Raw genomic sequence first — 72,089 nt, 5'->3', positions numbered from 1 at the left:
GAGGCTTGAGAGAACCTGTGACCCCAGAGATAAACACATTTTTTACAAGACTTTCTCTCTTCTTTGAGTTTGAGATGGATAACAGAGGCATAAGACTTGCCTAAGAGGGTAGCATGACTGTTGATTTGAGCCATACTAACTGTAAGTAGTCATGGTGACATTTTTTAGTGTAACAGATTGCCCCCTAAAGTGCGAAGCCTGAAATAGATTAGGGTTTTGTTATTCTAGGAAGGGTGAAGCGCTTTATCATTTCAAGGATTGTCTTGTGGATGGCCTGGTTGGAACCTGCAATTTTCAACACAAAATACATGTATAAGATTATATCATCACTGAGGTAGGCATTCCCATACTCAGATTCAAAACTTTAACTAATGGACTAACTACTCTGATACAGGAATGATCTTGCAGTACATCATTTTTATAGACGTTTGTAGACACAGTATGGACGCAGCCATCTGTTTATGATTAGTCTACATAGATAATGAATACAAAACTCCTCGCAGCCTGGATGGTGGAAACTAGATCCAGGGTCTTCACTTCTACTTCCCGAATTGGTACGATTCTAGCCATGCGATTTAAATGATTTGATGTCGAACATGTTAGAAACCACTTGATTACCAGTCGATGATGTAAACTGTTAACAAGCGTGAGAGAGACCACCAGTAATGTCAATGGTTCTCAAAGTACCAAGCACAACCCGTGAAATGTGAATAGATGTTTTGATGTCGAACACTTCACGGAATCCTTTGATCGAAAGTCAATGATGTAAACTGACGTCAAAGGCGAGAAACCTGCCATTGATGCATGCAGACTTCAAGGTACTGTCGATTCCTAAGTCATCTTTCTAGATAATGTGTCGATGTCGATAGAAAGCGACCCGTTGCAGGCAAGCCCGCAACACGAAATCATTGTTCAAGTTGAAGAAATGTTTGCTGTAAGGACTGACTCAGGGATGGTCAAATGGATGACAAGTATTTTGCAGATGGAAGTTTTTTCTTGCAGACCTCTTGAACACATAACGACACGACAGATGGCTTGGTGACGAATATCTCAAAGTTAATCCCCGGAACCCGGTTGAAGACTTTCAAAGTGGTTTGATCAACTTGTGAGGTAAAAGATTTCCCAACCCAGGTGAACGAGACAGTGTCATGTTCAAGAGCAGTGATAAAGTTTCTTTCGAGACAAAAGGTAACAAACAGGTTTATTCTTCTCTCTTTTCCTCCACCATTTCTGGCAAGTACCTCTTTATTTTTAACAAGCTTGAGGAGGATAACATATGCTTGTTTATAAGCTCATCCTTCGGACGAGTCCAACCTAGTTTAAATTCGAACCCTAGGAAGGAGTGGTTCGTTCCTGTTTGTAATTGAACAGGTCCTCTACTGTAAAAGTTTAACGAGCCCAGTATAGGAGAAACTCGGCGTTTTTCAATTTTAGAGAGTCTGAAAAAACTAAAGGAGACTCCACGTTGAACTTTTTCGTATATTTGTGTCCCTCAAGCCCGAAAAAGTATAAAATAATACCTGGGGGAACCGCTTGATCTTGCGACCAAGGAGTACTTTCATAATAGTGTCGTAGACCTGAAAAGTAAAAAGCGATCAAGGACACGTCGTTTTATTTCCTTATCGAGTTTGAAACGACAAAAACCCGGCAATCCTTTCTTAATTTTACGGTCAGAAAAGAGCTAAAAGAGGACCGTCTTTTAATTCCGTTTTAACGAGTGTAAAAGAAACGCTCGGCGATCTTTTCATGTTTTAGGAGTCAGAAAAGGGCTTAAAGATGACTCTGATATTTTTGTTTGTGAAAAAATTACAATTTCCCTTGAAATCCCTTTGTCCTGCACAAAAGCGACACATTACTCATACCTGTTTAAAATAGGCAAAAATACATCGAAAAACATCTTTTCATGGTAAAAAATGAACTAATTCATCCAAAAAACCTATAAAAAGACCTTTTACCATATCATTTTTACCGTTTGACTTTGGAGGTTGAAAAAGGAGCTTTTGACAAGAAACTTCTCGTGGTCGCTGCGGAAAATCTGACCGTCGGAATCGAACGCCGTCTCATCCAGGTATTTTACACATCCTACTCTGCATTTCTATCCGTTTAGAATTAATTTTTAGGTCTTAGTTTCATTTTTTGGGGGGGTTTGGTTTTGGAATGCGCCTCTCGGCGGACGCAGGTGCCCTTCGGGTGACCTGCGTCCCCCGACTTTTTCTCATACGGGAAAACGGTCGGAAGACGCAGCCCGCCTTCAGGCCAGCTGCGTCCGGGCGCCCTGTATTACAAAGCCGGGGTGCGTCCTCCGAGAAGTGCGCATTTCAAAACCCCAACTCTCTCAAAAAACTACCAAAAATTCCCAAATCAATTTCTAATTGCTATTTTTGATGTGCAGGGTATTAATCATGTTAGACTGGAGAGAAAGAGAGCATGTAGAGGAAGATGAAGCTGCAATAAATCACCAACCTTCTCTGGATGCCCTAAGAGCATGCGGTTTATACAAATATTGGACCATACCGGGCATGAGGGGCCAGGTAAGATTCTTGGAATGGCTGGTTGAGCGATGGAACGTCCAAGAACAATGCTTTTACATAGGAGGGCACCAGCTCGAGATAGAGCCCTCGGATGTATACTTTCTCACTGGCTTGCCGAACAGAGGTGAGCAACTCAGTCTTGCGGGGACTAGGCCGGGTGGCCAATCCCTTGATAGTCTCCGCGAGGATTGGTGCACACGTGGGGCTCACCATTCAAAAGGCATAGAGATAAAACACATCACTCTACCGGAACTCAAAGTCATAGCGTTCACGGTAACCAGAATTTGCGGCGCGGCCGCTTTACACATTGCTTCCGGATCCCAAATGCGGATGGCAATTGATTGTTACCACGGCACCATTTTCAACTGGTGTGAAGCTGTGTCAGCTCATATGAAGAGCCAACTGACCAAGGCAAAGAACGGACGACTAAAGACTTTTGGATATGGGCCTATAGTCGTGAGCTTTGCTTTGGAGAGAGTTCCAATGTTGATCCCTCAGCAACTCACTGTTGATATCTTGGGTCCTCGGCAGCCAAAGCTGATACGATGGGTTGCGGTGATGGCCCGGCATCCTGACGAGGGTGCGACAGTGGTTCGATTCTCAGATAGTTACTTTCACTGGTTAGAGGACCAGATTTTTTCGATACAGGACTTTCCGTATGCCGGAATGGATTTCAGAGGTGATCCGGACATGGAAGTCGTTTGTGCGGGCACAACTGACCTCCCTAGGAGTCTAAACTCTCTAGCGACAAACAAGACAAAATGGAGTGATCTTTCTCTAAATATACCTTTTAAAACATGAAAACTACAAGTGTTTAGGCTTACCTTATTCCAAAACGCTGTTGTTGTAGTCCGTCCTTGCCGATCCGGATGAGCTCCTCCTTCACATCAATTCCTGCAACCACAAACAATCAAACAATTACCAAGCACTTGCATTTCATATAATAAAGCATATATTCAACATGCAGACCAAGGAACACATGAAATAACTCATTAACACAAGCTATTGAGAAAAATAAACCAGTTTGTATTAATAACGAAACAAAGAAACTCTTACAACCTGGCCTTGGTGTTGTGCAAGTTCCTCCCAGGGTCCATCAAGGGTTTTCCTCTACTTTGACAAAGCTCACCCACTTCCAAGTAGAATCAAGCAAAGACAATCTCTCCTCACAAGGTTCTAAATGGGAGTCCTAATTCCTGCAGCATTTACCCAAAGAAAATGTATAGCTTCAACCTCCCCTCCCTTTGGCTCAATGCCTTTATTTATAGTGCTGTAAAGAGGTTATTTATGTCCACCATCAATGGGATAATCCCCCTCTTTGGGTGGGATAGCTCCCTTATTGATGGGATAAGTTCCCCCTTATTAGAGATGCATGAACCAACTGGAGGCGCATCCATTTCACCAAACCGACCTCTAGAAAGTTCTAGAAGTAACCACAAGTAACTTTTTAAAGATGAAACTTGCGCATTTTGCCTTTTACAGAAGGACGCACCTGTCCTTTGACATACAGAGCATCCAAAGACGCAGATTTTGTGAACATGATCAGCGTCCCCGCAGGTGAGGCTTGAGAGAACCTGCGACCCCAGAGATAAACACATTTTTTACAAGACTTTCTCTCTTCTTTGAGTTTGAGATGGATAACAGAGGCATAAGACTTGCCTAAGAGGGTAGCATGACTGTTGATTTGAGCCATACTAACTGTAAGTAGTCATGGTGACATTTTTTAGTGTAACAGATTGCCCCCTAAAGTGCGAAGCCTGAAATAGATTAGGGTTTTGTTATTCTAGGAAGGGTGAAGCGCTTTATCATTTCAAGGATTGTCTTGTGGATGGCCTGGTTGGAACCTGCAATTTTCAACATAAAATACATGTATAAGATTATATCATCACTGAGGTAGGCATTCCCATACTCAGATTCAAAACTTTAACTAATGGACTAACTACTCTGATACAGGAATGATCTTGCAGTACATCATTTTTATAGACGTTTGTAGACACAGTATGGACGTAGCCATCTGTTTATGATTAGTCTACATAGATAATGAATACAAAACTCCTCGCAGCCTGGATGGTGGAAACTAGATCCAGGGTCTTCACTTCTACTTCCCGAATTGGTACGATTCTAGCCATGCGATTTAAATGATTTGATGTCGAACATGTTAGAAACCACTTGATTACCAGTCAATGATGTAAACTGTTAACAAGCGTGAGAGAGACCACCAGTAATGTCAATGGTTCTCAAAGTACCAAGCACAACCCGTGAAATGTGAATAGATGTTTTGATGTCGAACACTTCACGGAATCCTTTGATCGAAAGTCAATGATGTAAACTGACGTCAAAGGCGAGAAACCTGCCATTGATGCATGCAAACTTCAAGGTACTGTCGATTCATAAGTCATCTTTCTAGATAATGTGTCGATGTCGATAGAAAGCGACCCGTTGCAGGCAAGCCCGCAACACGAAATCATTGTTCAAGTTGAAGAAATGTTGCTGTAAGGACTGACTCAGGGATGGTCAAATGGATGACAAGTATTTTGCAGATGGAAGTTTTTTCTTGCAGACCTCTTGAACACATAACGACACGACAGATGGCTTGGTGACGAATATCTCAAAGTTAATCCCCAGAACCCGGTTGAAGACTTTCAAAGTGGTTTGATCAACTTGTGAGGTAAAAGATTTCCCAACCCAGGTGAACGAGACAGTGTCATGTTCAAGAGCGGTGATAAAGTTTCTTTCGAGACAAAAGGTAACAAACAGGTTTATTCTTCTCTCTTTTCCTCCACCATTTCTGGCAAGTACCTCTTTATTTTTAACAAGCTTGAGGAGGATAACATATGCTTGATTATAAGCTCATCCTTCGGACGAGTCCAACCTAGTTTAAATTCGAACCCTAGGAAGGAGTGGTTCGTTCCTGTTTGTAATTGAACAGGTCCTCTACTGTAAAAGTTTAACGAGCCCAGTATAGGAGAAACTCGGCGTTTTTCAATTTTAGAGAGTCTGAAAAAACTAAAGGAGACTCCACGTTGAACTTTTTTGTATATTTGTGTCCCTCAAGCCCGAAAAAGTATAAAATAATACCTGGGGGAACCGCTTGATCTTGCGACCAAGGAGTACTTTCATAATAGTGTCGTTGACCTGAAAAGTAAAAAGCGATCAAGGACACATCGTTTTATTTCCTTATCGAGTTTGAAACGACAAAAACCCGGCAATCTTTTCTTAATTTTACGGTCAGAAAAGAGCTAAAAGGGGACCGTCTTTTAATTCCGTTTTAACGAGTGTAAAAGAAACGCTCGGCGATCTTTTCATGTTTTAGGAGTCAGAAAAGGGCTTAAAGATGACTCTGATATTTTTGTTTGTGAAAAAATTACAATTTCCCTTGAAATCCCTTTGTCCTGCACAAAAGCGACACATTACTCATACCTGTTTAAAATAGGCAAAAATACATCGAAAAACATCTTTTCATGGTAAAAAATGAACTAAGTCATCCAAAAAACCTATAAAAAGACCTTTTACCATATCATTTTTACCGTTTGACTTTGGAGGTTGAAAAAGGAGCTTTTGACAAGAAACTTCCCGTGGTCGCTGCGGAAAATCTGACCGTCGGAATCGAACGCCGTCTCATCCAGGTATTTTACACATCCTACTCTGCATTTCTGTCCGTTTAGAATTAATTTTTAGGTCTTAGTTTCATTTTTTGGGGGGGTTTTGGTTTTGGAATGCGCCTCTCGGCGGACGCAGGTGCCCTTCGGGTGACCTGCGTCCCCCGACTTTTTCTCATACGGGAAAACAGTCGGAAGACGCAGCCTGCCTTCAGGTCAGCTGCGTCCGGGCGCCCTGTATTACAAAGCCGGGGTGCGTCCTCCGAGAAGTGCGCATTTCAAAACCCCAACTCTTTCAAAAAACTACCAAAATTTCCCAAATCAATTTCTAATTGCTATTTTTGATGTGCAAGGTATTAATCATGTTAGACTGGAGAGAAAGAGAGCATGTAGAGGAAGATGAAGCTGCAATAAATCACCAACCTTCTCTGGATGCCCTAAGAGCATGCGGTTTATACAAATATTGGACCATACCGGGCATGAGGGGCCAGGTAAGATTCTTGGAATGGCTGGTTGAGCGATGGAACGTCCAAGAACAATGCTTTTACATAGGAGGGCACCAGCTCGAGATAGAGCCCTCGGATGTATACTTTCTCACTGGCTTGCCGAACAGAGGTGAGCAACTCAGTCTTGCGGGGACTAGGCCGGGTGGCCAATCCCTTGATAGTCTCCGCGAGGATTGGTGCACACGTGGGGCTCACCATTCAAAAGGCATAGAGATAAAACACATCACTCTACCGAAACTCAAAGTCATAGCATTCACGGCAACCAGAATTTGCGGCGCGGCCGCTTTACACATTGCTTCCGGATCCCAAATGCGGATGGCAATTGACTGTTACCACGGCACCATTTTCAACTGGTGTGAAGCTGTGTCGGCTCATATCAAGAGCCAACTGACCAAGGCAAAGAACGGACGACTAAAGACTTTTGGATATGGGCCTATAGTCGTGAGCTTTGCTTTGGAGAGAGTTCCAATGTTGATCCCTCAGCAACTCACTGTTGATATCTTGGGTCCTCGGCAGCCAACGCTGATACGATGGGTTGCGGTGATGGCCTGGCATCCTGACGAGGGTGCGACAGTGGTTCGATTCTCAGATAGTTACTTTCACTGGTTAGAGGACCAGATTTTTTCGATACAGGACTTTCTGTATGCCGGAATGGATTTCAGAGGTGATCCGGACATGGTTCTTCCACAGGGAGAACAATGGGACGACAGAGGTATTTTATTTTTCACATGTTTTCTAATTATGTATTTTTTTATTTTCATATATATTGTCTCAAACTAACAGTAAAAATTTTCAAAATGCAGATGTTGGTCCACAGCGTCCAGCCAACCTCCGGCCTTTTGATAGACTACATCCAGCTGCACCGGTACCGGCCCCACAGGACGCGGCTGCAGACGTACTAGCTGAGTTGGAGCATGATCTAGAGCGTCTCACGATGGACATACCTGAGACTACTATGGACGACATTCCTATCAGACTTCAGCGTTTTGTAGTCGCGGTCCCTGGACCGTTTAGGAGATTTTTGCGTAAGGTAGCCCGTGCAGTGGTGTCATACAGAGAGCACCACCAGTGATTGACTAGTCACTTTTGTAGTCACATGTGACATTTTGACTTTTTGTACTTATCATTTTGCCGATCATAAGGTGTTTTTTCAACCTATGATCGAAGACGATGTATATATTTTTTGACACACTCCTATCTATATATTTCACTATTACCGGCTTATCTTGTTTAACATATGTGATGAAATGTTTTTAAATTTACTTGCATGATTATCGTAAATGTCTGTCCAACATTCGAGAAGCAATTGCATCCGCCAATGTATTTAAAGACCTCGGAATATGCTGATATTCAATGTAATCAAATTCACGTTCCAAGAGACGCACTCTCAAAAACAGCCTTAATAACACAGGATTTCTAATGGCATAAACTCTATTAAGCTGTAATACAACAAGTTCAGAATCTAACCTCACTATCAAACGTCGAATTCCAAATGAAATAGATTCGGATAATAATTCAACCACTGCACTGTATTCTGCAATGTTATTCGTTGTTTGACCGAGGCTTACCCCATGCATAGAAACTAACTCGTCAGAGGGCGAATAGATAACCCAAGCTGCGGAAGAGATATTTCGTGTACTACGACAAGCACCATCAGCAAATCCAATGTATGTTTGGAGAGGCGTCGACATCTGCAATATCAAGAGTAAAACCAAGATAAGCCATAATAATGACGAAAAAACACACTCTTTAAGCTAAGCACACTGGCTAAACTAACAAATACGCTAGCTAGAAAGAAAAACTAACCTATCTAAAGATTTCTCCATCCACCATTTAAGCATAATACCTCTTTAAGTAAAGTCCATTTCTGGGTTTACCCAAAGAGTCCCCATCAAAATCAACCAGCTCATAAGCCCCTTTTGCTAATTTTCGCTTTACAATGTAGGGTCCATGCCACATGGGAACGAATTTTCCAGCACCTAGCTTATCATTAGCTTGATCATATAATAGCACTAGGTCTCCTTCCGAAAAACTTCGAGGTGTTACATTTCTATCATACTGAGCTTTCATTCGTTTCGCGTGAGTCTCGATTGCCAATGTAGCATCACGTCGAGTCTCATCTAATTTAGCCAAGTATAATAAACGTTTCTCTTCTTCAGAAGTAGCTGGAAGTAATTCGACAGCCATTTGAAGTGATGGGATTTCGCATTCAATGGGTAACACAGCTTCCAAGCCATAAACTAGCTGGAAAGGAGTGAACCCTGTTGAATTTTTCACTGAGGTCCGGTATGCCCATAGCGCTAAAAATAACATGTTGTGCCAATTCAACCGATGAACACCAATGGTTCGTCGGATCATGATAACCAGAACTTTGTTGATAGACTCAACCAAACCGTTGGCTTGCGGATAATAAGGAGTAGAGCTATCGTGGCGCAAACCAAGCTGGCTTGTAAGCTCAGTCATCATGACATTTCGAAAATGGCTCCCATGGTCAGTAATGATTGCTTGTGGGACACCAAACCTAGTTATGATATGATTGAATATGAAAACTGCAGCTGTTTTGCCGCTTGCGTCGAATGTAGGCATCGCCTCGGCCCACTTAGTAAAATAATCAACCGCAAGGATGATATACGCATGCCCCCCGGCCGAGTGAGGGTTACAAGTAATAAAGTCGATACCCCATTTGGCGAATGGACCAGCGGCAATTATAGGGTGGAGAGGAGCAGGTGGAGCGCGCATCTTGCGATCAAACACTTGACAATTGTGGCATTTTCTGACGGCAATGATACAATCCTTAAACATAGACGGCCAGAAATAGCCAGCGCGCAACACCTTCTGAGCTGTGGCATACCCAGACATGTGACCGCCACATGCTCCCGAGTGACAATCATTTAAAACTCTCTCAGCCTCTTCGTGAGTTAAACAACGTCGAAAAACTAAGTCTGCCCCCCGGCGATAAAGTGTATCTCCAATAATTCTGTATGGCTGGGATTGAAACCGAATTTTTCGACGTTCGTCTTGGTTGTAGTTGGGAGGATGCAATAACGGTGCATGGGTTAACGCGTGTTTAAGTGCATCAAAAGATTGTTGGGCAATCTCGTCCCAAAAGAATTGTGCGTTCTGTTTCAACAACCGTGTAAAACCTTTAGTGACCTCGGCGTAGTTTGGGATGAATCGGCGTAAAAAGTTCGCTTTCCCTTGCAAACTCTGGAGTTGGCGCAAACTCGAAGGAGGAGGCAATTTGATGATAGCCTCGACTTTCGAGGGATCGACGTGAATGCCGGCTTTTGAAACAACAAATCCCAGCAATCGACCTGTTTCTATACAGAAAACACACTTGTGGGGATTCAACCGAATTCGATAATGCCTACACCTCAAAAAGATTGCTCGTAGATGGACAAGGTGATCAGCTCGATGTAAAGAATGAGCAGGCAAATCATCGAGATAGGGTTGCACAATGTGCTTGATGTCGTGAAATGCATAAGACATCGCCCGTTGAAAAGTAGCCCCGGCATTCTTAAGCCCGAAAGGTAATTTGCAATAAGCAAATGTCCCCCATGGACAAATGAATGCCGTTTTTGGTTGGTCGGCAGGTAGAATATTGATTTGATTATAGCCCGAAAATCCATCCATAAAGGAAAACATTTCACTTCCGGCACAATCATCAATAATTTGATCGATATAAGGCGTAGGATAGTTGTCTTTTGGACAAGCTCGATTTATATCCCTATAATCGATACAGATTCTTATTGTTCCTTGTTTCTTGTTAACCGGAACAATATTCGATACCCAATCTGTTAACGGGATCGGATAAATGAAACCTGCTTTCAACAGCTTTTCGACTTCTGCTTTAATCGCAGCCGCTTTTCGAGGGTGAATCTGACGCAACCGTTGCCGGACGGGTTTAGCATCCGGGTAGGTCTTTATTTCATGAACAACAATGGCTGGATCGATTCCCGGCATTTCTTCGTAAGACCAGGCAAACACATCGCGGAATTCCTGGAATAGGGCCTTGTAAATTTGGATTTCTTCTTCAGTACATGCGGCACCTATATGAATGTTCTCCTCGATTCCGGGTTTCACTGAAATATCAATGGGAATAGTACGAGAAATATTCCCTAAATTCAGCTCTGAATCAGAATGTTTCGTTGGATCCTGAGCGTCTTTGACATATTCAGTGGTAAAGATAGATGAAAAATCATTTTCAAATGCATCATCCTTAGGTAAAAACGAAGATCTGTGATGGAGATCCTCCCATGGTAGATCATCTACACTTAGGATTTCGCGAAGTTGTTCGTCAGATGACACGACTTCGGGAAACGTTATCCGTTCTAAGGTTGAGGTGAAAAGTGATTCTTCACTGACCACATTCATTTGGTCGATTTCGGTTGAATGCAAGTCGGTAAAAGACATGACAGCTTCATAAGCAATTTCATATGGACTCAAAGGCATAGCATCACCAAATGAGTCTATCTCAGAGTCAGATGGGACAATCCAAGGATCGTCATAAACAATGTTTTCTGATGTAATCATATGAATTGTTGCCAATGAAGGATCTGCGTTGAGTGGAGGGAGAGGAAAAGTTCCCAGTAAACCGGAATCCTTAACTAAACCTACACCAACATCCCTATAAGGGATTGTCGTTTTACCAACATGCTGGATACTCTCTGAAGAGGCTGGGTCGGATGAAAAGTATGTCAGCTGATCAATAGTCACGATCTTACCGTTATGTGGAAACTTGATTATTCTGAAGACCGATGAAACAACCGCTGTCATAGCATATGACCAACTTCGACCCAAAAGAAGGTTGTAGTCTAGAGGGGCATCAACCACTTCCACATCTAGAGTAACGGTTTTACCTTCTACCCCTATAGGCAATTCTTGTAGAATACCAAACGGACGGAACCCACGGCCGTCGAAGGCCTTAAGGATGGTGGGGGATTGGTTCAACGAAGGAGAACCAAGCGATCTCCAACATTGAATCGACATAATACACGTAGAAGCTCCCTCATCAATCACAGTCCGATGAATAGGTCTGTTTTTGACTATCACTGGAATTTGGAAAGCCATTTGATGGGGGAGACGTGGTGTACTATTTTCTAGATCAAAGATCATTAGGTTCGGGTCCTGAACATCGACAGCTCCGATAGCCGACAAAAGCAATTTTCGTTGTGCTGGGCATGATTGCAGCACTTCTAATGCCGACATTGCGGAGGGTGAAACAGCTAAGTCCTCAACAATGTTGAAATTTCGGGCTGCTCTCGCATGTGGATTGAAAGCAGACCTTCGAAGTACACCCTTGGCGGGCGGTTTAATCACTAAGTCTGGGTTAGGTTTTTCGATCTATAGTGGATCGGAACCAGGAGCTGAGGTTGATGGGTTAGAGTAAGAAGATTCTGCTTCTTTGCCATCAACAGGAGCCTTACTACTGTAATCTTGCGATCGAGTCGCAATCCTCACATGAGACATCATCAAAATGGGTTCTTCACTGGCATTCGAAGAAGAACCTATCATCTTATTCTCCTGCTCTGGAAATGGATTTTTTAACACAGCAGGAGTGGGAGCACCTTTGACGATTTTCACAACCTCGGCCCGATGAGGGCAATCTCTCGTAAAATGATCCTCTTCACAAATAAGACAAGGATATCGAGGTTTGCGCTTTTCGTCATTGGTTTCCGACTTTTCTGTTTTCTCCTTCGGAGCCTTGTCTGCTTTAGTCTTCTTCTTTCCTTTCTTCTTCCCACCGTTTTTTGATTTGGCCGTAGATGACTCTACAGCGTGAATGTCGGCGGTAAGTTCAGGAGGAGAAGACTCTCCTGTTGGAGAATCAGGCAAAGTGATAATTGGAGTATTGGAGGCCTTGGAAGACTTCTTCTTACTCTTCGTAGTCACGATACCAATCATACCATCAGCGGCATGAGATCCCGAAGGAGCGACAGCGATTTGATTCGACTTTGGAAGATCCGGAATCTTCTCGTGTAATGTACCCGACTGAGTGTAAACTAAGTCAAGGTATTGTGCTTGAGCAATGACTTGCTCCTCAGTAACTACTCCGGCCTTAGCTACATCTTCAGTAATCTTCGGTAATAATGATTTGACAAACCATTCAGCTAAGATTTGGTCCGGGATAAAAACTTTCACTAATCTCCTACGACGTCTCCACTCATGAATGTGATCAGAAATATACGTGGACGTCGATTGTTTTAGTGAAGTTAATAACTCCGTGCCGTTATCGTATCTGACCGGCAACTGAAAGTGAGTTAAGAACGACGTAGCTAACTGACTAAAGTTGTAAAAAGAGGCCCGTGGTAACTCAATGTACCACTTGGCCGCGAGACCAATGAGTGTACGCTGGAAAAGACGTAAGCGGATGGAATCATCAGAGATAGAATTCGAAGCACACCAGAGGTGGTAAGTCATCACATGATTGGACGGATCCTCTCCAAACTTACCTTCGAACTTGGGTATATCACTGGGCAACTTATTTGGCACTGGCGGCCAGAACGGAAGATATTGAATTGGATCGTTCGTTAGGCGCGTCAAGTCTGGTAAATCTAAAGTTGCGATAAACGGTAACTGCCGGTTAGGATCTCTAAAACTCTGGGCCACAATACCAGCCCCAGGAGGAGGATATCCAGGATAACTAGGAACAGGAGTCGCATTTGGGATATTATATCCTCCTGGAAAACCAGGATTAACCGGACCGTACTGGGGTTGTTGATAAGTATACCCAGGATACGGTTGATACTGGTAAACCGGTTGCTGGATAGCTTGCCCAGGTTGGTACTGTCCCTGGTACGGAGGTTGAACAAATTGAGGTTGAGTAGTCACAACCGTACTTATACCAGGCTGACCTATAGGCATCTGGACCGTGGTTTGAATCGTAGATCCAGACAACGGTAAAGATGTCTGAGGTGCGGTAACAGGGACAGTAGAAACTGGAGCCGTCGATACTCCAGAAGTAAGTATGGTAGATGTAGCGGTAGTTGCGGCAGCCGTTTGAGATGGAGTACTAGGGGCAATTGGCGGCTGAGTAACTACCGAAGCTACAGAAGCTTGAACATTGGGCTGGACAGGTTGCGGTTGCTGGGTTGGACCAGAAACTACGGGTTGTCCAGCTTGAGGAAGCATCTGTACACTTGGCTGCAACACCTGTTGACCCTGTGAGGGATCCCACACTAACATTCCAGGGTACTGACCCGTAACAGGTTGAGGATACTGGGATCCATAACCGGGTTGAGGGTAGGATTGATAATTGTAAGGTGCAGTTCCCATACTTGGAACATATGACTGACCTTGAGGCGGTTGATAACCTTGACTCGAGTATTGACCTTGAGGTTGATAACCTTGAGGTAAATACTGATACTGGGGTTGACCTTGACCTTGAGGTTGGTACCCCTGAGGTTGATAACTTTGGGGTTGATACCCTTGAGGTTGCCATCCTTGAGGTTGCCATCCTTGAGGTTGATATTGATACTGAGGTTGACCCTGGGGTACATATTGAGGCTGGGGTTGACCTTGAGGTGCGTATTGCACCATAGGTGCATACTGACTTTGAGGTTGCCCCCCAGACACAATTTGTGTACCTTGAGGTTGCCCCCCAGGCGTTAGCTGCGGTTGCCCCCCAGGCGGTAATTGGCCACCTTGAGGTTGAGAAACGGGAACTGAGCCTGACATCATGTAAATGTCTCCTACACTCAATGGTACATTACCACTGTTTCCAATTAATAACCCACGATCAACGGGTTGAGGAGATGCCCCCGCAAAGGTACCAGAAAGAGATTGATACCCAGTGGGAACAGAAGGACCGCCGTGTAAAAAAGATTCAGAACTTTGAGTAAACACGGACGACTGACCAGTCATATTTACAGGAGTGTAAATACCTCTAGGCGGAAAAGGAGTACGAGGTGGAGAAAAACCTACCCCTGAGTTGTCCAAATAATTGGCTAACGAAAGGTACCAGGTAGTACTTCTAGGAGGACTGTAAAATATGGATTCACGCTCCCTTAGATCAATAGTAAGTTGACCTTCAAGGTTAGAGACACCTATATCCTCCTCTGGAGCAAGTTCTTCTATAGCAATCAAACCAGTAGGAAGATTTTCGGTGATAATTCTTTCTATTCTTGGTGAATCAGGGACACTAGAAGTTGGAGTAACAGGTTCGGAAATTTCAGGTTCTTCGCCTGTTTCACTGGCAGATGAAAAACTACCAGCAAGCTCGGAAACTGTAACAGCTTCGGGATTATAACCTGTCTCTAAACTTTGGTAATCTGGATGGACTACCAAGGAAGATTCTCCTTCTTCAGGTGAACCTACTCTACTGTCACTAGGAGGAGTTACAAGGACCTTTAAACCTTCTAAATTACCCGGAATGTCTTCAGGAGATTCACCCCGCGATTTACGGAGTTTTCTTAACAAATCTATTCCGGTAACAATCTTAGGAGACTTGCCCCGAAGTCTACGGGACTGTCTTGGTAATTCCGCCACAATTAAAGATTTTTAATTACAACACACGAAAACAAAGTAAAAATTTCAAATCAAACCACCTAAAGTCTTCTAAAGAAGCAAACAAATTTGAAGCACACGCCTAAATAATCTAGAGCGTCAAACCACACACAAACAGTAGTCTTCCGGACCAAAAGCGCTAGTTGGTGATGAAATCCAACCTCGCCGGATTCAGTACAGAAATGGCAGGTGGAATAGTTACCCCGGCAACTTGCTTAATGAATAGACCGGCACAAGTTCCTCCACTTTAACCGTCTCGAAGTGAAGTGAACCCCCCGGAAAATCCAAGTGAGTATAACCGACGTCTGCTCCAGGTACAGTGGGACCTTCCCTCCACCGTCACCTCGGTAGAACCCTAAAGATTATGGTCACTAAAGTTACCAATCACAACAATTACACCTAGGGGAACAGTCTAAACTCCGACAGCACGCAAGGGCAGAGTAACAAGCTCCAATCCCCTTACCGGCTCCTTGACAACAATCCAAGGTTTACCGATAAGTGACCCCTGGCTCCTCGACAATGGTTAATCCGAGGTTTACCGTTTGTAATACGTACTGTCTGGCGTCGTTCCCAACGAGGGGGGAATGATCCCCTCACTGGTTCGGACACGAGCTCGTGCTTCTCCTTTAAGAGGAGCTTTCCCAGAGTATAACTGAAACAATTGGATTTAATCTACTCAAGATAAACTATCTGTTTGGTTTTGTAGTCTTGGAGAGTTAAGTATTCACCTACTCCAAGACCCTAGCCTAAGCTATGTTGGTGTTTCAGAGCCCTAGAAAAATAAAAATTACTAGATCGATTTTAATTTAAGCATTACTTTTAAGGTTGTTTCTTAAGTCAAAAGGTGATGGAAGTGAAACCAGTGGTGTGTTGACTCGACTCGAAACCACTACAAAATGCACCTAGAATGATTTACCCACTACTTTACTTTTTCGATGAATTGCTTAACTAAAAAGTTGAGAGAATGCACTTTTTATAAAAGCAACTTCTTAATTAAGGACAATCAAAGAAACAATTCGTTTGTCTTTTCCAAGCATAAAAACATGACCACTCTCTACTTGCACGAAAAAACTCTTTTTCTCTTTCAAAAACAAAAAGCTACTTGAAACAAGACTTTTAAAAGGAGATGTTTTTATATTTTTCTTATTTAACGAAAAACATAAATCTATTTTAATAAAAATCAATTGCAAACTATGAAATCTATAAAAATTCACTCAAAAAAACAAACAAATCAAAAGGAAACTACCCTAATTAATCCTAATGAGGCAAAGCCAACAATGATTATTCTAAGGTGTTTTACTTGATCATAATCAAATCAAGGACTAGCTTATTGCAGAACCAAAAACTAGTCAAAACAAAACTCTAATCTTTTTGTTCTTTTGTAAAATGGAAATCAACACTTTATAAACAAGTAATTCGAAATTTGACCCAAAAGACAACTTAAATGGCAAGCTGCTCACACAAGGAGACTTTACGACAGGCCCGACTTCTAAGAAGGCTGACAAACCAGAGAGATCTAAGGTTGGACAACTTTCTACCGTCAAAGTCACTACAGGACCTATTGAAAAATCAAACCCTAGGCCTAAACTTCATTGAAATCCACTAAAACACTCAAAGCTTACAAAACAAGTTCAGGTGAAAATTTTTGACAGGGTACTAAAGGATCTGGGCAGAAAACACTAAGAAAAATCAAAATCTAAAAGCAATTAAAGCAAAAAATGGAATTTTCCTAAATTCTACAGGAAGATGCAGGCAACCCGTTATAACAGGCGCGGGCCCGCTCTGTGCAAACTGCAAAAGTGCGTCCAAAGACGCACTGTGCAGAACTCAGAGGGTGCGTCTCTCTGGAGAAGTTAAGAAAAACCAAAACTAACTAAATCTAAAGCTAAGCCACCCAAATACTAATTCTCACAGTCAAAAACCAGAAAATAAAAATGATTTTCTCAGAGCAAAGTTCATACAAATGAAAAGACTCTCTCATTAATGGATTCCCCAGCGGAGTCGCCAATTTGTCGTGGCGGAAAAAGTCGTTTGTGCGGGCGCAACTGACCTCCCTAGGAGTCTAAACTCTCTAGCGACAAACAAGACAAAATGGAGTGATCTTTCTCTAAATATACCTTTTAAAACATGAAAACTACAAGTGTTTAGGCTTACCTTATTCCAAAACGCTGTTGTTGTAGTCCGTCCTTGCCGATCCGGATGAGCTCCTCCTTCACATCAATTCCTACAACCACAAACAATCAAACAATTACCAAGCACTTGCATTTCATATAATAAAGCATATATTCAACATGCAGACCAAGGAACACATGAAATAACTCATTAACACAAGCTATTGAGAAAAATAAACCAGTTTGTATTAATAACGAAACAAAGAAACTCTTACAACCTGGCCTTGGTGTTGTGCAAGTTCCTCCCAGGGTCCATCAAGGGTTTTCCTCTACTTTGACAAAGCTCACCCACTTCCAAGTAGAATCAAGCAAAGACAATCTCTCCTCACAAGGTTCTAAATGGGAGTCCTAATTCCTGCAGCATTTACCCAAAGAAAATGTATAGCTTCAACCTCCCCTCCCTTTGGCTCAATGCCTTTATTTATAGTGCTGTAAAGAGGTTATTCAGGTCCACCATCAATGGGATAATCCCCCTCTTTGGGTGGGATAGCTCCCTTATTGATGGGATAAGTTCCCCCTTATTAGAGATGCATGAACCAACTGGAGGCGCATCCATTTCACCAAACCGACCTCTAGAAAGTTCTAGAAGTAACCACAAGTAACTTTTTTAAGATGAAACTTGCGCATTTTGCCTTTTATAGAAGGACGCACCTGTCCTTTGACATACAGAGTGTCCAAAGACGCAGATTTTGTGAACATGATCAGCGTCCCCGCAGGTGAGGCTTGAGAGAACCTGCGACCCCAGAGATAAACACATTTTTTACAAGACTTTCTCTCTTCTTTGAGTTTGAGATGGATAACAGAGGCATAAGACTTGCCTAAGAGGGTAGCATGACTGTTGATTTGAGCCATACTAACTGTAAGTAGTCATGGTGACATTTTTTAGTGTAACAGGAAACATCAATCCATGGATCCATGTTGCCCCCAGATTTCCCAAAAAACGTCGTTTAGGGCCTCAAAACGGCTCTAGAAGTTCAAGACCCGAAAAACTGCTAAAAATAGTAAGTTGTGCTACAATTAAGGAAACTGAAAATGCTAAGAGAAACAATGGTGGGGGTCCAGGTGGACTTGGCAGGTGGCCACCAATATCCACCTGGATCACATATCCTCTTTTTGGAGTGTCCCTTCAATGTTTACATTATCCAAACTAGGTTCCTCTGGAGGGGTAACCCTAGTTTGGTCTGCCACTTCCTGAGTGGCTTCTGCTCCTACTTCTTCCTCATTATTTATTTCTTCTGATGAATTCTTGGTGCGGGAAGAGTGTTCCTGTGATTGCTCTGCCTCAATATTGAGGTTGAGCAGACTCTGGGGCTGAATATACTCGCTCATATTGCCCAAAATTTGGGTCAATTCGTCCTCCTACAATGGGTTTTGCGGTGGACTTGCGCCAGGGTTTAAAGGAAGTTCAGTTCCCTCCCTCTCTTCTTCACTAGTGTGTTCATTTTCTTCCTCCAATTTTGACTCTTGGTTATCTCTTCTTTCAAGTTTTGAAGGTTGCTCATTTTCATAACTGAGTAATTCTAAGGGTTGGTTATTGCTACCTTAGATGTTCTCAAACATTTCCCTACCTATTCTTAATCTGGAGGAGTGTCTGCATTTCGGAGGCCTACTTGCTGTGTTGGCAGTTATTTTTCTTTTTGGGGATGGTAAGGCTAGTCCCCCGTCTATGAAAACACCAATTCTTCCCAGCTAGTCTATGGTTGAGCAAGGCTATAACTTACTATTAATTGAATTAAGCAATTGTGGCTCACTACAGTACCTACATGATAGGATTTCTTTATTATTTCAGCAGCATCATGCAACAATTTTTTTTAGATATGCAGGCATATTTACGACACATTTATGTTTTAATAATGATAATAATTTGAGGTGGCGTGGTCTTACCAAATCCTTTCTCGCATCACATGTAATGTAGCTCTGCATTACTCTAGGTAGTTCTGTCCATGGTTCCCCCAGAGATGAAGGATGGACTCCTTTTCCTTTAATGATCAGGTTCTGTCCCTTGTCCCGAACGGTGGCCATGGCATCTTGAAGTATCAATTTCTTATGTGTCCATATGGGACCAACTGCTGGTAGTCCAGATAATTCTGCAATTACTATATCTGTCACTGTTATTTTCCTTCCTCTTATTATGGAATGATCATCCTGCAAATTCTGCAGAAATTCGATAGCCACAGTTTCATGGGGCTGCTGTAACCGTGTAAAATAGGCGATCCATCCTGCTCTTACCAAAATTTCTCGGGTAGCGTCGGAAACTATTAGTACCTGCGGCTCACTACGTACTTATCAACCTCCCATTACGTCTAAGTTCTGCACACTATTAATTTTATACAACAATACACAGAGATAACAATGGAACAGCAAACTATGCATATCAGATAACATCCCCTTTTTAACATCAAATACCATTAAAACTTGTTATTAAGGGATATGATGTAGTCTAGTACCTTCAAATAGGAAACTAACACATATGTAGGAGTATTTTGGAAGTCACGTGCGCCCCCCTAAAGTATGATAGGTCATCCTCGATCGATTTAAATGGAGGAGCAGCGTACTGGATGACAATCATACAATATAAAAAAAGGAAAGATGTACATATCCATGACAAGATCACAAAAAGTATCGAGTTGCTGAAATCGAGGCTTACGATGAAAATCATGAATAGATATGGAGATGTTATGGAGTGATGCGAAAAAGGGAAAAGGATAGATGACATAGATAAAATTCTTATGCGGTCCTCATCCCACTTAAACCATTATGATTGATTTTTTGAAACAATAATCATTCATACAAGGTTCAAAAAGGAATTTGGAAACATAACCTCTTTTGAAATAAATATAAATAAATAAGAAAAGGTTTTATAATTACTATTGGTGTTGAAAAATATGACTCCAATACCATCAGCGGAGCTCTGTTGCCCACTGGTGTTTATAACCTTGACAAAGTTGTTTTTTCACCCTTGGAACCTTAATCCTTTATATATGCCTAGGAAAGTGCTTTGTGATGTCAGAATGGAGGCCATTGTGCTGGCTTGGTAACGAGTTGGATCACAATGCCATTCACCAGGAAGGAGTGAAAGGTGGGCAGGTCAGCTCGTCATGAGACCTTTTGTTCCAAGGACTTTTATTTTTTCTGTTGTGCCCATTGGATCATATCCTAGTGTGGTGGCCATAGAGAATGCCACTTCACTGCTTTCTTATGATCATGGTAGGCTGGATCTTGATGAGACCCCCTATCCTCCATCTAACAAATCATAGAATTGTTAGTAATCATATAGATCTATTTTTTCTTTCATTTCCTTTTCTTTTATATAGCACTTCCTATTTATATATAGAGGATGGCTCAACACTCCTTAAGAGTAGGGATGGTGGAAGAAGTTTGAACATCTCAATGAGGAAAAATATGCCCTTATTCTTATTCAATAATAATAATAATCAAGGAGAATTATGAGAATTAGGAAAGAACCAACATGATAACAATAATCAATCAATTTAAGTTTAAGTGAAGATAAAGATACCAAAGTGATATAGATAGTTGTGTCCTTTCCTTTTTCTTATCAATACAAAGCAATCTCTTGAAAGATAAAAATTTTTCTTTGACTTGCTTATTTCAGTAACCTCCAATTTTTATGTCCTTGCATGTATTTGTATCTTTGCCTTGAAAGGATCATGAAGAGTGAAACATTATTCACAAAGACTCTCAAAAAAATGTTGTTCTTTTAAGAGAAACAATAAAAAATGCACTAAAAAAAAGTGTTGTTCCTTAAGAGGAATAGCAAAAAGAACATCTCCACACAAAACTGTGGTTCCTTTAAGAGGAATGGTAAAAAAAAGAAAAGAAAAAAATTACATGTGAAATTGTTGTTCCTTAAGAGGAACAACAGCTGTTCCTTAAGCAAGACAACAAGTAAAGCAAGTGAAAAATAAAGTGCTGATCCTTTGGTGGAACAACCAAAAAACACTCCAAATCAAAACTGTTGTTCCTTAGAAGGAATGACAAAAAGTAAAAAAAAATAGTGAAACTGTTGTTCCTTTAAAAGGAACAATAGTTGTTCGTTTAAAAGGAACAACAGTTGTTCCATTAATAGAACAGCTAAAAAAAATGCACACAGGTTACTGTTCCTTAAGAGGAATGGATGTTGTTCCTTAAGAGGAACAACAGTTGTTCCTTAAATGGAACAGAAAAAATATGAATCACGCAGAGTTGTTGTTCCTTAAGAGGGATGTTTGTTGTTCCTTAAGAGGAACAACAGTTGTTCCTTAAGAGGAACAACAGTTGTTCCTTAAGAGGGACAACAAAAATAAGGGACATGCGAAAATGTTGTTCCTTAAGAGGGACAGTTGCTGTTCCTTAAGAGGAACAATAATTGTTCCTTAAGAGGAACAGCAGCTGTTCCTTAAGAGGAACAGCAAAAATACAATCATGCAGAAGTGTTGTTCCTTAAGAGGAACGACTGTTGTTCCTTAGGAGGAATGACTGTTGTTCCTTAGGAGGAACAACAGTTGTTCCTTAGGAGGAACAACAGCTGTTCCTTAAGAGGAACAACAAAGATACAACACACAAAAGTGTTGTTCCTTAAGAGGAACGACTGTTGTTCCTTAGGAGGAATAGTATATGTTCCTTAAGAGGAATAACAAAAAAGCAAACATGCGGAAGTGTTGTTCCTTAAGAGGAACAACAAAAAAGTGCAAACGTGTGGAAGTGTTGTTCCTTAAGAGGAATGGCTACTATTCCTTAGGAGGAACAATAGTTGTTCCTTAAGAGGAATAGCAAGAATTAAAATGCCAAAGGGGACATACAAAAATTTTGTTCCTTAAGAGGAACGGCTGTTGTTCCTTAAGAGGAACAATAGCTATTCCGTAAGAGGAACAACAAACAAATATAAGCTCACAAGATTATTGTTCCTTAAGAGGAACAACATGAAAATAAAATAAAGAAATCATCTACTGCTCCTTAAATGGAACAGTTGTTGTTCCTTAGGAGGAACAACAATTATTCCTTAAATGGAACAACAGTAAAAATCTGTACAAAAAAATCAAATTTATACAAGAAAAATTTAAAAAGAAAAGTTTATGTACAAAATTCAGAAACAAAGGAATTGTTCAATGAATTAATGCTGAGGAGGGGTTATCTTCCTCAGCAAGAATCTGCATAGTGGAATCTTCCCATAATTACTGGTAAAAGGATTCTCGAGTAAGTTGTTTGTGATAAAGTCACACTTGATGACCGTTTTCTTTGAAGGAATGTCCAGATCCATCAATGGTAGTCAATGTAATGGTGCCATTGTCATGCATTTTCTATATCTCATAAGGTCCAAGCCATCGTGTCTGGAATTTTCTGGGAAAATCCTGAAACCTGGAATCGTATAGGAGTGCCCAATCTCCTTCGTGGAAGATCTTCCTTTTAATAAGGGCGTCATGCCATTTTGCTCTCTGTTGTTGAATTAATGTAGTGTGTTGAAGAGCCGAGAGCCTTATTTCATCTAACTCATGGATTTGTTGTAATCTATTAGTCTAGGCCTCATTTAAATTCAAACCCACTTCCTGCACTGTTCTTAATGTTTGAATTTTGAATTCGATTGGAAAGATGGGTTCTTTTCCAAATAATAATTGATATGGTGAATACTCAGTGGTGTTTCTCCACGTTGTTCATTATGCCCACAAGGTTTCTGGCAATCTTGAAGCCTAGTCGCGTCTGTGTGATGCAACTATTTTTGTCAATATTGCCTCAATTACCTTATTAGTGCTTTCTACTTGGCCATTTTCCTGTGGGTGGTATGGGGTTGTAATTTTGTGCCAAATGTGGTAATTTTTTAATGTTGCAGTGATTTTATTACCTACAAATTGCGGTCCCCCATATGTAATTATCTCCCTCAAGAGGCCATATCACACAAATAATTGAAAAATAAAATGTATTATAGAATCCTCTGTAGCTCTTGGCAGTGCCTCTGCTTCAACCCATTTGGTAACATACTTAGTTGCAACCAGTATGTAGATTTTCTAATTTGATGATGGGTTAATAGGATCAATAAAATCGAGCACCCATCGCTCAAATGGCTCAATTACTAACTGTGGGTACAAAGGCATTTCATCAATTTTCCAAGGTGTCCTACCCTCTCGCAGCTATCACAGGCTTGAACAAACTTTTTAGCATCTTTAAAAATAGTGGGCCTGTAATAGCTTGTTTGTAGAACCTTGTGACCAGTCCTGCAGTCTACAAAATGCCCACCACACAGCCCATCATGGTCTGCTTTCAGAATGTCAAATATTTCATCTTCTCGGATGCATCTTCTGATGTGCATATCTGCCTCTGTATGAAATAAGTAGCCCCCAATCCAAGAGAATCGGGTACTGTGTTGCACTATCTATTTTTGTTCATTGGGCATTAAATGCTTAGGTAATTTGCCTACTCCTAAGTAATTTTCAATGTCGGCATACCATGGTGTTTTGATAGTAACAACAAACAAATGTTCATTCAAAAATTGATCTTTGGTTGTTGTTGCTTTTGCTAGCTTTGGCATTTGTGAGACAAAATAAGCTACAGGATTCTCTTTTCCAGGTCGATCCTTAATTGTGATTTCAAATTCCTACAAGAGAATCAACCATCTTGTTACTCTTCTATTTGTAGCCGGTTTATTTGCTAAATTTATGGCAGAGTGATCTGTATATAAAACTACAGGATACCCAGTTATATAATGTCTAAACTTATTTACAGGATGTATTACAGCTAAAAATTCTTTTTCAATCACAGTATAGTTTAATCCAGTGGGAGATAGATTCTTGCTAATATAATAAATTGCATATGGCTTTTTATCTTCTTCCTACCCAAGAATTGCTCCAATTATTGTGTCTTAAGCATCAAATGAAATTTGGAATGACAAATCCCAATTTGGGCCCCTAAGCACTGGGGCTGTCGATACAAGATTTTTTAGATCCTCAAAAGGACGATCACACTTATCTGTCCAGATGAAATCAACATTCCCTGTTAGTGCATATAAAGGTGCAACAATTTGAGAAAAATGTTCTATAAATCTTCTATAATAACTAGAAAATCCCAGAAAACTGCGTACCTCTGTTTGTGTGGTAGGAGTAGGTATTAACAAAATTATCTAAATTTTAGCCAAATCTACCTATATTCTAGCTGCTGAGATATAATAACCTAATATTAATCCTTCTATTATCATCATATGATAGTTTTCATGGCTCAAGCAGAGCCTGGTGGCAATATATCTTTGTAGCACTTTTTCCAATGTTTGTAATGCTGGCTCAAAATCATCTCCATAAGGTGTGAAATCATCCATATATACTTCGAGCCCTTCATTTATTAGATTTGAAAAGATGTTGAGGATGGCCCTCTGAAATGTGGCAAGAGCATTGCATAACCCAAAGGGTAAGACACTGTTACTGGGAATAGTGTCTATGCATAACTGCTAATCCCACTAAGGCTGGTAGCTACCTTAGAAACAAATAAACTAAAACTACTTTCATTTTCCTTTATGAGAGATAGATGAGAGAAGAATAAAGGAGACCAACCTCTGTCTTGTGCTTGGTTCCTTGCTTGATTCCTCTCTCTTCTGATAGTCCTTTGCTACTTGCTTTCTTGTGTACCCAGCTTCACAGAGTACCTGTAGAATCAAAGCAGCATAACACTATACGAGAACATAGATCTATTATCATAAGCAATATAGGATCAGATGTATATTAACCACACAAATGCATAAAGCATCAATCATACAAGTGTATGGAGGAAAACTTGAATAGCTTTATTGATAATCAAGAAAGAGCCAAGAGAATTACAACCGATTGTTCTGACCCAGCATCATCCTCTCAGCAAGTAAGCCCTTATTCACCTCATGAAAATCTTAGATCACCCAACACTATGATGTTGTCTCAAGAAACCAACAACACTTCCTTACAAGATGAAAAATTCCAGCCTCTGGATCTCTGGGATGAGGGATCCATATATAGATGTCTACAAGGGAGGTGAGTCAGCTTGATATTTGATTAGTGTCTTCCCTCTGATAGTTCTTGATTCCACTTGGAGATTGATAATCTCTTACTCATCCTTGGTCGAATTCAGAGAGGCAAGTGTCACAGGAGAAGTTTCTGGAAGATTCCATGCTTCTCCACCTTGCGGATTGACCCTGCCATTTGTCCCTTCTCACCCATCGCACCCCATAGAAGGGATTTTTGACATGCGACGCACCTACTGTGTGTATTTAGGTGGGATGAAACGCACTTTGCCTATGGAGCAGGTGAAATGGTCTAGTTTTGACCAGTTCTGAGTAGTTTTTCATGGAGAACTTCTGGGAGAAGATGTAATCAGTTGACCTTGTTCTTTTAGGGGTTTGAACAACACCTTTAGGGACTTAGGAGCCCTTGGTTTATGGACATTTATGCTTGGGGTTGCAGTGCCCAAAAATGTCTATAACAGTTGCCCCCTAAAGCATGAGGTCGTTAATCTTTTGATGTCGGGTGAAATGCTTTATCATGAGGATCCGAAGTTCTTTCAAGCTGGAAGGAGACTTGTAATAAGATACAATACAATACATTATCTTCATAATATTTTCATGATCTAGCTGAGGCGGGCATTCCCATGCTTAGCTTTATAAATTCATTTTTCATGTACATGAGACAGACAATCATTTGAGTGTAGACTGATGATTCTGGTAGAGCCATCATCCCTTAGATTGGATGATTATCTGTGCAGCAATGATGTACATTTGATGTCTTTATTTTCCTGAATATATATCACAGCCCGGATGGATGAAACTAGATTCAGGGTCTTCAATATCGTTCGATCTTCACTCAAAGTACAAGTCGATCCATGTGAGAGATGTTCTGGAGTCGAACATGGAAAGACATCGCCTGATTACCAACCAATGATGTAAGTTGTTAACAGGCGCGAGAGGAATCACTGATAATGATAATGATCCTCAACGTATTGCAGTACAATTCACGTGGTTTGAATAACGGACTTGGCGTTAAACACCACGTAAAATCTTTCGGTCGAAGGCCATTGATGTAAACCTGTCACCGAAAGTGAGAAACTTGCCATTGAGGCATGCAAGCTTCAAAGTACTGAAAGGGTTGTTCCTAGATCGACTTCTTGGATAATGAGATGATGTCGACAAGAAGCGATCTGTCACAGGAGGGCCTTAATGAATCCCACATCAATGACACGGAACGAAGCAAATGATTTTAATGGAGGTGAAAACAATCTGGTGATATATGGTTCAGGGTGGCGGTCATGAAAGGATGGAGCGAAAATGCATTATAGTGGGTGAGACACAGGTGAATTCTCTGAGCGACTTCTCTTGAACATATCGGCGACACTGACATGATGGATTGGTAGCATTAACCCCAAATGTGGATGGTGTGATGGAACCATGGTGATATGGCCAGTGAATGGAACAACCCAACCCGACTAGGATCTGGAGTGAAAGTGTCATGTTCAAGAGCGACTTGCTACCAACAAAGTTTCTTCAAGTTTTCTTCCCAAATTTTCCCCAGTCATTGCTGACCAGTACCTCTTTATTTTTGTCAAGCTTGAGGAGGATAACATATGCTTGTTCTATAATTTTCCCTTCGGGAAAACCCATCGCTATGTTTTAATGAGCCTAGCGATAGTGAAACTTGTTCTTGTCTGTTATGGACAAGTTTGTCACTATTAGGTTTTAACGAGTTTAACGAAAAAGATAACTCAGTCCTTTTAAATTTTAGAGAGTCTGAAAAGGAACGTAAAGGAAACTCCAAAAATCCTTTTTTGTCATCTAATCCCTTAAGTCCAAAAAAGTATAAAATAATACAGAAGGGATGAATTTTCGGTACTTTTAACGAGCCGAACAAAACAAGCGCTCGATCTTTTTGTGTAATAATCCCTCAGGTCCAAAAAGATTAAAATCTAAAGGAGGGATAGCACTTTCGGTCACTTTAACGAGCTGGAGAGGCCAATGGCTTGGCCATCTTTTCATATTTTACGAGTCAGTCGAAAAGAGCTTAAAGGAGACTCGTCTTCGAGGAACAAGTGATAAATTCGGGTAGCAGCTGATTCCAGGTAAGGTTTGTAATTTTCCAATCACGGCAGTGTTACAAGGATGGCTAACAGGATCACTCTTCGTAGCTGTTCCTCAAAAGGGGTAAACAATCAAGTGGAGGTGAATGATCAGCCAATATAGAGTGGAGGTGATGATGAGAACAAGACCAAGGCTTCAAAGGCTGAAGTAATACATTCACGATGGTTATTTACCGAAAATTGGTTCATTTTTTAATGAGCTTAAATGCTGGGGGAAACACTTGCCCATTGCTTATGTTTATTTTCTAACGAGCTTGAATTCCGTGATAAAACTGCTCGATATAATGGTCATTTCTTGACTTTACCATTAATGACTTTGTTCCTTCAAAGGTTGCACTGCATGCTCAATTGCTTCATCAAAATAGTTAGAAATGAACAATACATGTTTGGAAAACGAGTTAATACACTAATATTTTACTTGAATTACGTAAAAGGTAATTTAAAAATGCTTTTACCCATCATTTTACCATTTCATTTGAACTCTGGCTTGTTGGAGCTTTGGAGGTGCTTTCCCCCTTGATTTTCACCAGCTGATTCTGGGAGATTCTGCGGACGAGTTTTGGCGCCGTCTGGACTAGGTAGGAGCTAAACCTGAGCTCTTTCATTTCATCCTTTCCATTTTTCATTCTGAGTCTGATTTCTAGTTTTTTTGAGCCCCTGGGGTTTGAAAAACTCGCTCTGGCTCCATCGCACCCTTTCTATATCGAAAGGTGCATTGCATGTTGGCCTACTCACTGGACAGTTGGCATGCAATGCACCCAGAACAATGCTGGAGGTGCAATGGGTGCAAGGAGGGAAATTTGTGCACAGTTTTCAATGGAAATTTTTGTCTGTTTCTCACCAAATCAGGATCTAACTCCTCTCTTGTTTGTTTTCACAAATTTATTGGAGCAAAATGACTATTACATGGCGAGAACGTGAGCATGAAGAAGAGGACATGCTTGCTTTACATGATCCGGTTACAGTTAACGCACTGCGAAACTGTGGCCTACTGAAGTTTTTCCGCATCTCTAGCATGAGGAAACAAATCAACTTGCTGCAGTATTTGCTCGATGCTTGGGACCCTACCAACCAGGTGTTCCAGATTAGGGGCAAATCCATCCCCTTCACTGTCGTAGACATCTATTTTTTGACCGCCTTATCGAGGCGGGGTGCCCCTATCTCTTTATCAGGTTCGGCCTGTGGAGGCGAATCTGTGAGAGATTATGTTTGTAGGTATTGTAGAGAGGGATCTTAGCCGAGTAAAGATGGCAAGATCACCATCCGAGATGTCACTGATAGGTCTTTGAGGACCATTCTGTTTACCTTTGGTAGGATGGCTGGTGGGGCGGCTCTTCATGTGGCCAACCGGTCTTATATGCAGTACGCCTTAGAATGTATCGAACCGAAGGTGTTCAACTGGTGTGATGCAGTACTCCTTGTGATGAAAGAACAGTTGACCAAGGTGAAAAATGGAAGATTGAAGAACTTTGGATATGGTTCTATTTTGACCGCCTTCGCCTTGGAAAAGATCCCACTGATGCAGCCACAGTATATTTCACTTGGTTTACCTCCACAGACTGAACCACGAATGTAGAGATGGGTCAACCATATGTCCAGACATGCTGGTCAGTCTCAGATTTCCTCTTCTGATACCTTCTTTGGGTGGTTTGATCGTCAGGAGATGGTTTTTTTCGAGTATCCATATGCTAGTATGGACTTCCTGGGTGACCCGGATTTGGTACTGTCGGCTGGCGAGCAGTGGGGTGCCATTGGTAAATTCTTTGACCATTTTTCTATTTATCATTTCTCTTTATAATGTCCTTGTGCTTTATTCTATCAAGACTAATCAGAACTCATGTGCTAATGCAGATGTTGGCACTGTTCGGCCAGTAGTACGCCTGAGAGTGCCGGCCGCCGCTCCGGCAGGAGAGGCTGTAGGTAGGGCTATCCTTCGCGACCTTGATGTGGCCGAGACTCTTTCAGTATTACAGGATCAGGTCAAGGGCCTCACTCTCGGTATTCCAGATGTGAGGACTGACGAGCTACCTCTGAGGTTGCAGCGACATACCACTGGCGTGCCAAGTCGATGGACTAGGCTTTTACGCATGATTGCATAGGCGATGACTTGTTATCAACAGCATCATTAGACTAGGGTGCCCCCTAGCGTTTTGAGTTTTGGGTCATTTGACCAATTTTGTCTTGGTTACAGAACATTATGTGTAAACCATAAACAGTTATTTATATATATATATATATATATATATATATATATTTTATTTTCGGAGTTTTATTTTGGTTGAGTTACATAATCCGAATGCAAATATTGATGAAATGCTTCTTTTTATAAATGTTTCAAATGTCTATCTAACACATAATTTGCCAATGAGTCAGTTAATGTGTTTAAGCTTATGGAAATATGCTGATATTGAATAAAATCAAGTTGTCTTTCCAAAATCTTGACCCTTAGGAACATGTGATAGATAGCTGGATTTCGGACGGAGTAGATACTAGTGAGTTGTAGTATGACAAGCAATGAGTCTAGCCCGACGACAAGTTGGCGTATGCCATGTGTGATGGCATCAGAGAGAAGTTCTATCAACGCACTATATTTAGCAATGTTATTCGTTGATCGACCAATACATACCCCTCTGAAACTTACTAACTCGCCACTTGGATCAAAAATGGCCCAGGCCGCGGAAGATAGGTTTCATGAACTACGACTTGCTCCGTCGGCATATCCAACAAAAGATTCCAATAGGTTCTACATCTGCGACAAATCTAAAAAGTGGATTTACTTGACCAAAACGATTACCGTTAGTGAAAACAAAAATGTAACAAAATCATATAGGTTACCATACTGATTATGCATAGTAACGTTTAAGGTACAACCCATTACGGTGTTGCACCAATGGAATTCCATCGTAATCCATTAACTCGTAGGCTCCTTTTGCTAATACATGTTTAACAATATAGGGGCCCATCCATAAAGACTTGAATTTACCTGCTCCCAATTTATCGGATTCTTGGTCGTAAAGTAAGACCAGGTCACCTTCTGAGAAGACACGGGGTTTGACATTCCTGTCGAACTGCGCCTTGACTCATTTCTTATGGGCTTCGTTAGCCAAAGTGGTATCACGACAGGTTTCATCCAATTGGATTAGTTCCAAGAAACGAGCCTCCTCTTCTAAAGTTCCAAGGAGAAGGTCGATTGCGAGTTTGAGGGATGAGATTTCACACTAAAGTAGTAAGATTGCTTCTAGGCCATACACTAGTTGGAAGGGTGTAAACCTGGTTGCGTTCCTTACCGATGTTCAGTATGCCCACAAGGCTGAGTACAAAGTCAGGTGCCAACTCCTTTGGTGGACTCCAATCATCCTTTGCAGCATGTGCTTCAGGACTTTGTTGATTGCTTCAACTTGTCCGTTGGCCTGCGGGTAGTATGGAGTAGAGCTGTCGTGAGACAACCCTAATTTGGAAGCCAATTCGGCCATCATGTGATTGCAAAAATGTGATCCATGATCTGTGACTATAGCCTGTGGAACGCCGAATCTGGCGACTACATGATTTAAAAATAAAAGGGCAGCTGTTTCACCAGTGTTATCTAATGTAGGCATCGCCTCGGCCCATTTGGTAAAATAGTCCACTGTGACTATGATATACCCATGCCCCCCAGTCGAGGTGGGGTTACATGTCATGAAATCAATGCCCCATTTGGCGAATGTCCCAACAACAACTATTGGCTATAGAGGTGCAGGTGGTCTTCTAGTTTTGCTATCGAAAATTTGACAGGCATGGCAACTTCTGACTGCGGTTATGCAATCTTTGAACATTGTTGGCCAGAAGCATCCTGCTTGTAAAAATTTTTGCGGCGTAGCGTAACCAAATTGATTCCCCCCACACGCGCCTGAGTGGCAATCATTCAGGACTTTTTCGGCTTCCTCATTGGTGAGGCACCTCCTCAGAACTGTATCGACACCATGACGGTAAAGCGTGTCACAGACGATCATGTAGTCTTTTGATTGGTATCGAATATGTTTTTGTTCAGAGCGGGAGGTGTTAGGCCTATATTTTTGGGTTTGGAAATAGATGATTATATCTCCATACCACGGATTTCTTGAAGATATCAGAAACAAAGATTCATCCACGATTGTTTCATCGTATGTTTCATCGTTGGACGACAATGGGAGATCGCATAATAATTCCACGAAAACCAGGGCTTTCTTTGACTTGGATTTTAAAAATTCCAGATCAAACTCTTGTAGAATTGCTATCCATTTTGAATATTTTCCCCCTAGCAACTGTCGCGACAATATATAAGTCATGGGGTTGCAATCTGACAGAATGGTAGTTTTTCGAAAGAGGACATAGTGTCGAAATCTCTATATCGCTTGAACAGCTGCGAGTGCCAGCTTTTCAACATAGGAATATTTACTCTCTGTATCATTTAAGTTTCTACTTAAATAATATATAGGACGTTCAATTCTGTTGTCTTCTTGAACTAAAACCATTGCGATGGTTGTATCTGCTGCAGCCAGATAAAGGTTAAAGCATTTTTGATAATCAAGAGCGTACATTAATGATGCTTTCATTAGGGATTCTTTTAAGGCATCAAAGGAGTCTTGCGCGACCTGATCCTAGATGAAGGGCACTTCCTTTTTCAATAGACGTGTATAACCTTTAGCAATTCTGGCATAATTCGGAATGAACCTCAGAAATTTTGCTTTCCCTTGGAGTTTCTGAATCTTAAGCAAATTTGAAGGCGGAGGCAAATTTATGATTGCTTGAACCTTGCATGGGTCGAGACGAATCCCGTCCTTTGAGACTACAAAGGCAAGTAAGCGACCAAAACTGACACAGAACACACATTTGAGTGGATTGAGTCGTATCTTGTAGTGTTGGCAACGTAGAAATATCGCTCTTAAATGCTGCGGATGATCAGTCCGCTTTCACGAATGAGCCAGAAGGTCGTCGAGAAATGGTTGAACGATGTTTTTGATGTCATGGAAGGCATAATTCATTGCCCTCTGAAACGTTGCCCCTGCATTCTTTAAACCAAAGGGTAATTTGCGATATGCGAATGTGCCCCACGGACAAATAAATGCAGTCTTTGACTGGTCTTGTGGGCGGATATTTATTTGATTATACCCAGAGAATCCATCCATGAATGAAAAGATTTCGCATCTGGCACATTCATCAATTATCTAGTCAATAAGGGGTGTAGGGTAGTTGTCTTTTGGACAAGCTTGATTTACATCCCTATAATCAATGCACACTCTAATCTTTCCTTGTTTTCTCATAACAGGAACAATGTTCGATACCCAATCGGTTAGAGGAATCGGGTAAATGAAACCAGCATGGAGAAGCTTTTCAACTTCTGCCTTGATGGCAGCGGCTTTCTTGGGGTGCACCTACTGTAGCCGTTGTCGTACTGGTTTGACATCAGGATACATCTTAATTTCGTGTTCAACTATACTCGAGTCAATGCCAGGCATTTCATCATATGACCATGCAAAGACATCTCTGAATTCGTGAAAATGAGCGTTATATATTTCCAGTTCTGAAGGAGAACAACATTTACCAACATAAATATTCTCTACAACATCTGTTTTGGTCGAGATATTTATGGCGATAGTCTCTTCAATGTTGGACAAGTTTCACTCAGAATCCACCGTGTTTACAATATTTGATACGAAATAAAAAACTGACGGATGATGAAGGTCATCAGGAGTATCTTATTTACAAGTTGGAAGATGGGAATGATGGTGGTAATCTTCCCATGGTGCCGCTTCAATTACCATTGATTGAACAATTCCTTCGTCGGTGTAATGCACTTGCGACCAAGGATCTGAAGGGGTGCTATATTCCTTAGACCTATCTATCCAAACGCCTAATGAGCGTTGATTTGGGTTTGCCTCCCATGCTAGAAACATTGATTGCTACAATATTTCCATTTGGCTTGGAGGAAACACCAATCGATGATCCATGTTAATATCATTTTCTGAGATCTTGTTAATAGAAAATATCATATTGTAGGTTCCTATCGTTGCCACTTCTGCTAGATTGATTGGAGGTGGAAGGGCAAAAGTCCCCATTAATATAGGGTCTTTTAGTAGGCCTACTACGATATTTTGAAGCGAATGGAGGCTTCCATGGATCATCGGAATGCTTCCCGTAACTTGGGAACCATTAGGGAGGAAAGTTTGTTGATCGACGATTGTAATCCCTCCTTGAAAGGGAAATGCAATCTTCCTAAAATAGGTCGACACAACAGTAGCCATAACATATATCCATGGTCTTCCCAGTAGGATGTTGTAATCGAGGTTTCCGTCGATTACTTCGACATCTATTTCTACTGTTTTCCCCCCTAGTTCGACTTGCAAGTTACTTATAATACCATACGGGGTATACGTTCGTCCGTCGAATTCTTTTAATGTTGTCGAAGATCGTGACAAGGTTGGAGATCCTAAAGTTTTCCAGCAACTCATCGACATAATACATGTAGATGCCCCCTCATCAATAATTGTTCGATGAGCAGTTTTGTTGAGGGCTTTCACTTGAATGAGGAAAGCTAGTTGAGCTAGTGACTGAGGATCATATCCTTTATGATTAAAGGACACAAGATTAGAATCCTTTGGGTCTATCCCACCGATAGCTGATAATAAAGCCTGCTTTTGGGATGGGCAATTTTGCAGTACCTCAAGTGTCGACATAGCGGATGGCGATTGGGCCAGATCTTCCACTATATTATAATGTTGTGCTACTCTGGCACGAGGATTAAATGTCGACTTATGTACTACTCCCTTTGGTTGTTTTATTGTTAGCTCATGAATGATGGGTGGCGCAACTTCTGTCAAAGTTGTTGTCGAACTACTAGGTTGATCTTTATCCTTGTTGTTCAACAGCTGTGGATTCCCGTAATCTTTGTTCCTTGTTGATATCAAAGCATCATTTTGCTATTTGGAAACCGACAAAATCAGCACTTGGGACGGGGAAGCATTTCCACTGTCAACCAGATTTGTTCCTGGATTCGGAAACGGATCAGTTAATACTGCCGAAGTTTTGGAATTCTTGCAAAAATTTTTAAGCTCAAATTTAAATGGACAGTCTTTTGTCCAATGATCCTCATCACATATTATACATGGATTTTTTGGTTTCCTATTTCCAGTAGGGTTTGCAGAAGATTTTTCAGGTGATGATTCCGCCTGTTTCTTCTTCTTCCCTTTGTTTTTCTTCTTGCCTCCTGGTTGCTTGGTTTCTTTTCCTTTATCAGTCGAGATGGCATTTATTTCTGAGGTGAGAAGTTCTTCTTTCACATTTTGACTGGAAATCTTACGAGCCTTTTTAGATGTAGCCTTTTTCGATTTCGTGTCTGTCACGCCAATCACTCCATCGCTGGCATGAGAGTCATTGTTTGATTTAGGAGCAGGGGGGACCGAAAATTCCGGTCTGGGAGCATCAGGTATTTTATCGTAGAGCGTGCCAGACTGAGTGTAAATCAAGTCTAAATATTGCGCATGAGTGATAAATTGCTCTTCGGTGACGACTCCTCCTTTTTCCACATCTTCTGTAATGGAAGGTAATAAAGACTTAATAAACCATTCAGCTAAACGCTGATCAAGAACACAAGTTTTTACCATTCTACGACGACGTCGCCACTCATGAATATGATCGGATATGTGAGTGGCCGTTGTTTGCTTGAAATTGGTAAGAAGTTCTGTTCCCATTTCGTACCTTATCGATAACTGAAAATGGGTTAAAAAGGTTGTGGCTAGGGTACTGAAGTTGTCAAACGAAGCTCTGGGTAATTCAATATACCATTTTTCTGCCGGACCAGTTAACGTCCTCTGAAAAAGGTGAAGCCTAATTGAATCATCGTTTAGGGTGTTTGATGAACACCACAGATGAAAGTTCATCACATGATTCGACAGATCTTCACCCGGATTTCCATTAAATTTAGGAATATCTGGCAGAAGTTTATGCGGAATCACTGGCCACCAAGGGGCATAGGCGATTGGATCGTTTGTTAAACGCTTTAGATCCGGTAACTCTAAATTTGCCATGAAGGGTAACTGTTGATTCAAGTTAGGCGAAGCATACCCAGGATAAGATGGAATTGCCAGAGCAGTTGGTCTCTGCATACCAGCATAATGCATTTGATGCCGGTAACTTTGGTAAGGTTGATGGGCATAACCATTGTAGAATGGTTGATTTTGACCGTTTTGAATATACGGTTGCCCACTATTTGCAAAGATTTGTTGCTCAGATCCTTGGTATACTTGTTGGAATTGCGGTTGTTGGTATTGCACCAAGCATGGTTGTGAAGCCATGTTTTGTTGTCCAATACTAACTATTTGACCAAGATGAGGGGTAATTGTACCCGTTTGGGCCTGTGTCATTCCACTAGTTGGCGATTGTGGTTGAGTCGCAGGGCCAAGAGGTTGTTGCATTACAACCTGAGAAACCTGAGGTTGGCATACAACAGGCAGTGCTTGTACTTGTGAGACTGTCACAATAGCCGGCGTAGTTGGTATATTTGACATAGGTGAACATTGTTGCATTGAATACACAACTCTTGGTTGTTGAGGTAGTATCGGCACCCAACCGCTAGATGTAATTCTAGCATAACCTTAATTTTGTTGTGAACTCCCGTATGGTTGTCCTCCCGGAGGAGACAATGAAAGGGTATATTCCCCCCCATACGGAGGTAATCCGGTAGTTAAAGGAATTGTTTACCCTTGAGGACCAGACTGCCCAAATTGACACCCTAAAGGATCAATTTACTGAGACTCAACATAAGAGTTTCCAGATACTATTCCGGATGAACAAACAGGAACGGACCATACTATCAAAATAGCCCTTGAGTGGGCCCCTTCTAGCGATTGAGAACTAGTTGGGACAGATGGTATACTGGCGAACATTGTTGGAGTGACAGTAGGAAGTTCTACCGTCGCTGTGTCGGATGACACAGTCCTAGATGTTGACGGTTGTTCAGACATTTCTAGTCTATTCAAAAGATTGCCCAGCAATTCTACGGGAGCTTCCGATGGCGATAGACTAATTTCTGATGAAGAAGGATACAGAGTGATCCCGACTCCAAATTGCGATAGAGTACTAGATGGAGGATCCTCCACAATCTCTTCTATAGCAATCAGACCAGGTGGAAGAGGTAGACTGTCTGGTCTGTAAAATATTTCTAGTGCCGAAGAAGGTATGGAATCTGCAACGACAGATGCTTGGGGAATAACACCCTCCGAATCAGTTGTAGATGGAACTGGTTCAGTAACAAAAGTGTTTACCCTCACACTAGGATCAGTGCTACTGATGGTGTTGGAACACTTGTTCTAACTTTACCAGGGGATTTGGAACCGGTTAAACGAGTTCGATTTGTCCGTAACAATTTCGATTCTGGAGACAAAGGCGGTTGACTCGTAAGCCTCTGTGAATGACGGGGTTTCAATTGACTTTCTTCCACGATTGCGGATTACTCGATCAACTAAAAATCAAGGGGAAGTATGTTTCCAAATTAGATGAATTTTAGATGCTTTGACACAACCTGTTTTTTCAATTTTTAAGAGTCGAGAAAAAACAAAAGATGACTCTAATCGCCTTCGATTTTTAATGAGCCTGAAGTGACAAGTGCTTAGATGGACCTTTTCTGTTAAGGAGTCTGAAAAGGAATGAAAGGGACTGCTTTGGAAATCTAGACAGAGTGATTACCAAACCAATCGTAAAACTGCAGAATACTTTTTACAGTATGGCAGTCAATCTTCCCGAATGCTGTGTTTAGTTCATTGCGATTGATAGGGCGGCAGACATGACTTCCTATGGATGAAGGATTAAGCCTATTTTGGTATGCCAAAATATACTCAATGGTACGTGGGAGCACAAGTCCGTACTGGCACTTATCGTCTCAAAGTGGAGGAATCACCCAACCAACAGTGAAAACAACAGTTACCAGGCTTTATGACGTCGGAATACGTCTCTAGCCTAGACTTCTAGATGTTGTGCGTTAGGTTCCAAAGCGTGTTTAGATTCATTAAATTTATTTTATAGTTGATCTTGCTTAAGAAATTTTCCTTTCAGGTTCACCACGTGATGTAGATGTACAATTCCTAAAATGCAATCTAAGATGATAAACAGTCGTTTAATCTTCTTTTTGCAGATGAAAATCCTAGCTACTAAGGAAAGATAGATGGCGTTCTTTCAACAAAGAGCAAAGAGCACACACTATATCCACTGTCCTAAATCAAACCGACAAACAGTCTAAATGAAAATGCACATTCATGTATTTGTTTTCAGCCTTCTTAATGTGTAAATGATAAAAAGAAAGCTAAGCGCAAATCTGAATTATTTTTCAAAGTGATAATTACTAACAAGTTTCTTTTCAAAACAAAATGAGGACAATGACAACACTTTGCGATTTGGAATTGAAACTTGCTTTCGACACTAGAAAAACTACTAATTCAGATCAAATACAATAGTAACAGAGTAATCGACTATCAAGAACAATCAGATTCTCTTCTATGACTGAAAATGACACTTGCGACACTTTCAAATCAAGAAACGACAGTACAATCACGCTACTTCTTTGTAAAGGAGAACTGAAAATGACTAAAAAAATACATAAAAACATTTACAGTTATTTACACAATGGAGGCGGAATATCAGCAAGGAAAGGGGTTTCAAACAGAGGTGTACTGACTACAGGCAGCAAAACTCCTGAATAGATCTGAAAAGAGTGAACACAGAAACCAAAATTTAGGAACAAGGCCTTGTCTGATCAGTGCACCTATAACATAGTGAAACTGAAATGCAACACACCTACTACGCTCGGGAAGTGCGTTGGACCAGGGATGAGACTTTGATTGGGTTCCGGGTCACTGTTTGCAATTCAGTTCAGGGATTTTGGCCGAGCAAGTGTTAATCAGTAAATCAATCACATGGGTAGATCTAAGGAGGTTACTAGAGCCACCACGAGGGCAATTAGAAAGCTTGTAAATCAATTGTTTAATTCATAAACATATCCCGGAGATTGACTGAAGCAATATTGATCTACTTTTCACTTGCATAGCAAATGCAGTTCAAAGGCTAGCTGGCTTGACTTCAGGCTCCATATGTAAGTTTATAAAGTAAACAAATGTAGATGAACAAACAATCTACTCGCTCCCCAGTGGAGTCGCCATTTTGTTACCGGGAATAGTGTCTATGCAGAACTACTAATCCACTAAGGCTGGTAGCTACCTTAGAAACAAACAAATTAAAATTACTTTCATTTTCCTCTATGAGAGATAGATGAGAGAAGAATAAAGGAGACCAACCTCTATCTTGTGCTTGGTTCCTTGCTCGATTCCTCTCTCTTTTGATAGTCCTTTGCTACTTGCTTTCTTGTGTACCCAACTTCACAGAGTACCTGTAGAATCAAAGCAGCATAAAACTATACGAGAATATAGATCTATTATCATAAGCAATATAGGATCAGATGTATATTAACCACACAAATGCATAAAACATCAATCGCACAAGTGTATGGAGGAAAACTTGAATAGCTTTATTGATAATCAAGAAAGAGCCAAGAGAATTACAACCGATTGTTCTGACCTGGCATCATCCTCTTAGTGAGTAAGCCCTTCTTCACCTCATGAAAAGCTTAGATCACCCAACACTATGATGTTGTCTCAAGAAACCAACAACACTTCCTTAGAAGATGCAAAATTTTAGCCTCTGGATCTCTGGGATGAGGGATCCATATATAGATGTCTGCAAGGGAGGTGAGTCAGCTTGATATTTGATTAGTGTCTTCCCTCTGATAGTTCTTGATTCCACTTGGAGATTGATGATCTCTTACTCATCCTTGGTCGAATTCAGAGAGGCAAGTGTCACAGGAGAAGTTTCTGGAAGATTCCATGCTTCTCCACCTTGCGGATTGACCCTACCATTTGTCCCTTCTCACCCATCGCACCCCATAGAAGGGCTTTTTGACATGCAACGCACCTACTGTGTGTATTTAGGTGGGATGCAACGCACTTTGCCTATGGAGCAGGTGAAATGGTCCATTTTTGACCAGTTCTAAGTAGTTTTCATGGAGAACTTCTGGGAGAAGATGTAATCAGTTGACCTTGTTCTTTTAGGGGTTGGAACAACACCTTTAGGGACTTAGGATCCCTTGGTTTATGGACATTTATGCTTGGGGTTTCAGTGCCCAAAAATGTTTATAATAGATGTTATAAGCAAATGTTTACCAAGGACAGGTAAAAGTGGTTTTATCTTGATCTTCAGGGGAAATGTGAATCTGATTGTATCCACTGAAGCAATCTAGGAAAGAAAATAATTTCTTTCATGCTAATGTGTCTAATACCTAATCAATGAATGGAAGGGGAAAGTGGTCTTTCTGGGTTGCTTTGTTCAATTCTCTGTAGTCTACACATATGCGCCACTTCCCATTCTTCTTTGGCACCACTACTAGTGGAGAGACCCACTTGCTATTAGATATTGGGTAAGTAAAGTTTACATCCAAACTTTTTTGTAATTCAACTTTCACAATATCCTTAAGATGAGGGTTTAATCTCCGTTGGGGTTGGCAAACAGGTCTAGCATCATTTTCTGTATAAATGTGGTGCATACAAAATTGGGGATCAATTCCTTTCATGTCTGGGTAATCCCATGCAAAAGCTTCCTTATATTTTCTCAATAGTTGGACCATCTTTTCTTCTGGTTCAATAGTGAAATTTTTGTTAATGTTCAAAGTTTTTCCTGGTTCAATTTCTATAGTTTTGTTGTTGTAAATAGAGGTGGTAGGTATTGATTGATCATGAGTGTCTTTCAGGGGATCTTCTTCTAGATAATTATCAAATGCTACCTCAATCATGTGGCATTGTAAATGGGATCTGGTTTCTGGTTGGTTAATGAAGCTATTAATGATGTCGTCCTCTGTTTGGTCTTTAAATTTGAGAGAATCTTCAATGGTTAATGGTGGTCTAATGTTTTCTGCCAGGTATGATATAGGTTGTTTATTTGTTTTAATTATTGTGAGGCTTGGCTGCGCTGGAGGGTATAAGGCTAAATTCTTGACATTATTCCCTCTTGCTATAGTCATGCTACCTTGTCGACAACCAATGTAAGCATCAACAGTTGCTAGCCAGGGTCTACCTAAAATTAAAGGGTGTCCATCTAGATAGTTTTTGGGAGTAATAATCAGAAAGTTTGCAGGGTATTCCAAAGAGTCTATAGATACCATTAAATCATGTAGTGTACCTTCTGGTCTGATTACCAATTAGTCAGCCAACTCCAATAGGGTTGTGGTTGGGTCTAATGATGTAATGTAAAGCTTTTGACAAGTGGTGGTTGTTAATATATTGATTGCAGCTCCTAAATCAACCAAGGCATTTGGGAAGGATCATCCATTGATTTGTACCATAACTATAGGATTCCCTGGGTCCTCATATTTTATAGGTGCTTCTCTTCCTGATAGTAAGTTAGATAGGGTGCCGAATACTTTGACAGTTGGGCTATGTTATTCTCCTCTTTGACTTTTTTATACATAACTCTTTGATGTTTTTTGCGTAAATTGGGATATCTTGGATAGCTTGGAGGAGTGGAACTTTTATACACAATTTTTTTAGTTCTCTCAAAAGATCAAAATCAGGATGTTCTATTGGGCACGGTATGATTAATCGTTTTGGGAATGGAGGAGAAGAGGTGGTTGCTTATTCATGAGTTTGTTGTCTAACCAAATTCTCTTCTTTTAGTGTTTGTTCTAAAGGTAACGAATTTTCAACTTGAGCAATTTTGTCTCCCTCTATTTCTATTATGCACCCAGATCATAATTGGATGTCATTGCACTCCCTTAACTTGGTTTCTAGTTCTGGTCCTTCGATCATTTGAACAGATTGAGCAGGTCTATTGTTGGGGTTCGGGTTGGGTTGGGCTGGGAGTTGTGGTCTTAAGTTGATCTGGGGGTTTTGTTGCAATGTATAAGGTGCTGACAGTGTAGGTTGAGGGAAAGGAATCATTCCAACTGGCTGATTTATCGGTCTTTGCCAGTTTGACTACTAGGTTTGACTCTGTGAGGTGGAGGGTGACCATTGTGTTGGATATGCATTGTTTTGCCAAAATGGTGGACAGTAAGGAAAGTTCGGCCAATTGGTTTGATTTGTTTGATTTGGCCATGATGATATGGGAAATGGCTATTGTGACCAGTTAGGGAAAGGAGGTTGATTCTGCCATATTCCATTATATTGTTGAGCATTATATTGAGGAGGCTGAAAAGAAGAGGATGGATCAACGGGCATACCTGTTTGTCATGGCTACTACTGGCGGTGCTGATTGAGAAGGTAAACTGGTTCTATTTCTTGTCTTGCTTCCTTGTAAACTTCTTTCAATCCTGGGAGTGAGGGGAAGCTTTCTGTGGAGTGATCTTTCGTGCAAATGGCACAGACTTAGACTGTATCCAACAAGCACTCTTTGTGGCTGTGTTTCTGTCTGCATCTAGGGTAGAATATTGCCAAATTTTGCTCTACTTCTGCTTGCTTTTTTTTAGCTTGCATGATGTCAAACTGCATTGTCAGAGTCCCTAGAATATCAGTCTTGAAATCCTCTAGTAGATTGTTGAATTCTGCACGAGTTATACTTCCACCAGGGACCTTACTATCCCTTGTGATTATGTCATGTTCTGTCGGCTTTAGTCTTGTGCTGCCTCTCGAACACCTGATACATAAATCAATGATGTTAGCAAAATTTTCCTGATATATGTCACCTTTGCCCATAATGTTTAATGTTTCAACCAATTTTTCTTTCATCCCTTTAATTATTGTAGTTTTTAACATATTGTCAGGTAAGGGTAAAGATGCATAAGGAGATCTCTGAAGATTGTATTGAAAGCATTCTACATATTCCTCCAGTGTTTCATTAGGTCTTGCTGTCATTTGAAATATTTCATCCTTTAATTCTCTGGACCTACAATAATCCTGATATTTCTTTAGAAAAGCACCTTTCATATGATCCCAGTCATTTATCATACCTCCACCTAGCCCCATAAACCATTGTAATGCTGCTCCTTTTAATGTGGAGGGAAATAGTTTTAGTTTTTGGGGATCGATGGTATAGTCATACCCCCAACATAATACATCGAATTCAAATAGAAATGCATCTGGATCTTCCGATGTTAGGCCATGGAATGTAGGAATATGCTGGAGAGGAATGGCCTTCATAGGTGCATTAATTGTAGTGTCCACAATGGGATATTGCAGTGTGCAGGTTTGAGATGGTTTCTGGTTTTGGGCCATTTGATCAAATATGTGCCAATATCCTTCTGGGATTTCTAGGGAGTTATTCCTAGGTTGACTAGAAGGAGTAGGAATGGCCTTAACAACACTTCCTTGGTCTGGGATAATGAGTGGTCCTTGCTGAATTATTATCTGGGGGATTTTGGCTCTTCAGGTTCTTCTATTTTGTTTTGGATGATCTTAACAACACTCCCCTTATCTGGGCTGCTGAGTGTTAGAACTATTTTGAGAGGGGATTTTGGCTCTTCTATTTCCCCTGTTTCTCCTCCTCCTTCGTGGAGATTGCTAGAGTTCCCTTCTTGAAAAGAAATTGGGCGAGAATTCTCAATTTCTTGAAAATCTTGCTCAATCTCTTCTATTTTGCTATGCACCTTAGGAAAAGCTATAGATGGTGAACCTATGGCTCAAATGGAGCCAGTAGGTTGTCTAGAAGCAACCTTTCTAGGGCCCACTGATGGATGAGATATGGCTTGCTTAACAATATCGTCTATCAAGGTTGATCGACCAAGTGTCACCGGTCCCTTGGCTTTGTCAGGTTTGGGTAGTGGTTTTGGAGTATTTTCAAGTTTTTTCTTATTAGTCATACACATAACTCAAATGTTTATTTCTATCCACAAAAAAATTAACAAATCTGCTGGAAAGTGGGTGGGGGAGCAGGGTTGTTACATTCTCCGTACATAGATTCTTACCTTCTATTTTTATACCCAATTCTTTCATAGGAAAGCTCTTATCAGATGCACACTACTCTCTGAAAGAAAAAAAATGGCAACACTTTCCCCGGTAGCAGCGCCAAAATGTTCAGGTATAAAAGGTGTCTTTTTAACTCCTATTTATCCTACATTAATTATCAATCCACGAACGATTTTCTATATCAAGAGTGTACTCAATCTGAGGTGGCAATTTAATCCAAGAGTAATGTTTTCCAATTTGCAGTACAGTGCTTCAAATGAAAGAGTAAACAGATGCTTGAAATAAAACCTATTTGCAAATAAAAGAAACTCAATGTTGTGAAACTAAATCATTCACTCAAAAATTAAAAGCAACTACTAGTCAAGGATGTAGTAGCAATAAATCTTTCCTTTGTCAACTGATGAAAATGAAATCAAACATAAACAAGATCCACAATCTGAGAACTCTGACAGTAGTAGCCAATGTTCTTTACAATTGTTGATCTCACACTCCACACTAAAGCAACTAATCATAAATGACAAGGAATCAAATCAACAATGCTGCTAATAGAAAATGGACTAAATGTGCTAATTGTAATGATGCTAAAAGGAAAAACCAAATACTTGTAGAAAGAAAATGAACAACAATGTTATCTAGTAGAAATGAACAACAATATCATTCAACAAAAATGAACAACAATCTTATTTAAAAGAAACGAATAGTAATCTGCAATGAACAACAAAGTCAGTTTACTGGAATGAACAACGAAGCTTTATAATTGAAATGAACAGCATAACAATATAGTTTCTCAAGATAATAATCTTATTATGATGAAAAGGAATGGCAACGCAATTCAGTTACAGTAAGACAATTCATAAACTCTGGAAACGAAGAATAGTAAAGTAATGTGATTTAAATGAATGAAAACCAAACCAAACCATCACACGACTGCGATTGAAAGTAATGGTACAGATAGAAAGTGAATCCACCAGGGTTGGGCGCTTAGCCCCTAGTGAAACACCACCGAACTACTTTAGTATAAACGAATGGAACAACAACTAACTTATGTATTAATCATATGAAAATGTTACAGGCAATCGTACTCTGTTTTAATCAACAAGAGTCGATGATCAAAGTAGAAATACAACAATGAGTTCTAAATAACAATAATTGATAATCCCCCTTAATCTTTACAAGTGTTGTCCCTTTTATAATGGACAGGAAGGTAAAACAAGGAATAACAGATAGACTATAAAACAGCGATCCCTCAGGATCAAGAGATCCTGAGGTATATGCTCCATCTTCTAAATCCAGTCAATCCCTTTGTCTTCTTGTGCTGATGCTATGATTTTCCATCCTTATCCTTAACTGTGCACTCCGGTCTTGATCTGCTTGCCTGGATACGACTTCCTAGTGAAGGAACAACAATTACTCTATTTTGTCTTTTCCTTCAAAATGGTAGTTGTCCATTTCTTCTATTTTCTGCATGGAAAAAGACAATAATTAACTAATTCGAAATAATCAATAACGCCCTAGTTTTCGCTATAATTATTTGATATATTATCATCTTAAGAATAAAAGGAGTTACAATAAAATGAAAATATAAGGAAATAAATGGAAAATTCATACCTTTTCCATAGCTCAACAACAGGGACCAATTAGGTCCTCTCAAAACTAGTGCCTGGACTAATTTTTCCTTCAATGTCTCAAAGGACTGTTGGCAAGTTGTGGACCAAGAAAACTCACTATCCTTAGCCAAAAGTTAAAAAATTGGAGTAGCTATCCTTGAGAAATTCTCAATGAATCTCCTATAGTAGCCCGCATGTCCTAGAAAACCCCTCACTTCCCGTTGAGTTTTGGGTATAGGGAGACTCAAAATGACTTCTATTTTTGCAGGGTTAACCTGGATACCTTTTTTGGAAATAAGATGGCCAAGAACCACCCTCGCCTTGCACATGATCTGCATTTCTTGTCACTCAAGGCGACATGATATTCTTGGCAGCGAAGAAGAATTTTTTCTAGATTCTTGAGGGCTTCCTGAAATGAATCACCAAACACAGAGAAGTCATCCATATATATTTCTACACACTCAAGGTCAAAAAAAATAGCCAAGACTACCCTTTGAAAGGTAGTTGGTGCATTACATAGTCCAAAGGGAAGCACTTTGTAAGAAAATGTACCCCATGGACATGTAAAAGTGGTTTTGTCTTGATCCTCGGGTGCTATCTATATTTGGTTATATTTGCTAAAGCGGTCTAGAAAAGAAAAGTTCTTCTTACCAGCAAGGGTATTGAGTACCTAATCGATGAAAGGAAGCGGGAAGTAATCTTTGAGAGTGGCCTTGTTCAATTATCTATATTCAATACAAATGCGCCATCTCCCATATTTTTTCGGGACTAATACTAATGGAGGGACCCACTGGCCGTCAGAAATGGGATAGATAAAATCAACATCTAAGAGATTTTGCAATTATTCTTTTACAATGTATCTTAAAGCTAGGTCCATTCACCTTTGGGGTTGTCGAATAGGTCAGACTCCATCCTGAACATAAATATGGTGTGTACAAGTTTCAGGAGGGATGCCTTCCATATCTTCATAACCCCATGCAAAGGCATCAAGATGGTTTTGCAACAAATTCACAAGCTGCTCTTCTGGGAAGGATCCAAGTCTGAATTGATATACAAAGATTTACCTGGACTAATGTAAACAAGAGTGGTATGAGGCTCAAGAGTACACAAAGGTGTCACTAGAGATGGCGGTGATGGAGGTAGAGAGTCATATCTTTCCTAAAAATCTACACTAAAAATCTGACTCAATGTCTCAAAATTAGGCATGGTGTCTAGCTTGTTCAAGAAGTCTTGAATCTCACCCTTCTGTGAGGACTCGGCCTTCTGATGTATCAAGGAAACAAGCTGAGTCTCCTCATCACTACTATAGTCTAACTGTAAAGTGTCTCGGACCTTTTGAATAGATCTAGCGAGTGGATACAAGGTGACATTCTTCCTGGAATCTCCATGGGAAATATACATATCAACAGAACGACATTCGATATAAGTGTCAGCGGTAGCAAGCCATGGTCATCCCAAGATCAAGGGATGTCCTCCCACAAGATTCTTTGGCTGAAGTACAATGAAATATGCTGGATATTCCCAAGAGTCTAGGGAAATGACCACATCATCCATCACCCCTTCCTACTTGATTTTAGATCTCTATGCTAGTTCAAGCACAGTGGGAGTAGGACGAATATGGACCAATCCAAGTCGATCCATGTTTTTCTTGGTCATAACATTAATGGGTTCCCATAGATCTATAACTACATTGGAGACAAGTACATCACCTATATGAACAGAGACAATAGGGTTTATGGGGCCAGTATATTTTTCCATGTGCATACACCACGTCATTAACTCTGCTGCCGTACCAACAAATTGAATAGTTTGAGGTTCCAATCTTCTCCTTCTTGTCTTCTTAAAGCAGAGTTCCCTAATGATTTTTGTACAAATGGGGATCTCTTTAATAGCTTGGAGAAAAGGTTCCTAAGCTTAGAAGCCAAGCTAGACTCAGGAATGGTGTCTTTCTTCTCCACAACTACCCTCTTTAGATAGGGAGGTTGATTGGAAGAAGATGGAAAGGGCTTAGAAGGTACAGGGATAGGCTGAATAGTGTCATGTTATTCCAAATGGTTAGGAGTTTCCTCCTCTTCTTTCTCATTCATAATCACCATAGGCTACTTTTTATTTTCTGAGGTTACTACCTTCCCTGATCTCAATTGGAGATCATTGACTCCAACTGACATAGACTGATATCTAGATGAAGAAATCGTGTTCATAGAATGGATCATTTGTACCACTTTATTATTGGGGTTGGGTAAAGGTTGAGCAGGTAGCTAGGAAGGTTGAAACGGTGGAGGTAAGGGTAATGGTGGCATAGGTTGACTTAGTTGAGGTAATGATGGTTGTCACATTGGGTAAGGTGCATATGTAGGAGGGTATGATTACATAGGCGTAGGAGAGGAATGATGTGAACGGTTTGGGCCTCTCCATCCTTGTTGCCAAGATTAGGAGGGTTTTCCATACTGATATTGGTTCTCATGCTGCCAATGTTGAGAGTGACCAGTGTTAGGATAGGAATATGAGTGTGCATTATAACCAAAATAATGTGGTGGAGGTTCAGGAACCATATCTGCACTTACTTGAGGCCAATTTCTTTGTGCTCCCATAGCATGCAACGATTCAGATTCAGGTTGTCTCCCCTCAAGTATAGCTTTAAGCCTAGGTATGGAGGGACATTTTTCTGTAGCATGGCTCTCTACACAAATTGCACATTTATTAGTTTCTTTAATATCGAGAGGGCATTCTCTTAAAGGATGCTTTCTTCTACATCTTGGACAGAAAATAGACAATGACTCTTGCTCTTCTAGAAGCTTTTGTTGAAACTTCAAAGAGTCTATTTGTTTACTAACCATATTCATTATCTCAATTTTCATATTGTCCATTTTGTTTTCTAATCAAATAATCATAGCATCAGTAGATTCAGTTTTCCTATTTCTATTCTAAATTCCTTTACCAAATCTATATTGGTTCCTCAAGAATTTATTGCACATGTCACATATATCATCAAAATGTTTTTGAGCAATATCCCCTTGTCCTAATAGATTTAGATTATTCCTAGCATCATCAGTAAGCCCACGTAATAACAAGGTTCTAATGGTACTTAGATCAAATTTGTGCTTTGACCTTTGGAGGATGTATAGGAATCTCTCCAAGTAGTCCTCTAGCATCTCATCATCATTTTGCACAGTAGTAAAGATTTCATCTTGAATATATCTAGTTTTACAATATTCCTCATATTTCGATAAGAACACTCTCTTCATTTGCTCCCAATAAGTTATAGTGTTTCCTCCCAGTCCCGTGAACCAGCTGAGTGTTGTGTCCTTGAGAGTTGCAGGAAATAACTTTAACTTCTAGGCATCAGATGAATAATCATAATTTCTACACAAAATATCAATCTCAAATATGAAAGAGTTTGGGTCTTCATGTACCTTACCATAGAAATGACGAAGAGTTGATGGTGAAATATTTTTCATTTGTACTTGTGTATTAGGATTCACAATCGGTAATCCGAAAGTGGATTGTTCCTCATTTACCTGATTTTCACCACTTCCTTCTACATGGTCTTCCTCATCTACCATTGTTGTTCTTCCACATGAACTGCTTTCAATAGGTTGAGAAGGGTGAATATGGATTCCAATAGTCCCCTTCTTCCCCTTTATGGGCTATCTCACATCTGGACCAATGCTACTAGAGCCCAAGTGGATTGTTCATGCATGATGAGTCTGAGTTTATTTGGATTTTCTGCCTGCAAAAGAAGGCCCAATATGAGATTTTGTTTCAGATTTGTTAGTATTTCTTTGGCCCCTAGTGGGCTTTGGACCCCTACCTGTTTTAGGCATTCATTTCAAAGATATGACAAAACGAAATTCGAATAAAAACTACAATTTTCAAAAAAAATAAATCAACACCTATAAATTATTTCAAACAATAGAAGCACACTGCAGAAAAAATAATAGCAAACTTAGCCCTATTACAAAAAATGGAAAATTCTTACCAATTCAAATTGCCACCTCGACAACGGCGCCAGAATGTTGGGTGTAGGAATTGCGCTTAAGCAAACTCCTCAACACTTAATTGTAAACCTGGGGGTTTCGTAAACTTAGAGATGAAGCACAGGCGATGCCAGAAGTGGTATGAAATTTTCCTATTCCTAATCCTACTTCTTAAAGGAAATTTTTGTAGAATCATGCAAAAAACAATCTTAAAGGTAATTGACACCAATTCAACTCTAGTGCTGGAATGTAAAAGAACAATTTGTAAGTAAATAAAGAAAGGAGTTTTCACGCAAATGGAAGCAATCTTAAATGATGGAATGAAATGCTATGTTTATCTTCAGATAGATGGCTAACAATCTAACAAGTGGGCCCTTGCAAAGATCTGTTTTCCTCGATCTTCCTTCTACAAAAACAACTTGTTCTTGTACTATTGCAATCTTCTTGCAATAGTGCAGGTGCAATGCCTCTATGTAAAAGTATATTTTACCTCCATTACTGAATATTTTTGTCTCCATGGAGGTTATATAAGCCTCGGGGCTTAGAGCACTTTGTTTCTATGACAAGAGACCAGCTCTTGCACTGAGGCAGATTTTCCTTCACCAAAGTTTCTAATTTACTTTCGAAAATATTGAAAGACGTGATGAAAATTGCAAACGATATTATGAGATAAATTATATATGGAAAAGGAATGCCTCAATTAATTAAATCTTGCAATGGAAGTAATCTTCATGAAATGAAAGAAACTCAAATTAATCAAAGCAATCATCTAAGTGATCTGCATGTATCAGCTAGCTTCGGCAATCCATTTAAAATGTTTATGTTCTTTGTTCATAAGTTATAAAATGCAAGTATAAAGTATCTATGATAAATTCATTTAATCGTTCTCAAATCCTTTATAAATGCACTCTTAATGTTAAGGATGATTACTAAAATTAATTATATATTTCTTTGCAGAAACAACTTAAAATGATAGGCAGTAAGAGAAATGCAATATTTGCTATGAAAGGAATAACTAAATCAAAGTGCAGGAAACTACATGCATTGGTACAGGAAGAGGCTTCCTGCACAATCCAAGTGGAGGAAAATCGAGACTAGAATTGCGAGTAAAGAAATGAAAGAAAGGAATTACAAGAAAGAAATAAACTCAATCAACTTCCAAGCCACGGATCCACTGACACTTAACTACAGAATAGATTTAAATTAGAACTTCAGAAGTAAATATAAAAAAATTGTTCACACGATGAAACTGCGAAGGGAAATATTCACACAGTGTTTCCAAATGACGAAAGCACAAGGGTAAACAAGATGGGTTGGCTAGGCCCTAGCCAACTAGCCTGTTTCCATTTCAAGAAATGAGACGATTCAACACTCAACTATGCATGAAAGATAAATTAAACACAGCATATGAATAACATGGCAAGTTCCTTGTATTACTTGTTGAGAAAATGTACAGAGTAGTGCGAGTCTAGCCCAGAGCCTAGGGAGATACCAAATTACATAGAAAGTGAAATTATAGCCTAAGGATCGCTAGCTAGTTCTACCTAAAATCTACATTTTATAAATTCTTTTGGCCTTAGCCGTATTCCACTAACTATAGTCATTTTCCTTTTTAGGCCTTTTGACTGAACAGACTAGAAACCAAACATTACAAAATCAGCTATCAGTTATAATAGAACATGTACTTCGCTAGCCATAAACCATCCTTAGCAAATATCCCTAACTATGCGCCATCGATATCCATCATCAGTTAATCAACAACAGAACTCAGAGTCATGGATCAAAATGTCCACATGGAAAGATTCAGCTCACGGAAATCTCAAAACAACCATCGTTGGCGGTGCAGGAATCTACCTGCATTGATCGTGCTAATTCATAATTAACGCTTAGTTTCTCAATTACTTCTAGGAAATTAACATAAGTTATAAGAGGTACTTAATAGGCATGAAATCTATGTAAAAATGATTAATAAAGAACCTTAATAAATCTTAATGTAAGATACGAAGCATATGCAGGAACAGGTAGTTATCTTGGACTAGTGTAGGAAATAGAGGTTTAATTCAAGATAAAACAAAGGTTAATGTTTATAAAATGGGGTAAAAATAGAGCAATTTGAGACACCAACACTGCATAAGCAGTATGATGAGGTTAGGGTAATGACGCTCTCCATTACAGTAGTGCGGCGCCTAGCCAAATTATAGGAGGGGAAGCAATTCGTCGTGCAGGTGGAAGCAGCACAGAAGAAGGAGGCCTTGCTTAAGGCCAAGATGGGGCCATGGTTAGACGAAGCTTACCAAGTCATGACCAACATTCAGTAGAAGCTGATAGGCTTGTAGTAGATACAACAGACATTGAAGCTGGCCATAGAAAGACTAGCTATAGACAAGCTAGTGGAAGAGATCAAGCAGGAAGCCACTCAGAGCGCTTCTGATGTTGTAGTTCAGGTGGAGCAAGGGGATCTTCGTAGCAAGATTGTAGCCGCATCCGAGTGACTCGAGGGTGAGTCACGATATTTTTGTTGGGGATCTATTGGGATGGGATCCCTTGGATCAGTTTTGGGGTTAAAAACCCAAGTTTTAATGTAATTTTTGTAAATGATGTAGATTCTCCACGATTTGTGGATGAAGAGCGCGTAGATGGTTAGGAGTCAAAGGGATTTTAGCTCCTTGTTTATATAAAAGTTGAGTCAGTTTTGAGATCCACCCATGGTCCGTGGACCATGGGATTGTATGTAAAAAGCTATAAGTAGGTGTGTCTTAGTGAGTCTAAGACAGAGATATCTAATGCCATGATGGATAAGGAATGAAGTCTTGGGAGTCTTAGCGTAGAAGTGGGTTGGATAGGAGAGAAAGGCTCTATAGCTGAGTGCGTAGAGGCCTAGCTAGATTCCAAAGCTAAGTGCACAGACCCCTGCAGTTGAGTGCGTAGGGTGGTTTTGAGTCTGTAATACCATATTGAATATCAATAAAGAAGATTACCAAAGAAATACTGTGTATATTTGCTTATTCATGTTTACCTTTTTCTTATGATATATGATGTGTTATGAAATAATGATCTAATGATGTGCGATTCAATTGAATACCTATTAGATGATGCATGCAAGCATGTTTAGGTGATTCCACAAGGACTATGTTGAATTATGTTATGTTTACTGAATAAATTAAGTAGATCTACATGAACACTAATTAAAGGTTTTTCTCTACTATGCGTAAGCGGGTAAATATACTCTTAAGGGTATGCAAAAGCCAATCACAAACCTTTGCAAAGGTCTAGAGGTTCTTTCAGTAGGATTGTAATACTAAGCTCTAGGGGCTTATAGATCTATGTGAAGGTAGATCTGAGGCGCTAAAAGGAATCACACTGATCTCTGGATGCAGAAACTTCATTCTAGCATCCCCCCATACTGCTTTAGGTGAGATTGCAGCCTGTGCTACACAGGTTGTTGCTGAAGTGCTAGTAGTGTGGGGTTTTGTTGGTTGGCACAACTAACTCTGAACCTAGGTCAGGATGCCCTAAGCTAACACCTACACGAAACAGTATGAGGTTTAGTTGGGACTTCTTACCGGGGAGATCTCTTGACATGTTGACAAGTCCAACACCATCAAAATTTTGGCACTAGAAGGAGGGCTAGATGACAAGATGAGTCCTCACATCTGTTTTGAATCTCTGCATATCTATCATGACTAACTACAGAGTTTCACTTTTGGAGTGTATTTCTTATGGAAACAACTTAATTATCTTGGAAAACCTCTTGGATAACGTGTCACATAAAACATGCGATGGTGGAGGCTACGTAGCCTTGGTTAGGCACGCAGTAGACATTATAGGCTCATGCCAAAGAAATGGAATCTTTGAAGAATACATGACCTACGCATTGTTCATCTACACACTTCGAGGGCACCCAATGCACTAGTGTGCCACTCTACCTGAAACATGTATTCATTCTCTTTCTCATCTGGTCACAGAGATAGACCGTGCTTTCAATCACTTTAACCTCAAAGCACTCAACAAAGAAATTGTGAAATTATGAAAAACACCCAAAGAATATATTGAATAGTTTTACACATGATTTTGTAATCTTGCATACAAATTCCCCGAAGATTTGAGTATCTTATTCACATATCAAAAAAATTGCAATTCTTGAAACCACTCAAACCTCACTCAACACACTTCGGTGGTGGGGCCGTAAAATCATAGGAAGACATAGTTGTTGTCACAAGTGACTGTCTGCATTCACCTCATCAAACAACTCTACCACCGCAGAGTGATGTGGGATATTATGCACACACATCTATTGAACTATCACATCCTACCACCAAACCTTCTCTTGATATCTATGCAGATTTCACTTGCAAGCCTGTTGGTTGTCACATGGACTTATTCCATCAACCTCCGTCCTTGTATTTTGTTGATCCTCTAGATTTTACTGTCTTGTGTTCTTCCATTCCACACTCCTCACTTGTTGTGAACGAGGATCAATCTGTTGACAGAGTTAGTGTTGTGTAGCCAACCTATGCCATCATTCATGATGAGTATGTGCAGTAATCTAAGGAAGAACGCATAGTGAAGGATGACTCCCTTCCAAATGTGCCTCATCCGCTTTATCCTGACATCCCTTGTGATTATTCTATAGCTGATTTCCCCTATGAAAACTCATTTCCAGATTTTTCTACTTCTGATCGTTCACAAAACATGTCAGATGTTAGTTTTTCATCACATTGTGGAGAGGACACATCTTTCTCCAAAAATCTATCCAATCTGTCATCTGTCATTTTTGAAAACACAGAGGGTGAACATCCTTGCTTCTCATCACCCCTCTGCATGATTCATCAAATCATGAGGATGTCCACGAACATCCTGGATTTTCTATTCTTGGTTGTCATGATCTCTCTACTTCATCTAATTTCGATGTTCATTCACTTGTTGTTCATTTTTCTATGCCACTGGTCTATGATGATCTATATGTCGATGAAGTTGAAACCACATAGATTGTCAAGAAACTTCAACCCGAGCTGATGGTTATGTCAAGCCCTTACTATTCTAAGGTTGGTTTTGCTTCTGATCAGGAAATTGTTGAAACATGAAAGGCTCCTCATCACTCTTTTCTTTGCATTCATTATCAATACAACACTCAGATTTCACTTCCCCCACTCGAACTGCACGATCCCATCTCTAATGCATTGGAGGAATCTTACATAGCAAGAACACTTGCATAACCTATGTGGTCTACCTTTCTCACATTTGCTTGCATGTCAAAGTTAAGAGAATGCATACACTCAACATCTGCACACAGTGTAGCACAACACCATGGAAAGTCTGTAATATATTTGACCTTCAAATATAGGAGAATAGAAATATGCTCAGAAATAATAAGATTGAAAGATAGAAAATGCTTCTTTATTGATAGCAAAACCCTTAAGGTAGGGAAACATCATACAACTACTCCTTAAGGAAGAAGAACACTCCACAAGCCATATGCTTGCCAATACAATAATCCTTGACATCTCTCAATTGGGAGTCTCTAGCCTCTATATATGATTCATACATATAATACCATGGGTCATTACCATGGTGCTCTCAATACCATATATCTAATACCACGGGCTTACCTTATAACTATGGCCCACCCCATTATTACATTATTCCCCTCTGTACCCCATACTATGCCCCCTAGGTATACTACATTCCATCCCCCTTAAACATGTTTCATCCCCGGAACATAAGAAGAACACAAATAATAAGATCAACTCAAAAGAATAGTCCACAGGTACCATGCATGTGTAGCTAGCTATCCAAGAGAAAGGTGAACCCTCGATCTAGCTGGTGCCTCTCTCGCTTTAGATGGAAGTTGACCCTAGTGCCGATTTTGTGTTGATGTGTTGTGGGTGGATCATTGCCCCTCTCTATCTATCATTCGGGGGGTGTTGTCCTTTTGGCTAATTTTTTTCCATCGTGTTGATTTCTTTCCTGCGGGTTGATGTGGGTGGTGATATGTTGAAGTTTTAACCAACGGTGTATCTTTCGTTAATTAACCATCTAATGGAGCTTGATTGGAATCTAGTACATATTGTGGCACCTATTGTTGTTTCTTATCTTCCAATATTACTTCAACCATGGAATCCCCATCTGATGTATCAATCCCTATAACATTTTCTGCTTCAGCCTCCTTGGACAATACTTGTTTATTGAAGGAAATATCCTATAATGTAATTTTCTTCTTTTTATACAAGAGCTTCAGGAATTTCTTCTGCACATTAATATTGATAGTACCAATAGATTCCATCCATGGGTATCCCAAAACAACATCCACATTATCCATATCTGAAGCATAAAAATCATAATGCAATACGTACTTATCCATATAAATATTCAAATCTTTATAAACTTGCACATTTGCATTATCAGTCTGTGTGTTTTCCATGTGTTTTGCTGGAACTTGTAATTTTTTTGTTAAATTAACATTTATAAGATTTTTCTTGCAACTAGGATTTATAGACACAATGATATGCTCCTTCTGAATACATACATGAACCTGTAATAAGGGGATTCCAGTAGAAAATAACCCCATATGTTTCTCATTATCATTTTTTCCAACATGAGACCATTTGTCTAAAAGGAAATTTTCAAATTCTTCATCTAAAAGTTTGTACAACTTCTTGTTGTCAAGTGATCTAAACCATACAGCAACCTCATCTTGCAAACCAAGCCATACGAAACCTTTCCAGTCTTTCCCATATATGAATTTTTCACTACTTATGAATTCTTCAATAGTAGGGCCATCATCTTTTCCTGTAAAAATAAGATCCTTGCTAGGGGTTTTGGTTTCCTTCTTTCCAGTACGAGACCATTTGTCCAAAAATAGTTATTTAATTTCGTCAGCATGACATAACTTCAGAATCTCACTGTCAAGTGATTTCCACCATATAGCAACCTCATCTTTCGAATAATACCCTATTTTTTCCTTCCAACACTATGTGAAGTCACAATTATGAGATTATATAAAAATTTCAATAGTCAACCCATCATTTTTTCCTGTAAAAAACATCTTGCTAGAAGCCATGAAGAGGGTTTTGAAAACAAATCACTTGGTGAAAAATTAATAATGGCCACAGTTCGGTCAATATTGCTTAGAATCCTTATTATAACCTGTTTTCAAAAATGGAACAGCCATTCTGCATCTTCTCATGTGATAGAAATCCTGACCTAGGCACTCTAGAATTTCAGGTTTGTGCTGCAAGTGTCCCGATGTCACAAAAAATTCTGAAAAAGAGCTGATTTTAAATCAACAATATATACCTCATCCGGACTTCGATTCGGCCGATTTTTTTTTTGAAATTGTGTAATTTTTCAAGAGAATCTCACATGTGCAATTATTTTTTCAAAATTTCCCACAAAAGCTACAAAAATTAACTAGATATCTGTTGTCCACGAATTTTCATCAAAACATTTCTGCAACACAACGGATTTTTAAATCAGAGATATCTCCCTCATTCGGACTCTGATTCGGCCGATTTTTTTTGTGTATTATTTTACAAAAGAATCAAAATCTACAATTAGATTTTGAAAAGTTTGCACTAGAAGTTTCATATCTGATCTGCAAACTCGCTGCCTCAAAACATTCATGCAAAAATAAAAATAAAAATCTTTCCTCTTTGCCCAAGAAAGTGCTCTGATACCAATTGTAATATATCTGACCTACAAATATAGGAGAATAGAAATATGTCCAGAAATAATAAGATCAAAAAGATAGAAAATTCTTCTCCGTTGATATCAAAGCCCTTAAGCTAGGGCAACACCATACAACTGCTCCTTAAGGAAGGAGAACACCCCACAAGACATATGCTTTACAATACAATAATCCCTGACATCTCTCAATAGGGAGTCTCTAGCCTCTATATATGATTCATACATATAATACCATGGGTTGTTACCATGGTGCTCTCAATACCATATATCTAATACCACGAGCTTACCTTATAACTATGGCCCATCCGATTATTACATTATTCCCCTTTGTACCCCATACTATCCTCCCTAGGTATACTACAAAGTCTAAAGAGTGCATGTCATGCGCTTTCGCTCATTTCTGTTCTATGGATGCTTGTAAGCTCGTAGTGTGTACATATTCATCGTTATATATTTCATTCTTTCTATTTTGTGAAACTGTGATGTTCGTGAACCATGCCTTCACCAACATGGGTCGATCAATGTGCCGGTGGCTGCATTGGAAGTATCACTTCATGTGAGACGACCCATGCACTATTAGCTTAGGACTAGGAGTAGTATTTTCTTTGAGTTTTTTGCTTGCATGCATGTTTGATTATTTACTTATGTGTTTTCTTGCATGCTTGTTTTTTTCTTACTCACTTTGCTTACTCATTTTCTTCTGTGTCTTTCTTTTAATTTTGTTTTGTTTGTTTTTTTGTTCAAAGGTTAGTTTTGCATGGACCGTGTGCGACTCTTGAAACAAGCCTGGGTAAAGTACAAGAGGACTTGTAGAGCTATTAACATTTGATTATCTATTTTCCACTCTCTCATGAAGAACTTGTTACTTTGAGTCCAGACACATCAATGGAAAATAAGTATTGTTCGAAGTGAACCTTGGTGAAAACAAAATGCTTGCGCGTGAACTAATATCACCTACTCTAGTCATTTGTTTGTAGGTTAATCCTTGTCAGCTTAGTCAAGTAGAGTAAGGTGAGCGGGAAAACATTAAAAGCACGTCAAAGGTATATATAAAGTACTTGTTTGAAGGAAAAACCTATTCTTCTCTCAATAAGTTGAGATCCCTCTTCCACCTCTGAAATGAATAAGTGCTATGCATAGTTATGAAAAAATGAAAAAAATGAAAATGTGAAAAAAGTTTGAAAAAAATGAAAAATGAATAAGGTGAAAGAAGAGAAAGGCTTCCTACCTAGAGATGTCATACAAGTAACTCCATTGGGGTACTGACTAGGCATGTTGGTAGCAGAGCGATGCATGTGTTCCTGTGTGACTTTGTAGGGGTACTGTCAAGGCCTGCTAGCAGCGGAGCAACACCAGAGATGAAACTTAAACTCGAACGACCAACACGCTTGCGCACCAATATAATTCTCATCCCTAATCGAAATGCCTGTGTTTTATTGGCTTGGAATGTGTGTCGAATGACGAAGAGCTCAGCAAATGATTCATCTTACAATAAAACAAGTGTGGAAACCAAGACGAATAGAAAACTAAACAATACTTTCGAAGGTGTTAGACTTGCTTTTCACAAACAAGGTCCATTTAGAGAGCTTGAGTTCTACCAGTGTGTCACCAAGTGTTATAGTGGCTACAAGTTCCAGGGAAACTTTTAGGGGCTAATATTTGCCCATGGGCTAATTTTTTATACTTTTTCCAAAAAACGGATTCGTTAATTTCCATTTTTTTGTAAAAATGATTCGCCTAAATTTTATAGAATGAAATGATTTTACCCTAAAAATCAACAAAATATTATATATATACTATATCAAAATATTATAAATTTGAATATTTTTACAAACATTTCTCCAAACATTTTATGGATTTCATATTATGGACTAGTGGGATTCACCAAGGTTTATAAACTTTAAGATAAATTTCCATCCTTAAAATTTTCCCTAGCTACAACCACCTTCCAAAGTTTTTCCTTAGCTTCGTTTTAGAGCCTCCATACCAACCATCCTCAGCAAAAAGTCTTTTGCGCAATTCTTGCTGACAATATTCCTCTCAATAATTGTGCAATTCATCCTAGGACAGCTGCTTAGCCCAAAAATTGTGCAATTCTGGGCAGCAATCACCTGCTGCTCCCAAAAATTGTGCAAACCCTTTGGAACAACCAACCCAACAACTAGCATAAATTGCGCAAATTGATCAGGTAGTCTACTGGGCTCAGAAACTGCGCAATGCAGTCAAACATGCTTCCTTAAGAAAATTGCACAATCGAACCCAGGACAAATGCTCAGCCCAGAAATTTCGCAATTCTGGGAGACAACCACCTGTTCCTCCCAGAAATTGCACAATCCTTTTGGGACATCCATCTCTACTCATCCCAGGAATAATGCAGATGTTCATCCTAGGCTTGCAAACTGATGCATGTGCCTCCAGGTTGACCAGTTCCCTCTAGGACCGAGCAAAACTGATTTTCATGCATGGACTGCTTTTCCCAAGGCAGCATGTAAAGGCATCCCTAAATTTAGGAATCTATTTTTAGCAATTGGAGATTATATGTAAGGATCATTTCAGAAACCTCCCGCCAAGTGTTTCTTTTGCTATATTTGTGGCATGTACATCATAACCTCGATTTTATCAGAAAGTATAACTATAGATCTCATTCCTCACATCAATATTGCAGCTCTAACATCCCACATTGCATCTAGGAGTTGTCATCACATTCAGCTCAGTTGTTTTGGGGTAAGCTCGCTTCACATGTCTTGTGCTGCGTTTCGGTCGCTTTTTGTGTTTCGGCTTGTGTGAGTGTTGTCTACTTGATTTAAGTAAATTTTTATGATTGTTTTGATGTATATTATCTTGTAGAAGCATTGTTTTAGTTTTCATTCACATCTCACTGTTGTCACATACATGACAATGTTTTTGTAGCGACTCACTTCACATGTATGCATGTTTTCCTATTTTCTGAATTCTGCACTTATTGTTTGCATGCATGATCGTTCACTCTTATTTACACTTAGTTTTCAGTCACCCGTCGGTGGGCCTTGGCTGCCTTAGCCCGAACCTTGCATTACCAGGCTAGAATTGCATATTTCTGGAAGTGGAGGCCTTTCCTTCCCTCCAGAAATTGCACAAATCCAGCCCAACACTGACCTCCAAGCTTGCATTGTGCAATAATGCAAGGCAGTGCCTTGCTGGCCCCAAAAACTACACAATCTAGTTTGATGGTTTGCAAGTCACTGCTAGCTGAAATTATGAATTCTACAGTTTCAGTCCTCAATAGGCTAGGATGGATTGTGCATTGCACAGTTCCAGCAGTTATTCATCCCCCCGATAGCCTGGACTATGCCTTGCATAGTTTTGGCAGTCAGTCTCCCAACCTCCTCGTGAAAATTGTGCAATATTCACAAACAGACACACAGTTATGTTGCATGTCAGTCCTCCAGTTTGTTCTTGTTTTCGACTGATAGATTGCTTGTCATGAGTATTGCCATGTGTCCAGGTATCACAGGTATAATGGCTTACAAGAGAGGAGAGTTGATGACACCATTCAGAGCACAACTAGGGATGTAGTCGATCAAGTGTCTATGAACTTGTCTATCTATGAAGACATCAAGTTGTTCATGGACAAGGATATGAAGATGAAATGGCAATTGCATCACAACGAGCAACACCATCAACAACAATAGAAGGTAGCACACCTGCATGCAACACATGCAAGAGGAAGGTTGTTGACAGCGTAGAGGTAGAGCAAAGTTGAAAGTTCAAGTAGTTCCACTTGTGATCAAAGCAGCTTTGGAGACTAAGACTATGAGGCAATGATGCAAAAAGAGGATCACGCAAAGGAAGAATAGGAGTTGCACATATGAGAGAAAGAGTTGTAGTAAGAATAGCTACAGCAGGAGGTGTAACATGCACAGATTGATGAAACTGCGCTAGTACAAGTTATATATCCATTCAGCAGCTCACATGGAGCAGGCAAGATGAGAAGTGTTTTCGATCACATGAAAGGGTGTTCAGGAGCATGGATGTCATTGTGCGCATGCATGCGATCCCACCCATTTGGCACAGTCACTGAGGCGAAGACAAGAAGCAAGTTCGACTAGAGCTGAACATGTATTTTGATAAATTGATGCTCATGGTCACCAACACACACTTACAGGTCATTACAGACACTATGCATCAATGTGTTGTTGGTCCAGCTGCACTCAAGATGATGATGTGCATGTTATTGGGCAAGTTGGACATAGGAGCCATATCAGTGTACCCAAATGTAATGGAGGCAAGAGTTCTATTTCAACAGGATGTCACCATTGAGCGCATGGAAACCATCACAGACGACCCAGCTTTGCATCAGTTCCCCATCATCGACCATCATGAGTATCTCGAAGAGTTGGTCTCACCACAATGGTCTGAGTGTTAGTGATGTCTTGCATGGCTTTCTCAAGCCAATTTGTCTCACATGGGTACATGTGCAAATTGTATGTAACGTCTTGTCAAGTGGAAGTTCAAGTGTTAATAGTTGAATGTAACAGTCATAGAGTAGTTGAAGAGTCATGAGGGTAGATGAGCAATCATAAAGGGGAATGTCAAGGGTCACCACACACTTTTCTATTTATAGTACCTCATAACTCATTGTAGAGGCGTCTATTCAACCAAGATTCTGATTGCAGTATCTTAGAGAAAACTTGGAGAGTATTATAATGAGCCTTGGCTTCTCCACAATGCAGAGCTAGTAAATCTCTTTGGAGGAGAAGGTGACAGTGAATGTAATGTTCCAATGTTAGAACTGGTGGTTGGTCATGGTTGTATTGTATGACTAGAACTTTCACTTCTTAATATAACAGAGCAAGCATGTTTCATGCATATGTCGTATTTTATTTCAACTATCTTGTTTACTCTAAATGAAATATATATCTATTTTCTTATGCATGCATGTACGAATTTCCTATGTATGTATGTATGAATCTTATTGAAATTTGTTGATGGTTTAACCATCACTTTGGATTGCTAGCTTGCTTTCCTTCTACTTTCTGATGCATCTTTTTTCATGTGTTTGATAAACCTCATAAATGGGTAATTATATGGGGTCATTTTACCTCCTAACCTAGTCAAATCAACCATTCTCTTAGCTTATTGTATGATTTTCTTATTATATTTATGCTTATAGAGTGAGTTGAGTTAGTTATTATGCCATGTGGTCTAACACGTATTTAATGCAGATTATTGATGGATTTCGAGGTCAAAGTCAAGGATCCAATGGAAAAATGGTAACAATAACTCAAAGCAGATAGAGGAGAGGACTTATAGGAGGGAATCCCCTGCATTTATTACTTCTCACTTCGAATTCCCCTTCATTCAGCTCGGAGTACAAGCAGCCGAATCATGCACTAGAAGGCAGCCGAGTAAGTGGAGGATGGCTGATGATTATCTCAAGTTTCAGGAGCCAAACCTCCTTGATATTAAGGAAGCTATTGGTAGCTTCATTTGTATAAGTAGAGAGGCGTAGGGCCTCACTAGGGTCATATTTTTTCTTATGTAAACTCTGCTCAAATTTCGAGCTTATTATTTTGTGACAGTTTCATGTAACCTTGCTATTGTTTTGAAAATAAAGATGGAATCCTTTTTGAGCTAGCACTGAGTTACCTCAGAGGGCTAAAGCTCTTGGTTTAGGGCCCAATCCAAGCAGCCAAGCTCCTCTTTACTTGTATTTGTATTCTTTGTTTCAGTTTGTATATTAGTTTGCTGTTAGATGTATTTCTCTTATGGTTAAGAAGAGGTTGCTTTTGATGATTTAGTAGTTTTCTTCCATTTGTGCTTTCTATAGTAGGTTAAGTAATGACCAGCAAAGATTCAAAAGGCTATAAATAGGGACTTGGCCTCTCTTCCTCCCCCTGGGACCATGATTTGAGGCAAAGACTCTCTTGCTGCCCCAAAAACACAGATTTTCCTCCTTCATAGGACTTCTAGTGTTTGCAGCTTTTTTTTAGTAGGTTAATAGTATAGCTTTGCTTTTCTTTAGATCTTCTTCATCATGCTCACTTCCTAATTTTGTAGTAGTATTCTTTCATGCTTTCCTTTCCTACAACATTTCTCAACATTTCCTTTCATACATCATAGTTTAGACCATTTTTATGCAAAACTCTGTTTTTCCTAAATGCATTCATTCACTTGTTACTTGATTTCCTTGGTTGATTGTCAGTTTCTATGCAAAAAATATCTTCCAGTAGTAGGCCAGCTTATCAGCAATCACAACGTCGATTTGATCCATTCCCTATAGGTCTGCCAAATCTCACCTCAATCCTACCCTACTTTCCTGCACTTTTCCATAGAACTTCTTCTTCTCTCCTTGAGCAAACCCAATCATCATTCTCTCTCCTAGTGATTCATGGTATACCTTACGCACCCTAACACCTCATTCAAACCTCCATCCACCTTTTTCATCCACTCTCACACCCTCAAAATAGTGAAAAAGGCTATCGGCATCCTCTTGTAGGCCTCTTGTAGTTGCCTTGTTTTTCTCCTATAGATTTCCTGTGCCCTCCTGTAGCTTTTCCTCTAGGCTTTCTTTTGAAATCCGGGTGTGGGAAAAGCCTCCAGAAGGCCACCTGAGACCTCCTAGGACCCATCCACACCATCATACATCCTCTCAAGTCCCAAAACCACCCTTCAACACCACCTATTTGCTGCCACACTCGCACACAATAAATTACATGCATGTCAAATTCACATAAAAATACATAAAAATCCAAAAATATGTGTTTTTCTTATTTACTTCTAGAACTAGCATAGTTAGATGTTGTTTACTTCCTTGAGTAGATAATGGCATTCCTTTCATGGTTTTCATAGTGCTTTCTACAACAGTAGAATTAGTTGGTTAAATAAGGTTTACTAGGTTTGCTTCACATTTCAGTCTTTCTCCTTTCTACAGTTAGAATAGCAGTTGTAGAGTAATCTTTTTTTCCTTTCATCACATATAGAGCTTCTTCTGGAATCCATAGAATTTGGCTTGAGCTCCTAGTGATCTTGCACCGACTGACCAAGTGACAGCTTGTAATGAGAACTAGTACTTGTGCATATAGCATCGACGCTTCCAAGTTTGTTACGAACTACCGGGTTGATAAGAGTAAAGTAGGTAGCCCAGGAGTTGTAGCATTATTGCTACAATACTGGTGCTCACCACTTTTTGGTGTTGTTTCTAGGGAAGCATCAGAGTATTTTGTAATTACTACTTTCTTCTATTTCCTATTGAAACATTCTGCTAATAGTTTATTTCAGAAAAAGTAGACCAGTCCTTTATTTTCCTTCAGTTCTGCATTTCCTTGCTTTCCTTTTCAATTCTACAAATTTCATTTCAGCAAGTTCAGTTCAGTTAGTTGCAATTTGTTTTGGTAAATCACAATTTCAATTTCTGTAGGTAATATCAGTGTGGGAAAAAAGAAAAAATACTCAAAAACATTTCCTTTCATGCCTTGTAGGAATAGAGATAATTCAGGAAAATTTTTGCCCAACACCCCACTGCTTCACAGAGCCAACCTTCTCTCTTCTTCAGTGGCTACAATCAAGAAGAACCCTTAGGTGAATAACCATACATATTTGAAGAACCTATAGGGGAAGAAGAAGAAGAAAACATTCCTCTAGGGCCAATGGCTGAAAACAGAAATGCCAGGGGGAATGGAGAGAGAATAAAGGATACCTTTCCCATTTGGGAGACCAATGGGGACACCAAAATGAAAAATATAAGTCCTTCAACCCTACCTCACTTCCATGGCCTGACTACAGAAGATCCTGACACCTTCTTGTTTGAGTTTGCTATCATATATCGAACTTACGACTATGTAGAAGACGAGCAAAAGTTGAAACTGTTCCCATCTACTCTCAAGGATGCGGCATTGCATTGGTTCATGGGGTTACCTGGCAATAATATCACAACTTGGGCTCATATGCAGCAAGCCTTTAACGACAAGTATTGAGACTATTGTAGGTCAAAAGATACTAAATAAGAAATCTTCTGAATGACCATATGAAGTGATGAGTCCTTGGAAGACTATGAAGAGAGGTTCTAGCTCAGTTACAAAAGCGTCAGGTGTACACTTGACCCTGAGTCTCTGAAGTTGGTCATGCTCAGGGGGATTCAGGAAGACCTTTTATACACCCTCCATCTACTAGCCGGGGGAGACATCTACCAACTATCCTATGAGGACATAAAGACTATTTTTAGAAACCATTCTAGAGCAGCCATAAAGAAAGGTAGGGGGAGTCAACCCATAGCTAGTACCTCTTCCTCCAACTCATCCATTAAAGGAGAAATTTGAAACATGTAGGAAGACTTCAAGAGTAAGATGTTGCAGACTCTTTCCATGCAAATGGATACCTCACATATCAAAAGAAAGTAAGAGGAAGAAGAGAGGGATTTGGCCATTTTTTCCCTACATGCACCAGGAGGCATCCTAGGAATGAATGCCCATTGAAACTATAGAGGTTTGTTCAGTTTGTGAAGAAAATCATTCTACAAATAAATGCCTTTCCTTGCCCAGACTTAAATCTGTATATCAAGGGGTTGAGGGAGTCACTGAATAGCTCTATTACATAAACCAAAGAAGGCCGCTAGGACCTAGACCATACTATCAGGGGATGCAAGGGACATCTCAGGCATAATACCACCCCACCAAAGTCACCTCCATACCTACTTGGGGCCCGCCTGCTCATCCTTCTTGGTTCATACCTCCTCCTTCGTCCTTCACATCTCAATATCATGCCCAACCAACCACTCATTCATTTCAACCCTATGCTTAGCTGCAACCTCGACGGAATGCATCTCATCAGGGGTGGAGGCCCCAATACAACTCTCCTCCCACTCTTCTACCTCCACCACCAGCCCAACCACAACCATTACCTTCTGCTCCACCAAGGAAACCCCAAATCTCTGCCTAGCCAAATCCGAACCCGAACAATAGATAGGCTCAATAAGTGTATAGTAGGGAACCATCATGGCCAATTTATGTGGTGGAGATTCAAGAAATCAACTTGCGATATGGGAAAGTTATCCCAGATAGCTAGCCTCCACCTAGGGAGGTTGAGGAAGATAAAGAGGAAAGAGAACCTAAAGCAAATCCACCCATTCTTGAGAGACTATCCATGACAATCTAGCCTACCCCAGAAGATACTGAACTCCTGGGAGAATTGAAACATTTTTGGGAGAATTGAAACATTTTTGTGTGAAGATACCACTTCTCCAAGCCATAAAAGATGTACCTATCTACAATATGTTGATCAAACAGGAGTGCTTTAGGCATCCAGGAAGGCGCAAGAGAGATGCCCCAACCATCAATGTCATAGGACAACTATTTGACCTGATGTTGGGGCAGATAATCTATCAAAAATATCTGGATCCTGGAAGCCCAGTAGTTGATGTCCACATCAATGGCACAATGGTCCCACTTACCTTGATTGATATGGGAGCTACCATTAATGTGATGATGAAGGACACAATTCTCAAACTTAACCTCTAGGGCTCCTTGAGGAAGACCATGATAGTGCTGCAGCTAGCAGACCGCTCCACCGTGACCCCTGAGGAGATTGTGGAAGATGTGATGGTATCCATTGATTCTTGGGAGTACCCTGCTAATTTCCTATTTCTCCAGCCAAAGGCAAAGCTCACTGGGTATCCTCTCCTTCTAGGAAGAGCCTGGTTGGCTACAGTCGATGCCTATATCAGCTACCGAGCTAGGAACATGACCATCAAGAACGGGCATATGTCCAAGCAGTTGACCCTATATCCTCCTGCCCAACCCTTTCTAGAACATGATCTACCTCTCTGGTTGGAGGAGGAAGATGAGGATGAAGTTTATTCTACACTGCTTTGTACATTGGAAACTGCCAAGGGAGGAAAACCGCAAGATGAGGATGATATGATTGAAAATTTGACTCGGAATCCACCTCCCATTGTATCACCACTAGAGGAAATAGTAAGAGAAACCCAAAACAACCCCTCAAATGATCTCTATGTGGCCGACCCTGCTTCTCTCCATGTCAAAAATCTGGAGTTTTGCCCAGAAAGAACATTGAAAATCAATCCATCCCTATCTCCTGCTCAGGAGAAGGAACTCTACAGCCTACTAAGAAAAGATTTAGATGCCTTCGCCTAAAGTTATAAGGAGATGAAGGGAGTGCACTCTTCAGTATGTACTCATCATATATACATCAAGGAAGATTGCAAACTAGTCAGGCAACCTCAAAGGAGGATGAATCCAACACTTAAAGATATTGTTATGGAAGAACTGCAGAAGTTGCTTGATGCAGGATTCATCTACCCCATCTCTAACAGTGTATGGGTCTCTCCTTTGGTGTTAGTGCCAAATAAAAATGGCAAGTGGAGAATCTATGTCGACTATCAAGAATTGAACAAAGCCACTAAAAAGGACCACTTTCCTTTATCTTTCATAGATCAAGTGTTAGACGATCTAGCAGGGATAAATTTTTTCTCTTTCGTAGATAGGTTTAGCAGGTACAATCAAATTCAAATCGGCCCGAAAGACAAAGATAATACCACATTCACTTTTCCTTGGGGTACATTTGCATACCGAGTCCTCCCTCTTGGTTTGTGAAACGCTCCAACCACTTTCCAAAGAGTGGTATTGAGTATATGTTCTGATCTGGTTCATGATGCAGTAGAAATATACATGGATGATTTTACTCCTTATGGCTCTGACTTTTAGGAAGCTTTATCTAACCTAGGAAAGGTTCTGGATAAGTGTATTTAGATGAACCTCTCCCTCAATCTAGAAAAATGTGAATTCTTGATGACTGAAGGGACCATGCTAGGTCATGCAATATCTCAACAAGGACTGCAGGTGGACCCCAACAAAATTGTCGTCATCCAAAGGCTCCAACCTCCTCAAAAGGTGAGAGATGTTAGAAGTTTCCTTGGCTTAGCTAGATTTTATAGGAGATTCATTAAAGACTTCAGAAAGATAGCCTCTCCTTTGTTTAGCCACCTAGGTAAAGATGTTGAGTTCAAATGGTCGGAAAACTGTTAAGAAGCCCTAGATACCTTGAAGAGCAAGCTCATGACTGCCCCAATTCTGAGAGGCCCAAACTAGGCCCTACAATTTCACATTCACATAGATTCCTCGAACAAAGTGATAGGGGAGGAGTTAGGACAAGTTGATGAAAAGTTACCTTGTGCCATATACTTTATAAGCAAAAACTTGTCAAAGGCAGAGTTAAACTATGTAGTGACTGAGAAGGTACTCCTAGTTGTCGTTCACTCCTTAAACAAATTCAAACATTATATCATAGGCTATCAAACCTTTGTGCACACTGATCATGCTACAATTAGATATTTAATGAAAAAACCAGATGTAAATGCTCGCATTATTAGATGGTTGCTTTTACTGCAGCAGTTTGATTTGAAAATTATTGATAAGCCTGGGAAAGAGAATGTTGTTGCTGACTTTTTGTCTAGAGTAAATTTGCCTACAGGTGAAGAAGGAATAGTGGATGACCAAATGCTAGATGAACACCTATTTGCTATATCAGTACTATTTCCATGGTTTGCTGATATAGAAACTACTTGGTTTCAGCACAGTTCCCACCACACCTGTCCTCAAAAGAGAAAAGCAAGATAGTAAGGAAAAGCAACCCTTTAACTTGGATTGGGGGAAGTCTTTGACATCCTTGTGACTTGTCATGATGGGGCTTGTGGAGGTCATTTTGCAGCAAAAGGAACCACCTTCAAGATATTGCGAGTAGGCTACTACTGGCCCACTCTTCATCAAGATGTGAGGATATACACGAGCCAGTATGATTGGTGTCAGAGGATGGGGAAACCCACTCCAAAGGATGAAATTCCCATGCAACCTCAGGTGACCTTTGAGCCATTTGAGAAGTGGGGCATGGAATTTGTAGGACCTATCAACCCCCCTTCCAAGCAGAAGTAGTACATCATTATGTGCATTGACTACCTGATAAAGTGGGTAGAGACAAAAGAAATCGAAGTAGCAACATAAGAAAAAGTAGTTGAGTTTTTGAGAGAAAACATATTCTACAAGTTTGGGTATCCGAGAGAATTGGTCACAGACCAAGGCAATCAATTCACTTCTAGCTTGATTGAAGACCTACTCACACATCATAAGATCAAGCACGAGAATTCCACATCTTACCATCCGCAAGCCAATGGGCAAGTTCAGGTCACTAATAGAGCTTGGGAAGGGATCCTAACCAAGGTAGTGAGCAGAAGCAAAAAATATTGGGCGGATAGATTAGTTGAGGCCACTTGGGCCTACAACTCAACATGGAAGACCACCACAGGGTTCACACCCTATGAACTAGTCTATGGGAAGGTGGATTTTCTGTCAATAGAGTTTGAATTCAATACCCTAAGGATGGAAGCTCAGCTAGACCTAGACATCAACCATGCACAAAAGGAGAGATTACTTCAGCTCAATGGATTATATGAATATAGATTGCAAGCCGTTCTCCATATAGAGGTAGTTCAGCTTCAGAGAAAGATATGGCATGACAAAATTATCAAAGAGAAGCAATTCCAAGAGGGAGATTGGGCAATACTCTATGATTCAAGATATAAAGATTTCAAAGGAAATTTTAGGACAAGATGGCTAGGACCCTACACTGTGGAGAAATGCAATGACAATGGTTCAGTTCTAATCAGAACCATTGATGATGAAGCCATCCCCATGCTTGTCAGTGGACATCGATTGAAAGTCTACAAGAAACCCCTCTCTAAGTGAGAGTTTATTGAAGATTTGAATATGTAGTGATGGTAGTGGAGCATTTCTTAGCCTCCACTTCACCCACTCACTGAAGAAAAAGAAAAATAGAAAATAGAAAATAAGGACTCAAGTGAAAACCTCCATGAGGTGCTTGAGTCCCATCATTGGGTTGCAAACCTCTTCTGAGGTAGCCCAGTGATGTAAGAAAAAAAAAAGAGGAAAAAGGAATAATATCCCTGGGTGAAAACCTCCCTTGAAGGTGCCAAGGGCAAGCAATTAGGGTGAAAACCTCCTTAAGGCGCTCTAGTTGTTTTCAAAAAAAGAAAAGAAAAAATGAATTTCTATTGCATTGTAGGTTTGTACGTTGACTACAGGGAGCAGAAGAAGGTGCTAAGGGGACCCTGACAATCTTCACAGCACCCATCTCATCTTCTCCACACCTTCCTTCATCATTTTTTCCATTTCTTTCACCCCACTGTATATCTCTTTCAAAAACTATGTTTTCCACAGGAGGCTCTGTGTTTTCTACATGAGGCTCCTGTAGGAATTACAGAGAGCCAAAAGTGGCTACAGAAGGCAGTTTGAGGGACAAGGAAGCTCCATGAAGAACCTATAATCCCTCCTACAATCTTTAAACCTCCTTTCCATCATTTGTAAACTTGCATCACACCCCAAGAATCATTTTTATTCCTATCCAAGAAAAACATAGAAAAACAATTTTCCAATATGAAAAAAACGTAAAAAAGTGGGAAAAAGGCACCAATAACCATACCTGACACTTACCTATTCTGCCTCCATAATGCATGACAACTCTGGCATTATTCTTGAGCTCCAAGCATAGGGAAGAGATGAAGTTTCAAGGGGAGAATTAGCTACAGGAGCTCCTATAGGAATTCCTGTAGCAGTTGATCCCATAGAAGTCCAGCATCAATAGCAGAAGAGTGCACATCTAAAGGTTGGAAAGGAACATGCAGCCCAACTCTAGCAAAGGAAGACCCTACAAAAATCCACAACCACATGTTAGCTAGTAGGGACAACATGCATAAAGAAGATGAAGACATGCAGTAGAGAGAGCCACAACACCTCACAACAAATACACTCGGATCACAGGTAAGTAACTAAATCACTCCTCTGTTTGCATTTGTGTAATTAGGAGTCATATGAAGGAAACGAGATGGTTTATATTAAATGAGGGAAAGGTGGCCAGTTAACTTGGCCACCTTTGTCTAGTTGACTCCACTCGTCCGAGATGTCACCCACACGTGCGCATAGTCAAGTCAAGAAAAGATGCCAAGGACAAGTAGTGGAGGAAGTGTGAATTCCGATGCAATAATGAGGGATGATTACAAGGAGGGGCCATGATGACAAAGTAGGTGGGGACCAATGGTCTGAATATGGCCAACGTATACCTTGAAAGCTTAGCACTCATCACCGAAAATATCCATAAAGGGTAATAAGTACTCCTCCCTGAGCATTCTCACCACCTTTTCCTTCATTCTCTCCTCGTAACTCAGCTACAAGAATCTCCTTGTGCCCCCACAGCCTCATAAACACTGTCCTCCATTGATCTTTCCCATATTCTTGCTCTCAATGTTTTCTACAAGAGCACCTATAGGAAATCTACAAGAGGGACAATAGGCTTCGATAGGAGGGGCAGTGAACCATTTTGAAGGGAGAAAACATGGTTTTGTGCACGAAATTCAGTTTGAAGAGGTAGGATTCATGCATTCCCCCTGTCGAAGATCAATATATGAAAGAAGTGGTCTCAATTTGAGGGTGAAACCAGCCTTTAGGAGGGCAGGAAATACATAAAGAAGAAAATCTATTTATTTAAAAAAAACAGTCTTTGTTTTCATTTTGCTCAAAAAATCTTTGTCTCCACCTCAATATTTGTTTTCAAAAAAATCATAAGCAATATGACAGGAGGGTTCATGAGAAGGGAGCCCACTGACTCCACTAGGCTCCATGCACATCTTCAAGTGGTGGACATCTTCACAAGGGCAAACTAGATGAATTTCTTTGGGAAATTTCAAGGGTTTGATGAGGAAATTTCCTAGGCGTTTTCTCTCTTTCTAGTCCCTCACATAAGAACCCACGCCATTGTCACCATTAGAGGCCTTTCCACCGAGATAACCCCTGAATTTATCAGTAGGGTCACTACCCTTCCTCTTGGGATACCTTGGAGTAAAGATGAGAAACTAATTGGTCAGGCTACCAAGAAGAACTTTTTCCAAAATAATGAAACCCTTGTTGAAGATAAAAATGGAATTAGAAGGGCTAGCATACCATATCCCTGGGATGAGGTTAGCTATCAAATAATCAAATACATTTCCTATGAGGGGAGGTAAAACATTGTTTATGGTTATCACTTGATAATCCTCCAAGAATTAAGGTATGGCATGGACACTCCAGCACCTCAGAAGCTCAGTATCCCTTACTTCCTTCTACAATCCCTCATTGACTCCAGCACCAAGGTACAGGTACGAAATTTAGAGCAGTTAGCTCACCATGGCTTAATAAAAATATTAGTAGAGGAAGCCCTCCATACCTTTACACTCCCTATAGTATGGGAAGTTTTCCAAAGCATGACAGCTGAGGATGACATAAAGGCCTTAACCTATGATGTCAGCCCTACTGGTAGTGAGGAGGAAGAACAACAAGGGGGAGAAGATGGAACCAGGGGTGACATAGCAGAACAAGAAAGGAAGGAGGAAGGAACTAAAATAAAGGAGGAGAGAGCTAAAGAAACAAAGCAGGAAGAGAC

This window comes from Pinus tabuliformis, chromosome 9 (genome assembly GCF_031772625.1).
Source record: "Pinus tabuliformis cultivar Carrire ecotype Pingquan chromosome 9, CPIR1, whole genome shotgun sequence".
Taxonomy (NCBI): domain Eukaryota; kingdom Viridiplantae; phylum Streptophyta; class Pinopsida; order Pinales; family Pinaceae; genus Pinus; species Pinus tabuliformis.
Note: the sequence above shows the minus strand (reverse complement) of the source record.